The 72,089-nt window shown below is 38.3% G+C and overlaps 3 protein-coding genes across 7 annotated transcripts; all 3 read left to right on the forward strand.

Annotated features, from left to right (window-relative positions):
• Positions 1-854: 854 nt before the first annotated feature.
• Positions 855-31,057, forward strand: LOC311250720 (calcium uptake protein 3, mitochondrial-like). 5 transcript variants are annotated; one of them, XM_084342686.1, is made up of 15 exons: positions 856-1,181; positions 5,477-5,624; positions 7,343-7,374; positions 8,385-8,463; positions 11,219-11,266; positions 12,381-12,463; positions 13,770-13,841; positions 15,622-15,663; positions 18,539-18,634; positions 24,691-24,785; positions 24,912-25,083; positions 26,668-26,776; positions 26,900-27,057; positions 28,753-28,817; positions 29,535-29,712. In XM_084342686.1, exons 1-15 carry the CDS (start codon positions 918-920, stop codon positions 29,539-29,541), a joined length of 1,470 nt encoding a protein of 489 aa, XP_084198812.1. In that variant the 5' UTR covers positions 856-917; the 3' UTR covers positions 29,542-29,712. The 5 variants fall into 5 exon arrangements, with proteins under 5 accessions (XP_084198816.1, XP_084198812.1, XP_084198814.1 ...); XM_084342690.1 differs by lacking the exon at positions 28,753-28,817 and having other exon boundaries at positions 855-1,181; positions 29,538-31,057; XM_084342688.1 differs by lacking the exon at positions 18,539-18,634.
• A 27,162-nt stretch (positions 31,058-58,219) lies between these two features.
• vps37a (VPS37A subunit of ESCRT-I) lies at positions 58,220-65,010 on the forward strand. The gene is made up of 12 exons (XM_084340108.1): positions 58,220-58,654; positions 60,043-60,117; positions 60,223-60,340; positions 61,216-61,319; positions 61,727-61,943; positions 62,138-62,208; positions 62,358-62,485; positions 62,600-62,658; positions 62,778-62,846; positions 63,108-63,251; positions 63,387-63,475; positions 63,676-65,010. Exons 1-11 carry the CDS (start codon positions 58,545-58,547, stop codon positions 63,465-63,467), a joined length of 1,176 nt encoding a protein of 391 aa, XP_084196234.1. The 5' UTR covers positions 58,220-58,544; the 3' UTR covers positions 63,468-63,475; positions 63,676-65,010.
• A 1,288-nt stretch (positions 65,011-66,298) lies between these two features.
• On the forward strand, positions 66,299-71,340 carry nsmce1 (NSE1 homolog, SMC5-SMC6 complex component). The gene is made up of 8 exons (XM_084341515.1): positions 66,299-66,461; positions 66,884-67,015; positions 67,468-67,589; positions 68,540-68,617; positions 68,784-68,930; positions 69,921-70,037; positions 70,694-70,820; positions 71,165-71,340. Exons 1-8 carry the CDS (start codon positions 66,314-66,316, stop codon positions 71,197-71,199), a joined length of 906 nt encoding a protein of 301 aa, XP_084197641.1. The 5' UTR covers positions 66,299-66,313; the 3' UTR covers positions 71,200-71,340.
• Positions 71,341-72,089: the final 749 nt, after the last annotated feature.

Below are 72,089 nucleotides of genomic sequence, written 5' to 3' on the forward strand. Positions count from 1 at the left end.
GTTGTACCCAAAAGTCATACATATTTGAGTAAAAATAAAGATATCATGATAAAACATTACTTTGGTAAAGTGGAAGTCGCCTTGAGAAAAGTACTTGAGTAAAAGTCAACTGATATTAAATGCACTTAAGTATCAGAAGTAATTTTCTGGCCAAAAATATAATTAAGTATCAAAAGTACAAGTAAAAGTAAATTTCTGCAGTACATATACTTACATGTATACATACTGTGGGCCAACTAATTATTGGATCTGATTGTATTTTTTGTTGTTGTTTTTAAAAAAAATATGATTGCTGATAAAATAAATGAATATAAATGTACTAGTATGAGAGCAGCTTGTTTGTTTCGTTATGGAAAAAAATACATATTTCTGAGTTTGTATTATAACCTCATTATTATTGGAAATGTTAAAATTCTGAGTTTGAATTTCTTCTCCAAAACTACATAGTGCCCCTTTTTTATTACTCAAGTATGACGAGTACACTGCTTTATAATTGTGATGTGCTATTCCTGTTTAATTAAGCAAAAATGTGTGATTACTTCTTCCCCCACTGGCAATAAAATATGATCTCAAGTCGATGACTCACACTTTTAGATTTGATGCATTTCTCAATAATTTTGATTTGATGTTACTGACTCTTATGTGTAGCCTACTGAGAAGTGAATTGGTTAAAGTATAGTCGTGTAAACTGTGTGAGTTGTGTGTTTATCTTCAGCCATATTCGTGTATATAATTGACCCCGATCAAATGAATCCGCCACTCAGTGGAGCATCAAATCTTCTCCTCTCTCCACTGAGACTTTGCCCTCAGCATCAACACAGTGCCCGCACATCTCGCGATGAAAGCCAAGAAACGCGATATTTTTGTGCTGCCCGCAAAGTTATAATCACAGCAGCACAGCGGCAGCAGCAGCAGCTATGGCCGCTTTCCGCAGAGTGGCATCGCTGGCCGGTAAGCTAAACCTCTGGTCCGCGGCGAGAAACGAGCTCGTCGGTGGTCAGACGGCCGGTGGAGGACGGGCACGGAGGTGTATGGCTGTCGGTATGTGTCTGGCAACGGGAGGTGCGGTGGCACTTTACTTCTACAGCGATATGACGAGCGTTAGAGGCAGGAAGAGGATGGGGACTCACAGCATCAACGGTCTGCTGCCGTCCATCCCGACCGTTGAGGCCAAGGAGAAGGTAGGACTTGACCTAAACTGCGCTTCATGCTAACTGCATGCTAACAACACGGGCTGAGTGACACGTAGCGACTTGCTGGGTTGTCGGCAGAAACTGTTTCGTCCTCAGTGTTGACACAGGGGCCTCGGTGTGGAGGACCGTGGGATAAAAACGACAGACCACTGAGCGAAAGGGCAGAGAGCGCCGACTGGTCTCCCTCCGCAGAGGTTAGAGCCACACGGCTCACTCAGAGGGGCCTACTTCTGTTTTGTATCCATGGCATTTGCTGGCACTTTAGGTTTTCCTCTCAGGCGGATAAACTGTGTCATTCATTCCCATCACGCCCAGTGGAAACACTTCGCTCACGGTTTGGCTGCAGGACGATGTGCGCGCGCAGATGCTGCTGGGATGGCGCTCTCCGCTCGAGCTGGTGCTGAAAAGACAACACGTTGAGGATGTGACTGACAGCCAGCCAGCTAGCTGTGTGCTCACAGCTGTATACAGGCAAAGCATCTAAGGATGCTTTGAACAGCAACATTATGAATTCAAGAGAAACACTTAAAAATAAGGACTGAGCCTTGCCTTCATTTTGATCTCAACTGCACAGGTGTTTCCTCACTGCATCGTACACTGTTGTGACACTATCATGATGACCATAATATGTCCATAGACAGACAGACAGACATACAGACAAGGTGAAAACAAGAGTGGACTGTAATGATTGGAACTTGCTACAGTGATCTGCACCTTAAAACCAATTGTGGCCAATGGCGTAACGTGGAGAGTCAGTAGTGCATTTCTTACTTCCTACCTCTCAAGTTCAGGCCCTCTTGCTCAGACTAAGCCCATCTTCAAACTCAGCCTTCCTTTGTATCTCAACTACACACCTATAAAGTTTGGGGCCTGTATGTTGCACGGTTGTGATGCTATCGCAGTGACAATAATCTGTGCATAGACAGACAAAAAGACATATAAACACCTCGAAAATTCTCAAAATCACTTCTGTGTTAGTTCCCGCTACAGAAGGTGTCTCCAGGAACACATTTTGTCATGATGACACACACACACACACACACACACACACACACACACACACACACACACACACACACACATAACACATACATGTTATTGAAGCATTCAAGTCTAAGCAGGGGTGTGAATGTAGAAAGCTATAATGGTCATTTTTCACTATTTTCCTACATTTTATAGACCAAACCATTTGTCCAATTTATTAATTCAATTCAATTCAATTTATTAGCTGCAGCCCTAATTACTAGATATGTGTAAACCTGTACACGACTTTAATTAGTGTATTCATGATGTGCTTGCATCATGCATAATGCCTGGACTGTCTGGTTCATGCAGAAATGTTGTAAATGTGGAATTTTTGTGAGAACGGAAGTTTAAATAAGGTACAGTCTCCACCAGCAAGTTTTGTTATGTATGTATTAATTACTACAGTAAGTTGATGGTGCATCATATGCACAATGCACCATTACTTATTACCTAACTGCCAGTTTTGTGGTCCATCAAGTGAAGAAGAGCATCACCCCACTGAACTATAAGTGGCACATGCCGAAGGCAACGGAATACTAAGCTGGGCATATTTACAGGAATATTCACACCAAAAGACTATTAAATTAACATCAACCCCAGATGTTAGACAGCTAACTAGTGAATCTACATATCAGCTGCTTTATGATGAGTTGAGACATCCTGATCAATTTTGGCCCTGATCCAGATAAGGGTTCCTGCTGATAGAGAGTCTGATGCTTGTGTAACCTAAACGATAAAACATGGAACTTAATTTCCAGATATGCAATGCTGATTGAATAGATGGCACTTTGAAATAACAGATTTTTTTTGGGGGGGGGGGGGGCAAAATGAGCCGATACCAATGTTTTATTGGAGGTAAGTAAATTATAAAACTTAGAAAATGTCGTGAGATTAGAGATTAGATAAAAGAGCCGCTTGATGGAACCCCCTAACCCCAACACACTAGACTGAAGGAGGGGTAGCCAGTTTAAAAGCAAAAAAAGCTAGCCCATAAGAGGACAGGCAGATTACCTGACTGGGGAACAAGTTGGCTAGATGGCCACCCAGCTTGGGAACAGGATAGCTCCAGTGGGGAAAGGGATAAACAGCCATCTGTTCGTCAGTAAAGGTAGTCTATAAGGATTCAGAATAATTAGGTTTAAAGAAATTGGGAGAACTCACCTGCAGGGAAAGAGAACAAAGCTGCAGGGAAACTTAAGTTCTTACTTGTTCGGAAAAAAATACAGTGACTCTAAAAGGAAACACCGAACACCATACCGTCAGGAAACAGAAGAGTGGGTCAGTAGTGGCTCCAGAGACATGGATTTAGGGAACTACTACAAGAACTACTGCCTAAAAATGTCCATAACCATGAGATGGGCAGTAACATCCTGTCAAGATTCTGTATGACTGGCATACACAGTGACTTGATAACTGATTTGCAGTCTGGATAATAGAGACTGCATGTAGAATCACATGAAGAGACAATGGACCCACTGGAGTGAAGCTGGGCTTGGAGGGACACAAGGCCTCTTGGGAATGTCTGGCAGCTGTGTTCTCATTTCTGTGGAAAGTCAAGCAGCTTGTATACTGCCATAGACTAATGTTATGCTCACACAATGAGCAACAAAGTTATAAAACAGCCAAGTGCGGCAAGCTTAATCATCTCCAAGTCATCGTTGAAAGTCGAGACCTGCTCAACTGATTTGTAGCGCCACGCTCATCACACAGGGGTTAGTTTGCAGCTTCATCTCACCAGCTTTCATTGAAATAGACTTTTGGTCTCTTGCTTTGTCATCGGTTGTCTTAACACCCCAGTTCAGCCAGAGGCTTGTTGTACATCAGAGAAAACTGGAGTGTCAACAATTTCTGACATCTCGGGTACAAGAACTGGTCGATATCTGCTTTGACCTTTGCTGGCTGGATTGTACGTTAATTACATTTAAATAACTAAATTTGATGTCTGAACACTGGATGGATAGGGTTGGGATAGTTTAGCTCCGAGAAAGATGAGATGGACTAAGAACTGCAGCTGTGAATGGAGAAAACCGGGTTGGCTGAGGGGAAAACACCTGGAGCATCTGCTCTGCAGTCAGGAGAACAAGACCAGGCAACAGGAACACGTTTAGTTGCGGCTACATGACATTGTAACTACACAGTGTACCACACTGAATCTAATTTCCAATTGCTGTTATTTTTCACAATACTTTTTACATCAGGTTGTGCAGCATGGCATATGAACCTAGCTGCCTTTGCTGAACTTTATAAACTTCATTCATTAGTGAGAGTCAAAGCCATGGGCGTCTATGCTCTTACACTTTATTACAGTGCATTCCTATGAAGCCGAGCACTCATATCCTATTCATGCCTTCAAACGCCCCCTTGGTGAAGGCAGCATCAAAGCTTTATGAATGAATCTGTGTGCTCATTAGCATGTTAGCTGAGCTGAGCAGGAACCTCGGTGCGCTGGGCCCTGCAGCCAAACAGGTTTAAATTTGGAAACCTCTCTGCTAATTACGCAGCTTCATGCAGCACAATCTGTTGGCGTAGCAGCTCTCCTACACTGCAGCTAATCAGGTTGAAGCCCTGGCTCCTCACTGAGAGAGAGAGAGAGACGCTAATCAAGTAGAAAGTAGTGACAAAGTATTTGTGTGTGTGTGTGTGTGTGTGTGTGTGTGTGTGTGCCCCCGTTCTCCTGTTATCTTACTGCGCCAGAGGTGCTGACTGTTTATAATCTCAGAGAGCTAAATGGAGAGAGTTGATGCCAAGAATAGATGGATCTCCTCATTATAGAGGTTCAAAAGAAGTGAAGAGGCAGATATAGTTTAGATTCTGCTGTCTGTGTGAGAGGCCAGAGAGTTTTCTCTTCACAGAAACTATCACAGCAGGGAAAGTCACATTCAAACTATAATCTTTGGGACAAATCAACACCTATCACTATGAAGATGATTTAAATATGCTGGTTAAATATTAAAAGTACCTTTTTTTGACGACATGAAACCTCCCTTCTCATCACTAAATTAAATGTTCATATTGTAAGTAATGTAATAATATCCAAAATGCACTCCTTTGATTGCTTTGTCTCCAGCTCCTTGCTGATAGTTGTTTGGTTGTTGCAATCTCTTTTCAAATGTCTGTAACCTTAAAATATCATGGTTGGAAGAAATATCCTGAAAAATTATTTTAAAAAACCTGCAAATTGTAGTGAAGTATAGTGTAGTGTAACTAACAGTCAATAACAGTGTGTTTTGTTTTGTATTTTGGTCTTATATCTGCAGGGTCGTCCGTTTGACTTTGAGGACGGTGACGTGTACATGTCATCCCACGAGCATCGCTTCCGCATGTTCAGCTCTGTGGAGTATGAAGGGCAGCTGTACATGACTCCACAGAACTTCATCGAGTCGGTCACCATGAGCGAACCGAGAAGTACGTCACACAGCTTTTACAACTGGGCTCAAAACTCGTGGCCTGGGACATGATTGGGCTTTGTGTTGAACTTAGGAGAAAACATCTGAAGATTGTTACTTTTGGGGAAATGACATTCTTCATCAAGCCATTTCAATTGGGCATAAACTAGATGTGCAGTTACTTTTATTACTGTGGTCCCATTTTGACCTGGCATAAGATGTGGTTTATATCTGGGCTGCATCTATATTCTAATTGATTATATTCACATGCTACATTAAAATATTTGGCATCATGCATTAAATTAATCCTGTTGTCTCACAATCTTACTATGTTCATAGTACTGAACTCATTTTTGTGCTGGTTAGATCCAAATATTAAAATTGAGTTATGTTCCTGTAGTTCATTTGTTTTTAGACATAGATTTCGTTGTCCTACAGAAGTGTTTCATTAATATTAGGCCTTAAAAGTCACTTAGTAGTCTTAAATTTGAATGGAGGTCTTAATTTTTTGCAATTAACTAATTATCATTGTTAAGTTGTCATCTTTTTGTTTTTTTGTCAAAATGAGTCAAGCTCTTGTGCGTCAAAGTCCACATTTCTGATGTTACAAATCTTTAAATGTACCACTGAACCTAATTCTGTGTTTTTACTTTATTCTTGCGCTTACCTTTTGGCAAAATGTAGATAAACCTCAGTCTAAAAAACATATTTCTACATCATACTTATTGCTGCATAGGACCAGATATGTACTACTTTTTACCATTTCTTATTTACTACCTTTGTTCTTACCTGCAAAACTTAACTAAGAAAAAGATGATTTGTCTTAAAAACAGATCTTAAAAAGCAATACATTTGTGTCTGATACCTGTAGTCACCTTGTTATGAATTGATCACCCAACATGGATGTCAATGCCAGGCGTAAAATAGATTCTTTCCATCCTTTTTTTATTTTTACGGAAACCAACTCTGAAAACACATTAAAATTCAGGGTTTAAACACGTCCTTGCTGTTTCTGTCAGCCTGCTGCCAGTCGTAACAGATTACTCCTGGCCGGCCAGCCTAAAGCAGATGGCTTTACAGCTATTGTTTAGTCTGAGGTTAATGTTAGTCAGACACTAGCACACACGCACACACAAACACACACACACCCACACACTCCTCGACTTGTCCACATTCCTTTTGCTCACATTTACCCTTCCTCTTAACCAGTAAATATCTAAACCAGACACTTTTTTTCCCATCATGACATTGGTGAGTTGAGGTTATCATGAAACGGCCCTACAAGAAAAAGCAACCGTTCCTCTCTTCAGAGGCCATCTGATTGTATTGCGTGCAAACTGTGCACCTGTATGTGTGTGTTTACATCTACCCCGGCTCACTGACATATGATACAGCCGCCCCAGCCCTCTCAGCAGCTGACATCCTCTAATGCCCCCTTTGAAGTTGAATTAGATGAACTTTGTTGTATAAAACAGAACAAAAGTAGTATGTGCTTTTACGGGGACATTCCGCATACTACAAAGACAAGCACGGGGCACTTTAGATGGTACAAATGGGCCTGTGATGATGACAGTGTATATACAGTGTGCGTCTGTGTGTGTGCGTGTGTGTGTTGTGACTGTACCCGGCACATTAAGACCCATTTCTAGATCATACAGATGCTATCTGATCGAGCCCACCCAAACTCTCTTCTCCTCTTTCCCTTCTTCTCTCCTCTTTTGTCTCGTTCCCTGGCAGGCAAGAGGCCCTGGAGGTCCCTGACCAAACAGGTGGGAGACACACACTTAATGCTTCTCTCTTCTGCTCCGCCATGTTGCAGGCATCTGTTGCATGTTACATCTGTTGCAGGCTTTATGTGCTCTGCAAAGTTAAAATCCTGATTTTGCCGGGATTGTTGAGGAGTTTCTTAATGTAAATGTAAATTGTCTTAGCGTTTGTGCATGATTGCGGATAATTGTTGAAATATGTTTGTAAAACAAGTCAATTGCAAGACTTTGTGGTATCCATACTGAATTTAACACTAGATGCTGAGACATTTTGAAATATTTTAGATTGCATTAGTGCACAAAACAAGAAATGGGTCCTGTACAGCACAAAGACTGATACTGTACAAAGAGATACAGTCAACATTTTGAATACTTTGACAAAATGTTGCTGTTGCATTAGACTACGCAGAACAGTCCAGTTTATGGTGTGTGTCTGACAAACAGTGGCTCCAGGAAGTATTACGTCCACTTTCTTTAAAAGACTATGTTGTGTTCTAATTGTAATTTGAGATTTATTAAAGATAGATCGACAATAAAAAGAGACCAGATATACACTGATCAGCCACAACATTAAAACCATGACAGGTGAAGTGAATATCGGTGATCATCTCCTCACGATGCATTGTTCTGCTGGGAAATCTTGGGTCCAGGCATTCATTTGTATGCTCATTGAAACACACGACCCACCTAAACATCGCTGCAGACCAAGCACACCCCCTCCTGGCAACTGCACTCACCCTTACTTACATCCATGTTTACATGGGATAGCAGTCTTCTTTTACCCCATGTGTTACCTCCACAAGCAGCACTGCTGTCAGCAATACCAGAATAAATGGAATATCAAGATGAATAATAATTTATACTGAATCCTTTCCTCTTTTCCATTGCATGCTACCCTCTCTTTCTCTCTGTTTCTGTCTGAGTAAAAGTCACGGATTGACGGTGAACGTTTGTATTTCTATGGTGCATGACCACTCTCTTGTAAATTGTGCGCTTTTATGTGTGTGTGTCAGGAGCTGGAGAAGATTTTGACAGATACTCCCCCAGTGTGGAGAGGATCCTCCAAACTGTTCCGCAACTTGAGAGAACGAGGTCGGAGAGAGTACACACACACATACACACACACACACACACACACACACACACACACACACACACACACACACACACACACACAAACAAACAAGAAAAAGGAGCAAAGGCACCTTGAGTACCTTTGTTCTCACTAATATACACGCACTCAGCAAATAAGTCCCAGTCAGATAATATCAAGGTCAGCGAATGTCAGTGGATTCAAATTTTGAGTTTTTAAGCCATTACACTTTAATTTGCTTGTAAATATACTCAATGTATAATTCATATATCACTTTAGCTTAATTTGCTGTTAAAACGAGGAGTAAGTGAGGAACATTTGGTACATTTTAATGCATTTTTGCAGCTTTTCAGTACACTTGCTTGTGTGTATGTATGTATACCAGGGCTGACCTGCTGATGTGTGACTAAATAGCACTTGTGAGTTTGTGTGTGTGTGTGTGTGTGTGTGTGTGTGTGTGTGTGTGTGTGTGTCTGTGTGTCTGTGTGTACGTGTGTGTGTCACTGTAGGTGTCTCTAATCCGGGGTTGGAGCCATGCTGTCCCTCCTTCAGCCAAACAACCTGCTGAAAAAACTAAAAATAAACCTCCTCTCCTCTCCTCTCCTCTCCTCTCAAAGAGAGAGAAGCTCCCCCGATTAAAGCATTTTCTTTAGGAGAGTGTAACATAGGAATCACACAGTCTGGGAATAAGTCCCTGTAGTGATTATTACACACACACACACACACACACACACACACACACACACACACACACAGACACACACACACACACTGGGAGATGCTAAATATGATGCACCCTGTATTTCTCTACCATGATAATGTTCTACACATTGTAACTGGTGTGTGAAAAATCAGTGAGAGGAAAAGAAGAGACAAAAAACCAAAAAGAGTTTGAGAGAAGGAGAAAGGAAAGCAGAGAAAACAGAGTCATGAGGAAGAAGTAGATGAAGTGTCAAGGAATTCAAACAATCTGAAGAACTGAGGGAGAAATGAAAGAGGGCACGAAAAAAAAGTAGAAAGAGAGAGAAATTGTGTAAAGCAATCCTAGGTCTTAAAGGGCAAGACATACTAGTAATGCATGTTGCTGGTGGCATATTGCCAAGACCACACACACACACACACACACACACACACACACACACACACACACACCTCTCTTAGTGTACTGCATGTGTTTGTATTACCTTAAAACAACTTCGTTTATTCACACATTTATTTAATTCAGTTTTCTTTGCCACCCCTTGCATGAGACAAGAATAAGCAATGTGTGTGTCTGTGTGTGTGTGAGTGTGTGTGTGCGAATGGCGTGTGTGCGTGCGTGTGTGTGTGTGTGTCGGGACATGCTCTCCTCTTCATACCACGATGAGCGAGGACTGTTAAAATCCTTGGGATGGCTTGACAGAGCTATGTGTCAGACAAAGGAATGCGTAGTGTTGACTATGTGTTTTGGCGTGCGTGTGTGCGTGTGTTTGTGTGTGTGTGGTGGGCTGTAAAATATGCCCGAACTGGTTTCTTGTGTTATACAGTAACCTGGCACAGTAATATTATTACTTTGATTGAGAAAGATCAGATGTATTACAGCACTTTGACAAATCTTTCTAATCCATAATTTCTTTTAACAGTTTTTTTTACGTTTGACATTACATTGACATTTTCTTGTTCGACTGGTCGTACACAGGCAGTGAACTTGTGGCTTGCTGCTTTGTGTGGGGAGACCTGCTGATCAAAACAAGAGGCTGAAAGCTGCAGGAGACTGTGGTGTTGATTCTCAGTGAGATAAGATTTAACAACAACACTTTTATATTACAAGTTTACACTTTATGTCAAACCTTTAGGGAAATTGATCTTGTTGCTCCTTCTGTTTAATGTCTTCAGTAATTCTATTCTATGCTATTCAGTGGAAGGTACAATATATACAAACCTTTGAATACATAAAAACTCATAGACATTCTGGAAAATATGAATGTATTAAACCAAATCTCACTTAATTAAAACAGATTATTGACTAAAAGTTGTTCCCCTAATGATAATTACTACCTCGGGATCAATGTTAACCCACCTTAGCATTATATCACTGAGAGTATTCGAATGCAAACATGCAGAATGTATTTTAGAAACCTGAGAAGTTTCACAGTGTATCTCCTGGTCTTTGCACAGCTCAGGCTACATGGGGGGAAAAGAGAATTCAGTTCCGAACCAGCTCCTCTACACAAAGCAGCCGAGCATCAGGAAAACACAAGGCTCACACTGGTCTTCAGCTGGTGTCATGTTCACCTACACACATACACACACACATGGGAAAGCAGTGTCCCGTAACACTCAAGCGAGTCACCCTGAACTATCTGAACGATCAAGACAGAAAGCGAAAAAGAGGGAGAGAGAGCAGAGACGGAGCTACAAAGATTCCTAAATGGGCCCGAGGCAAGAAAGGATCATCTCCTGAAACATTTTTCACTTGCTTATCCAAACACAGACACATACACACGCACACACCCCTGCCAGCCAGTGTCTTCACTTTGGACACTTGGGGTGTAGAAAAAGAAACGGTGTGTGGCCAAATGGCTGTTGGCAGCTCAGCTCCACAAGACACATTTTAAGATGCTATCTTCATGAAAGGAAGGATTATGTTAGCGTGTGTGTGTGTGTGTGTCAGGAGGCCCACGGTCTTTGAACATCTGTAAACACTGTGTGTGTGTGTGTGTGTGTGTTGAATGTGACCTTTTCTTTAACTCTCTGTCTTGGTCTCGTTATTAGGCATCATCTCATACACAGAGTACCTGTTCCTGCTCTGCATCCTTACAAGTGAGTCACTTCAGTCTCTACACATCCTCCTTGACTTCATCTCATTTTCTACTTTCTTCTTCTATATTTAGCCAAGATACATGATATGAACTATGCTTAGGCCCACCCAGAACTAACAAGAGCCAATTATGACGCAAATCTGGTGGTTTTTCCCATCCCCTTGGGGTAAGACAGAAATTGAGGGAAAGACAGAGAGAAGAAGATAACAAATACTTCCACTCATAACCTGAATAAAATAAAAGTTTTTTTCAAAAGGCAAAAGGCAAAAAAGTTATTTGGAACAGGAGCGTGCTGCACTGGGTATTTAAATGTTTCCCCTTCAAAACTGACTACAGCAATTTTTCAATCTTTTTCTCTTCTGTAAATGATCAGGAAACCAAACAGTGTCAATGTTAAATGTGCATATCCTTTTTATTAATTTTCAATATTTCCTCCTAGAGAAACTTGTTGTAGTTTTGTATCTAGTGTAGCTCAGTGTGTGTCTACATCAAAGGCAGCCATTAATCAGAAGTTGTCACATTAACCAGGAAAGGGTTGTCTTATTGCTGTTTCATCAATTGGATAAATGTTTCTTTGAAATTCAGATGGGAGGATAAAGAAAAGCAATGACTTCATTTCTGACAAGAGCTGTTTTTGATAACTGAAAGTCAGTTCAGACTAGCCATGTGTTCCTTGTACCTGCGTGAGCTTCAATAATAACACAAAATTAATGTGTATTATTGGATTTTCTTCCTCAAATTGAAGAACCAGCAAAGGAAGAGTAAAAACAATTGTGTGTTTCTTCACATTTTTCGTGGTTAATCTGTAGCAAATACGACTGCTCTGGTATAGCTAATACAAACAAATAAAGTGACTCAAGCTTTATCTGATTTGGTAGATCAGCAGCGATACCTGGTCACTAAGAAATGTCCATAGTAGTGTAGAAGAATTCATTTGTAAACTGTGGTCCATATAGATTTATCCACCTGCCCTGTCTCCCTCCTGTCTCACCTATAGGCCACTTGAACCCATGCTATTTCTGGATTTAAAATTGCCTTTAACACACACACACACGCACACACACACACACACACATGCACCGTTCACCCTATGTGCTCTTCTCTCTGTTCTCCAGAGCCCCACGCTGGCTTTAAGATTGCTTTCAATATGTTTGATGCAGACGGCAACCAGATGGTGGACAAGAGGGAGTTCTTGGTGGTGAGTCTCTGATACTGAGAGGAAAACCATCTCATGACTGAATTCACATGTTATTGTTAATCACAAAATGTGAAAATTAGTTATTGACAATGAGTGTGAAGTGGGTTATTATGGAAAATAAAACTGGATAGAAAAGATAGAAACTTCCCATCGCTTTAAGCTGTTTTTTGTTTTTTTTACATTTGAAGCATGTAAAAGTTGATTTTTTCATTTCCCCTTTTCAAAGATAGCTGGATAAGCAATAATTCTTAAGATTAAAAACCTGTAAGGGCTACATGTGCCTCACTAGCTCTGTGGGATGGGACCAATACATTTTCAGCTGAAAACACTGCTGCAGGCAGGAAGTGGTCAGGCTCTCTGTGGAGGATGGTGGGAGTGGGATGGCACATCAGAGGGAGTGGGTGGTAATGGTTGAAGATCCTGTGGGAGTGGGCAGGTGCAAGACGGACAAAATAATTCCCACACCAAGGGTGTGGCAATAGACATTGCTTTTGCTGCTGTCTTGAATTCATTAGCCAAAAAATGACATCTGTAGTCAAATGAAGTTAATGTTTAAAGGGTGAATTTGTAATATATGCCCAGTTTAAAACATTCTAATAAAATAAAAGAAAATAACTCCAGTTTCCAACAGTGTGTGAAGAAACAACATTGTTGATGTCAAAGATGTAATGTAAATCACTCTGTAATGTATCCTCTAATGCAAACTGGCATTCTTGGTCTCAAGGGCTATGTTGAGTCCCAGTCTGGTGTCCAGCCATATTCACTGATAAGCCTGATTGAGCTGAGCCCCGTAGACCGTGTTGACTCCCCTCCTCATCCAACTTTGTGGCGTGAACACACTCCCAGTTCAGCTAAAAGGGCCAGTCAGCTTCATGGCTAACTGAGCTACTTGCTAATGGCTGCTGGTCGCTACAGACAAAGCTAAAGCAAAGAGTATAGTGAGGAGCAATAACCGGTTATGCTGCCCCATATAATTTTGGAGTTCCCTCTATATTCTTGCAGTTAATGCTAAAATTCTCACGCTGGTTACCCTGCAGCTGCGATTTTCTGCCAGATGCGATTCAGCATTGATTTACCCTTTAATATATGTGACCAGAAGTCCCTTTGAAAGCCAAACCAGAAAACCAACACTCTCTTAATGGTGTTGTCAAAAGGCCAAAATCACATCATAGGCCAGCATGAAAGAGTGAACTTGTGAGAGTGACTTTGTGAACTCAGTGAATGTTGTGTTTGCACGTAAGAACATTTAAGCTTCAAACAGAGCTTTGAATTGTCAATGAGATCCTCATTCTGTCTCTTATTACAGCTTCAGGAGATCTTCCGGAAGAAAAATGAGAAGAAAGGGAGGAAAGGAGATGCTGAGAAGTCAGCACAGTTGGTAAGAAAGTTGGTAACGAAGGACAAGGGAGTGTTTATGTGTGAGGACAGCTACAGTTTTATGCATGAAAATGATGTTGCTAATTACCTTAGCAGAGCCAGCAGTGAAATGGACATGGAAGTCTTTAGGGACATGGACTGTAGTAATGCTGCTATCATCAGTGAGATAAACTTGAAATACAAATATCGAAAATATCTTGCTTTTATATAACAGCAAACTAAACATTACTCATTTTAATACATCCATGCATGTAACGTGGCACAGCACCTCTGCTGTTTCCTCTTTAATGTTACAGAAGGTGCGAATTGAATGCCGTCAACTGTGCGCGTGGATGTATTAAAAACCACACATCATCATCCAAGTTAATTGTCATCTGTATTCAAGTAACTAAAGTTAGCTAAACCCTTCATGTAACCATGTATGAGTGCATGCTGCCTTATAGAAACTGTTTTTGACAGTGTGGTATCTTCTCTCTGTTTGCTGAGACAGTTATCCCTACTGTGTACTTGTTAAACTGGATACACTCTTAAAAGAATTTGTCCTTTTCAACACTTCTGGGGTTGAAGTTTAGGAACAACGCAGGTCATCTTGCTTAACTACTATGGTTCATTTATGCATTTTGTAGTTTATAATTGCCGGGTTTATATCTTACCGTAAAGTGAAGATTTAAACTTAATAATGTATAAAGTCTGCAGGCAGAATTAGAGCCAAATGATTAATTAGGTGAATATTAGCTGTTTACATATTTCAGTGCTAGCATACAGTATATGTTGGCTTTAAAGGAACAAGACATATCAGTACAGAAATGCCACAGATTTATAGAGGTAATTCATTAATGCCATTACTTACTTCATTACATAAGTTCTGTCTACCAGTGAGACTTTATTTTTGCAACTGTAAACTGTCTCTTGCATCAGAAATCATGTTAACAATTCTAACAAACTAATGTGTTGATCTAAAAAGATTATTATGGGCAGATTTATCATTATCAGATTTTTCATACTCTCAAGTATAAGTAGATCAGCCATTCCCAAACTTATAAATGAATGACGCGATAAGTGATGCGTGCCAACATTTTCTGTAATGCCACCCAGTGACTGTAATCTCCACCATTGGGTGCAGATAGGTAATTGGCATGCGTATCAATTTAACTCCTTTTTTTTTATCAGTTAGTATCAGTAGTGTCAGTTGTTGTTCTTTTGTATTTTGAATATTTAAACATCAATATTTCATGGTAATTTTAAACTAAATTGCACAAGTAACCATTAAAAAACTTGTGCAAGTGCAGAGGACACACTGCACTTGATAAAAAATTAAATGCTGATGACCCACTATAGAACATGACTACTGGTTTTATAAAGTCATAACTGTACAGTTACAGACTAAAGTGTTTGTACATTTGTTCCTCTAAATAATGACTGGCTTGTATCTGCTGTAGTAATGCTTTCACCTCACAGGAAAAGACCTCAATATCATTAACAGTAAGTCTGAAATAACGGAAAGATAACTCTGACAAAGTAAAATGTTACACAATCCCCTAAAATGCACACAGTTTCACTAAACATCTCTGGGAAGTGCAGTACAGAGTGTTGTAATGGGAAGTGTGTGTTTTTCTAAAATTTAATCATAGATGTGTTGAAAATGACACATCCCTCTGCAGAGTGTATCCACAGCCTCTCCTTGCATGTACTAACATGTCTTTTACCTTCTCTCTTCCTTCTCTCTGACTGCATGCTCTGGCCTCCTCTCTCTCTTCCCCATGTCTCTCTCTGTGTGTTAGAGTATGCAGCTCTATGGATATCAGGTTGCCCCCATGAACAGCGTATGTATCCAAAACCATAACCCAGTAGTTTCCTTTCTACTCTTGTTTAGCTGCTTAGAGAAATGGGTGTAAAGATGAACAGAGGAACAGATAGCTAGGTGTTTCTGTCAGCTTGGTTACTAAATGCCAAGTGGTCTCAGTTGACATTTTTTGTAGGTAACAGTAAAATCACAGGGACTCAAATGGTGGAGATAGGTTAAGCAGTCTCTATAGACATATTTTATTTTATTTTTGAATATCTAGAACTTTTCTGAACTCTGTGTTGAACGGATTAAAAGTCAATGTCATTTTTTACCCAAATGTTTTGTGGTGAAATATCTCAGTTGACAACATTTTATAGTCAGTGTGCGTTTTTCAATATTGGGAAATATAATTTTACAAATGTTCCAATTTTTCAAGTATTATTATTCGCTTTGCCAACAGTTACGTCAGAAGATCAATACCACTCTGTCCATTAATTAAAAGGCCACAACCAGTAGCCTGGTAGCTTAGCTTAGCATAAAGACAGGAAGCAGCGGGAAACAGTTAGCTCTGCGCTGTTCAATGGGAAAAAAAGACTTTCACCACTTTCACAGACTTTCACTTGTTTTTATTTTTTTATAGGGGTGGGGTGGGGGGGTCTTGGACAGACGCAGTGACTTTCTGAAGTCTCTACTGGTTACCTGGCAACCTCACAGTGACGACAGGACTCCAGGAAGTGACTGAATTTTTGACTTTAGTCAGAGACAGGCTAGCTGTTTCCCATTGCCTCCAGTCTTTATCCTAAACAAACCATAACGTGGTTTTACCTTAATATTAAGAGCACAGACATGAGTGTGGTATCAACCCTCTCGATTGGGAATATTTCTGAAACTGTTGAACTGTTTAACCACCCTTGAAAATTTGAAATCTTGCCATTGCACAAAAAGATATTGCTGCTCACGTACTACAAATAATGAATCTCATGATCCAGTTTCCACTGTTGCTTGTATCTGTTTTACCTCACTCTGGTGACTCTGGTAGGTTTGTTGGGTGTAAATGTAAATTATACTGGGATACTTAGAGGACTCTGTTTAATGCCCCTGTCACCCACTTTTGTGTCCTGACCTGGTCTTTGAAAAAACCCTAACCCTGACCCAGTCCACCTGATCCTCTGTTGTCAGTAAGATATACACAGTAGACTGCTTGAAAGGATGGATGGACAGAAAGAATGAGAGGGACAGAGAAAGACAGGGTGTCCATCTGTCAGGTCGGCTGAGCGATTGATCGAGGTATGATGGCAGAGGGTGGGATGAATGGAGAGAGGGATGGCAGGAGAGGAGTAATAGATTTAAGGGGTCAGGAGAGATGAACTCTTTCAAAAGGAGAATGATGCGATTTAGAATGACTGGAGACACTCTAAAGCTCTAAACACAATCAGACACTGTCCATTTGAGACTGTTTTAGGACGTGTGCTGTTTGTTTGGTAGCGTGTGTGTGTTCCTGTTAGGGAGCAGGTGATTTTAATTGAAAGCCACAGACAGAAAGTTGCTTCTATTGTTTGAGCACATTTACATTTGTATTGTTAAGAAAGCATACAGGTTACATATGTCTCCTGAAGGAGGGGAGGATTTATTCTCTTACATGCAATAAATACCATCTTGTTATATACTTATTGATCAAATATAAGGCTGTAAATAAGTATTTACCATAGTCAACATCATAATAAGGCGATTTGGACATTCTCAAATGCCTTTTTTCCCCTTAAGATACAATGATAACAACTGTAGAAGTGTGCAGCAAGGAATATTTTCTTGTGGAGATGGCGTAAAGTGCAGCAAAAATGTCAGGATCTTTCTCCCCCCCTCTCTCTATCTCTGTCTCACATAGACACGCACACACTCAGACACTCCCTGTCCTGTCAGTGTTGTGATGGATAGCTGCATTGTCACTGTGAAGTTGAGAGCAGTGCGGGGTCATGTTAAAATGGCTGCTGCTGCTTCGTTCTCCCTGGAGAGAGAGAGACTAGGTGGGTGGTCAGGACCTCAGTACCATGGTTGTCTTTTATCAAAGCAGAATACACGCTTAAAGAACCAGCTCTCTTTTGTGCTGCTTGCGATATTAGTATGCTCAGCTGGAGTGATAATTTGGGTAAAATAATTGTGTATTTGCTTCAGATATCAATTAGACATGTTAGATTGTTATGCTGGTTTGATTATTTGACGCCATTGTCCCCCTGAGTTGAAATTTGTCTTTGGCTTTTCCATAGCTTGTTTTCAGTAGATTCTGCACAAAGGGAAAGTGGCGAGTGGCAGTCTGTGTTTTAAAGTGTTTTAATAGAAAGAGCTTAAAGCAGATGTCTTTATCGTTTCTTCTTATTGTTAAGCCAAAACAACTGGAAGACATTTCATTTCGATCGATAATATATTTTGCTGTGACTGTAACTCCACTTGTAGCGACAATAGGAGCTTATGTCTAAATGTGACCCCTCCCCCCTTCAATCCTGTTTTGTTGGACACTAATGGGGTTTATGCTTGGTGCTTATCAGTGGATGGGGTGAATTTAAAGTTAATTAAACATTATAAATTGTTTTGATGACAGAACATGAATTCTAAACATTTTCATTTTGTTTCTCTGTAGTTGTTTTTCTAAAAAACAGCGTTTCATCACTGTAGGGTTACTTCAATGAGTGCGAGATACCAGATCAGAATCTTGATCTTTGATTTTCTATTTATGATTGCTATATGATACTCTGTACATGACTATACAGTATATACTGTAACAACAAACAAAAATACAACTTACTGAATGTGTTTGTATATATTGAGAATTAATAGAGTGAATATTGGAAGTCTACTTCCTGAAGTGGTTGAGTTGGAGGTGAACTGACCCTGGGCCTGCTTGACCGCTCCTACAGGTGCTAAAAAAAGACAGTCAGGAGTTTGTGGCGAGGAGTTACTGGGACGTTCTGAGGCGAAGCGCCAGTCAAGTCCTCTTTTCTGACCTGGCGGAGGTACACAGATCCAACTGTCCTCTGTCCCTACATCCCTCCATTTTTCATCCTTCACTCTTCCCCCTCAGCTCCCTGTAGTTAGTGTTGATCCTCCAACTTGCCCCATAGATTCAGAGTAATGTAGCTGCATCAAGCTTGGTCAGAATAAGACCAGAAATGTTTACCTTCAAAATAAAAGCTTAGATGTAAGAAGGCCTTAATCTCTGATTTCTGGAGATATTATGCTTAGCTGCTCAACAGTCATATGGACCGAAGATTGTTTTTTTAAATATATTTTGTATTTAATATTTTTCATAGCTAAAGGGAATGAGGAAATTACATTTTTCAATTTTATTTTTTTTTACCACGAAAACTCTTTGAGAACGCATCCTCATTTACAAAGGTGTCGAGATGGAGAAAGAAAAATATTTGCTTATATGGGCTCATTATAAAAAGTTCTGATCACTTATTCTGGTTTGGCTTGATATTGATAATTCACGTAACATGACTTGTCACCTTTCTTCCTTCATACCTTTCCTAAGCATTACTTCTTATATCATTTAGATTACGTGGTATCTTCCATCATTTTATCTCACTGTTTTATACACCCAAGTCAGGTACAGAAACTAATGCTAATCCATTCCTCCAGTCCCTCTCATGTGAAGTCATTTATGTTTGGATGAGCTCTAAAATACTTCCTTGCACCCAACACATCATATCAAGAAATCAAATTGATTTCTTCTAAAAATATAACTTGAGGCTCCTCCAAATGTTTGAACTGTCCTCCCCATTTCACCATGTCACTCACTTATTCCTAATGAACAAATATGACAAGAGCTTCTTTCATATTTGTTCTTATGTATTAATGTTTCAGAGGAATTTTCTATATTGTACTGGTGTGACCGTATTGATCCGATAAGTTAGCTGATAGATATTGTAATGTCCGTATTCTAATAACCTGATCTGTTTCTCACCTGCCTTCTGTCATTTGGTCTCCTCATTATGCTTTTCTATGTGTATCTGTGCTGTGTCGTGGCTAGTGTTGTAGCTTTGGTGTCAAATCATTCTCGGTGTTACACCACAACATGTTTAATGACACTCGTAAAATGATGACTGCAGAGCAAATGCAAAAACACACCACACACTTAAACTGAATCACGTAGAAGTTAGGAGTGATTTTATATGATTAAATAGTCACCTAAACTTCCCGCGGCTAGCAGGGCATTGATAACTTTGAACAACCCCTGAAACGCTTTTATTTACAAGAATAGACATCTCAATAAATAAGTTCAAAACATACAGACTAACAGGACTAAAATCCATTTCATTTTTACCTTTTCATTTGCTTGTTCATGTGGAGCTCAAATTGTCTTTCCGATATGTCTGACACAAGGTGAAACTGCTGGTAATGATTAATAACAGCTAACAGTGTTAGCAGGCTAGCTGACTAATGACAGGCTGTGTGCTGTGGTGGCAGCGGAAACTGAGGTGGAGGTAATGACAGTGGAGCATAATGGGGCTGACCTTGTATTTACACTGAGCAGCCTTTCATCTGCAGGGATGTCAGACGGACAGAACAGACAAATCAGACAGAGGGGGGAGGAAGGGGTGAGGGAAATAAAAGGAAGAAAAACAAGGACATTAAAACTGTGAGGGATTAAAAAAAATATATATATATATTTACATATATATATATACAATTAAGTAAATTGAAAAAAAGAGGTGAGACATAGCAGCATGAAAAAAAGAAGAAAGGATAAATCATTGTAATTGTAACAAATCTGTAACACCATCAGATAAGTAGAAAAACTAATGGCTGAGGGGGAAAGAGGAAGAGATAAAATCAGAGAGACAACAAACAGGTGAGAGAGGCTCAAAGAAGATGACACAGGTCAGCAGTGAGAACAAATGTTGAGGAACAAAGTGGGTGTGGACAGAAGAAGTTCGGGAAGCACATTTAGGGGAAAAGAAAGGAACAGGTTGTTTTTAGAGAAAGATGTGTTTACTCAACAGATTAGTCACCATTATATCTTTTTGGTTTTGTCTGGAGAAGGAGGGACTGACTGACAGGCTGAGAAAGGGGGGGAAGGAAAGAGCGAATCACCCCTATGTCAGGTGAAGGAGGTACTGACGGGTAGTATGAGGAGAAAGGAAATCAGAGTAATCAAAGCAGTTGGAAATGATAGGAGAGGGAAAGAAAAAGGAAGAGAGAGAAGGCGGGAGACAAAGTTAGGAGGGAGAATGACGAAACAGGTCATGAGAAGGGAAAGGGGGTTAGCTGTTTGTACCCTGGAAGGTATGACTGACTGACTGACAGTCTGACTTACTTGACTGAAGAGCGACAATGAGCTCTTGCTCAGAGCTATTACTCACAGATAGGGAGGGTGAGGAGGACCATTTAGTGTTTACATCAATAATTACTGTTTTTACCTTCAGCTTCATGATCAAAGTCTGTTGAAGCTTACACACACACACACACACACAGATGGACCAATAGACACATGCATGCACCAGGTGTCGGCTCGTGCCTTGTGGGCGTGGTAACCATGACGTCTTTATGGAGATGATGAGCTCACACCAGTGCAGCCACACTTCCAGGAATGATGAGCTTGTTATGATCAGTTTGGCATTACGTCTACCCAAGGTTAGACCGATATGGGTTCTTAAAGTGGAAAAACACAGTTTCTTATGTTATAAAATGGCTTTAAATTAGACAAAACTAATCAATATTGTTATATAAAGAATGGATCGAATGACTGTTGAGGTGTCTCATGGTGATGAACCCACAGAGAATCATCACCTGACTGTAGTTTCCATTGCAGTCCAAGTGTTTTAGCGTCATTCAGCTTATTGTTTTGATTTGATGGCCCATAGCTTTAATGTCTTATCAGCCTTGCTTTCAGCAGCAGGCAGCTGTTTCCAATGAAAAAAGCTCTGATAATTCACTGTACACGACTTGCCCAGCACCAAACAGCAGAAAGCTAGTGAACAGAGAGACAGATATTTCCCTCAGGAGTAACTGGAGAAGAAAACAGAGCTAAAAAGAGAATTAATATTAGTTTCCACACGCAATAATTCCAAGCGTATGATAGCACGTTCACCTAAACAGCTTTAAGAGCTGATAATGCATCAATGTTGTCTTTACAGCTTGTTTAGCTGCTCCAAAATGGTAAAAACAGCTTAAATAATCATTTTTTATATTGTTTTAATGTAATAAGTAAAGCATATATTTACACCTAGTTATACATAGGAAGTTTAAACCACTTTGGGACACAACTGATAAATCACTGCAACTGTGATTCAGCAATAATTAGATTCATTATGAATTCCTCAATTACATGAATCCATTTATGAAATAATTGCGTTTTGTTTACCAGTCTTTTGTTTTAGTGTTCCTATCACCAGAAGAGCAAAACAGTGAAACCAACAGTTTTATGTAGAGACGCACCACCTGGATGCTGTCTAGATGTACTCTATGAACAGCCCATGTGTCATAAAGACATCAGCAATGCGTCAATTACAAGATAAAAGAGCAGAAGTTTTTTTGTCCTGTTTGTCCGTAATCAGAGGCTTAATGAAAAGACCCCCTCAAATCAGTGAGTCGCAGAAAAGACACTGGAATGATACGTCTGTAATTGTTTCAGTTTGTCTATGTTTATACGAAGTCCCTAATCAAAGACTGAGAGACCAGACTGCAAAGTGAATCAGAAACAGACTGAACGTTGGGAGTCACACTATTGTTGGTGGTCCTAAAAACAGGTTTACTTTTAATGTTTGTTTCCCAGAAGACATTTTTATCCTTTGAGTGAACAATTGGCATCCATTACAGAGAGATCTACTTTTTGTTTCAAATTTGGTTAATCTACAACATATCACTGTAAAGGGACATAACTAGTGTACCCAGAAGTGAGACCCATAATCTGGTTTGGCTGTGAATGATTACATAATGGACTCATACCAGTGATGTTTTTAGTTTACAAATTATTTATCCCGATGGTTACCAACCTGGTAAGATATGAGTCAGAAAAGAAGACAAAAAAATGTTTCTATCCTATAATATTGCAATTTTATATTAATTCTTGTGAAATACCAGACTGATTGATCTCTTCAGGCCTCTTAAAAGTATTAATATGAAACAACCTGAACCTAAATACCACATTTAACCTGTAGTGCTTATATGTTGCAAGTCTTTAGTTCATTTTTATGGGTAACTAGACAAAAAAATGGGACCACTGGTCGATCATATACTTTACATTTTAGAAACTAATGGAGGGTTTCGCATCTTAACACACATTATCACAGTCATTTGCTCTTTTTTGATAAAATAAAGAGAAAGAATAAATACACGTTATGCCACAATAAACAACACAATGACAACTGCCACATCTGTCGAAGATGTGAATCTGTATTTTGACAACTTGATCAAACATCTTTTTTTTCTTTTTTACTTTTGTAAACCTGTGTCATCTTGTTTGACATTTCCTTCTTGTCCCACTTTGGATTTTAGGATTTTACTCTTGAGGTAGAACCACGAATGGCATCGTGGTGATGATGATAATGATGATGATGATGATGATGATGATGATGATGATGATGATGGAAATGGCATAAATGCTCTTCCTCCTTGAAAAGACATGAGATTCCACCCAATCTGATGTCTGCATATTCCTCAGCATGGCCATGGACTGGACAGGGGGGTTGGCTGGGTGGGGCATGGCAGGGAGAGAGACTGAAGATTGGGCTACTGACAACCTCTCTTTCTGCCCTGATGCTGGCTGAGTCTTTTCTGAAACTGCCCAAAGCACAGTCACCTTTTTCTGAGAACATAAACAGAGGCAAATAGTTAAATAAACACTAAGGCAGCTTTCTTTAAGGATCATAAAATGTACATGTCACCTAGGGATTAACATTAACAACTGATTAAAGTATGAGCAAATAGAACATCCCAGCCTGTTGATGGTTTCAAATGAGTTTCAGATGACCAGAATCAGTCAGTAACCACACGCTTGCAAACTGTGGAGGGAGGACTGAGGGGCTAAGATTGAAGAATATGTAAACAGAGTAAAGATACGAAGAGAGAAAAATAAATAAACAGCTCAAAGTTGTACAAATATGACACTATGATTCTCGCTCGTTGACGGAAAAAGGTGGAATCGGCTCACATTATCGTACTTGTGCTTATGTGGGTTTTGTTTTCTGTGCTGCTGTGTGTGATGTAAGATCCTGTCCGATTGTGTCAATGTGGCATTTGCAGAGAAATGCATGGGATGTGGTGGCTTTAATGTGTCTGTGTGTTTGGCAGTTTAGTGTTGTGTATTTGTCTGTCTCACCCTTAGTTGTTCTTCCACGTGTCTCCTCTTCCTCTCTCTTGCTGGTCAACACTTTGTCCTCCTACACCCCCAACCCTCCCACCCCCGGCTAAATGAATATTTGCATGACTCTGTTTCTTATTTCTGTTTGTCTTTGTATCTTAATGTGTGCTGCTACCTGAACACTTCCTGTTTCTTCACCAGACCAGTGTTGTCTTTATTTCATGCTGCTACAGTAATACTCCTCGACAGTCTAGGCAGCATGGAAAAACTAGCTTCATATACCTTTTTATTTTATGTCCTTTCTTTGATTGTTATAATTAGAATGGACAGAAATATTTCTGTCCATTTGACCTCATGACTCCATTTTACATGTTTTTTCTGCAAACACTTAATCTTGCTGAGAGCTTGAACAATGTTTCTGTTAACATTTTTATTTGTGTTATCATGGCGGCAATGCACTGAATCTGCCAATTATTTATCCAACTTATATTTTTAATTAAATTATTTTTTATTGAGGTTTAACGTGAACCTTATTGCTGCCTAGACTGCTATGTTTGATGTCACGATGGCCGCTGACTGTTTGTCTGAGCTGATCCGTTTGATTGACAGTTTGTTGTGCACACGTGCAGCAGATCCCTGCTTCCTGCTGGCCATGTTGGATTGATGATGGACTCGCTCACTGCTTCTCGTCCATCCACAACGCTTGATATTTATTGATTAGTCACTCATTGATCCTCTCTCTTGTTCATCTCTGATGATTCGTAGCGGGCAGATGAGAGTATCACCATTGACACCACCCTATTGGTCCATTTCTTTGGGAAGAAAGGGAAGGCAGAGCTTACATTTGATGACTTCTACAGGTACTGAAAAATCTAAAGTGGATGGCATGAAATGTGTGCTAATGCTCTAGAAAATATTAAACAGATCATCATATAGTAAAATGCTTCTTTTTGAAATCTTTGAGTTCCCTTCCCTGATGTTTTCAGGTTTATGGATAACCTTCAGACAGAGGTGTTGGAAATTGAGTTTCTGACCTACTCTAAAGGGATGACCACTATCAGTGAAGAGGACTTTGCAAAAATCCTGCTGCGCTTCACCAACGTGGAGAATATCAGCGCCTACCTGGAGAATGTTCGCCAGTGTATACCCGACGAGAAGGTACAGTCCAATTAAGCACGATCTGATACTGCTGTGTAGATAGCCAGGAAAAGCCAGGAAAAGACAACACGTATACCATATCAAGATATAATGATATTCAATATCTAAGATGATATACAGTAAAGTCTCATATCCCCATAACAATATGTATCATATATACTGCCCGGCCCTACAACAAAGTGATATCAGATGTATCATACATGCACATAGTTCATATCGGTAAAAAAAACTAAAAAAACCTTTTAAACCACATGTAATTGAGTACACTTCAGCCATTTGTTCATGGATGTATCTGTGCAGTATCATGTAATGTTTTTTCAGTTAACTGAAGTAAAAATATATGAATAAACTGTGAAATTACAGAATGCTACAACAGTACAGTTTTGACCAGGACTTTGGATTGTCGATTTATCTTTATATAACACCGGATACATTACCTAATCCTTTATCTTCTAATGGAAACTTTATCTATCCTTTTATCTGTTTCATTTCTTCTTCCTGCTTTATGGGAACTCCTGCCTTCTAGCCATCTAGAGTCACCGTAATTTCCCACCACTGTTTCTGCCTGAGGCTGTTGTGGCTCTCCACACTTCAGCGCCCCACTGCTTCACTTGACCACATTCACACACACACACACACACACACACACACACACACACACACACACACACACACACACACACACACACACACACAAACACAAACACACACACTATCTATGTCTATCTATCTATCTATCTATCTATCTATCTATCTATCTATCTATCTATCTATCTATCTACCTATGTACCTACCTATGTACCTTCCTACACCGGCAAGTTCTTATGCAACCCAACTCTATTTCTGTTCCTTCCTTCTTTCCTTTTCATGCTGTTAAAGAAGCAGGTTGGTCTCTGCCTCGTACAACACGCAACCTGTCCATCGAAACACATCAGTTTATCCTGCTATTTTGTTATGTCACTGTCTTCTTTGTTTCTCCATATATGACATGTCTAGGTTAAGAACCGCGGCTGAATAGTTCTTTTTGTATTTTTTTTGTATTGTGTCCTGCATCTTTTCATGTAGACCTGCAAAGACTGCCTCATTTGATTCACTTCATTTTTATTTGTAATGTTTTTCTTATTAATCAAGTCGTCATAGGTTTGATCTTGATTCACAACAAAGAGCATGTGGCGGTTACAGCTACTTGTTGAATGGCTTTAGGGTTATGAACCACTGCAAGAAGGCTGCTGTTGAAATGTTTCTTATCATCAACACATAATCCTGACCATACATTAATGACATTCTATGTCATTAATGGGACTATTTCATGGAATAAATTGGTTATTGATTGATACTATGAGATGTGGTCAGTTGCTTTTTTTATTTTAGTATCTTAATTTTTCAGACAGCTGAGGTGATGTGCCTCCTGGAATGGCACGTCTGTCAAGGGCCCTTTGGATGGCAGCCTGTGCTGAAACACTCATTACTCTCATTTTCAAGCTTCTTTTTCTCCAGAGAACATCATTTCCATCATTACCTCTCCTCTTTCCGGGGCTGATTTGAAATTTGTTCCCTTACATGTGTTTTTTTCTGGAATTTCAGGGAATCACCTTTGATGAGTTCAGATCCTTCTTCCAGTTCCTCAACAACCTCGAGGACTTTGCCATCGCCATGCAGATGTACAATTTTGCTTCTCGCTCCATTGGACAAGGTAGGTGGAGAGCAGTGGCAGCTGGGGCTGCAGGCGCTGAGGGTCTCTGCACACAGATGATGCGTTTGCCCCTCTAGTTTGGTGTGAAATGATCAAAATAGTTTTTACTCTCTCTTCTACTAGATGAGTTTGCGAGAGCTGTCTATGTGGCCACTGGGCTGAAGCTGACACGTCACCTTGTACACACCATCTTCAAGATCTTTGATGTAGATCACGACGACCAGCTCTCTTACAAGGAGTTCATTGGAATAATGAAGGACCGACTACACAGGGGAGCCAGGGTGAGGAACTGTGTGAAACAGAGAAGTTATCTTAGCTTGGAAAAACTTTGAAGTGTCAGACTTTGATAAAACGAAACATAAAAGTGACTGGGGGTGGATCTGTGGTCCAAATAAAAGACCTGCGTTTGAAAATGACTAAGAGGAGACTAAATCACAGCCAGTCACAGCAAGCAGGACATGAAGATTAGTGAGATTTTATTGATCTTTATTGATTTGTTTTAGTACCTCCCTCAACATGGAGGTAAGAGGTTAAGATCTACTGCAGAAGATGGTTGGAGTTTACTGTATAAATTCACAGAAGGCGGTGAAAATGCTGAGACATGCATCGTTACAGAGAAATCAAAAAATTTTTAGCATTAAGGTCAAGTATAAAAAGAGCTGAAGTTGTTATTCTGATAGAGATGATCCAATAATATCACCTTAACGTCTTGGTGAAATTCACAATTAAAGGTTTCTTCTTTTGTGAAACATGATCAAAATCCACGATTTTCAGGTCAAACATCCAAAAGGTTACAATGATCTCGAGATCTACTCTTTCATTTGAAATGAGCACTCCGACACTTGGGTGGCATATTTTATTCTGAGGAAATGGTAGAATTTCTTGGGAACAGAAGAGCTGAAAACTGAGACACAGGAGGTCCTAGTCTAGTTTTTTGTTAAGTAAATTAAATGAATAGATGATTGAATGTTATCCAGATTACAAGCCTAGCCCTCCCTTAACCTGTGCTAAATGTGTAGTCATGGGTTGGCACATTTTCAAAAGATATGATGTGGCTAACTAACAGAATACTATATTACTTGCATTGAGCCAGTTAAAGAACAGCCTCAATAACAAGTGGACAAGTGGACCGCCCTGCTGTTTAAAAGTTTGTTTCCATTTATTGTAAATGGGTTCAAAACAGCATAGGCTATTATTGTCCTTCAACAAACTTAAGTAATTAAAGGAAATGAATAATGTGGCCAAACTAGAGTCCAGACAAGAAGATACATAGGTAACTGGTACACAGGCATCTGATCGAAAGACTGAACTGAATAGAATTACAATCCATACATTCAATTTAAATTGAGCATTCATTAAATGTAAGGCTGATTTAAAAAAAAACAGTACAATATTCACAATATTGAGAATGTTGTGATTAGTTTCAGGGGATTTAAACTTTGCCATGAAGGGTAACAGCTTTTAGGAAGAAGCTGGTAACAACTGTAATAAATTACTTGAAGTGATGAAAAACTGACTGAACTGGAAATCACCTTGAGCAACTTCAAGTGTTGTTCCCAAGGAGGGATGCTGCCCTCTGGTGGTGTGTTATGATACAACACCACCGTCAAGAGCCTCCTGACTTAGAGTAGATTCAAACTTAAAATTTGCCTGAAGTGCCACAAACATTGCACAACAGTGAACCTGGAAGTTGTTTTTTATGACCCTGTGGGTTTCTTTAGATGCTGTCTTGGCCTCACAGTCTTGGCTTATTGACGATGTCTTGTCTCTCTTTCTCTCCTTGCTTTTCTTGCATCCTTGATTTCTTTCTGCCATACTCATCTATGCTGCCGTCAACCCAATCTTTCCTGTGCTACAACACCAATCACTTTTTTTTCTTCTGCTCCATTCATCACCCCCCTCTTTTTGTCTTTCTTACACCTTTCCCTGCTTTCCTCCTTCCTCTTCTTCACAATGTCTATCCACTGACCTCTCAGGGCTATAAATCTGTGGAGCGTGCCACCTCTTTTAGATCCTGTCTGAAGAAGGAGCTGGCAAGCAGATAAGTACCACCAACAACAGAAAGTTGGATTAAATGCATGATATTCATTCAACCATCTGACCTGGATTATGACTTCTATCAATAGCATCATAATGGGGTTTAAATGATCTTTTAAGTCCAGTCATTAAATGTGACCTATGATCTACAACTTGTATTAGGAAAAATATAGTACTAGGGTGTAATAGCCAGGGGCTTATATGATCTGTCACTCACCTGTCCTACCTTAATCACGGTGTCTTGACTCAGTATTTGGTCCTAAATTAAACTTTTTAGGTAAATTGACAGTAACCTGATAAATTCATTGTTCATGTTGCTAGCTCAGTGTCCCTTATACAATACATCCCTTATTCAGAAATACATGTCATGCGTAGATTCATCACGTTTTACAACCACAGTAGCGATTACTTATACTTTGTGAAAACCGTAAAATTTCCAAGGTCACTATACAATGTGCCCGTATGTGCACCGAGTTGCAACAGTGGGTTCCTGAATGTCTTCATTTTGGAGACTCCAGAGTGTGCAGACTGCTCAAAGTATTTTTGAACTTTTGCAAACATTTGCCCTCACTGGATGAAATGAAGGAAAAAACATCCCAGAAAGTCTATTTTCTTATGACTGGGAAATGTTGTTGTCTCTGTTGCTATATTATAACTCATAGTCAAGAGAACTGGCATCTGGCTCCCAGAATGACTGTGCCTCCTTCTGCTGTGTGTTTACCAGGTGAAGCGCCAACACCACACCTCTTTCTCCAGCTGTGTTCGCTCTGGAGCCAGACGACAGGTGCACCAGCTCTTGAGGAGGTTTAAGGACCAGCCGTAGAGGAGGAGAGTAAAAGAAGGCAAAAAACACAAGGAGGAAGAAGTCTGAGGATGGAATAAATGGCATTTGGGTTCTGGCTTCTCTAGTCAGTGACCTGAGTTAATAACATTGCATTTCCAAGGGCAGATCTCCAGTGGACTTGTGATAACTAAGCATGAACACACACACCTGACTGACGCTCTGTATTCTGATAATGAGCAATATTCCTTTTTTGGTTCCTGTTTCACTCGTCATCTTAATCTGATGTCAACTATCCCAAGTATGATTTACAGTGTATTAAAACAAAGCAGCATTAGATTAGACTTTGAAGAAGCCATGAAGAACTGAAAGAAATGCAGCTACTTATTTCTGTTTTGGATAAATATGTCAATTTCTTTTAAATTAAGCTGTTAAAGAATATTTTAATGATTTTTCTTATTCTGATCCGGCCAAAAAAGTGCAAAGTACAGTTTTTGTCTTATAACTAATGAACGTGTCATAAACAGAATTCTATGTTCACAACTACTTAGTTGCTGAACTGTGGCATTATAAACTGTAACACCTGAAAGAGCACAACAATAATCAAGTAATTACAAAATCTATTTGATGATGATGACATTATCCATTTAAAATAATAAAAAAATTATACTTTAATATATTATATTAACATACAGAACACTAAAATTTAAAAATTAAATGAAGGTATTGTGAATATAGTATTGTCCTCACCTCAGTTTAATCATGTCAGTCTTTTTAACTTAAATTTTGTTTGATCTCATTTAACTAGTAAAGTTGTATACTGCTTTTTTATTGCACGGAGTGAATATATAAATGCTATTGCTACAGTTAGGAATGCTTTATTATCATAATATTAGTAAAGCAGGATATATTTGACCTGGTAGTGACAGCATAGAACATAAAAGACAAGGGACCATTATGATTATTTTTATTTTGTCATTCTAATATTTAGTTGAAGAGCCTGAATGCTTATTGCCTTGACCCATTTGTGTTGCAGAGTATCATATGTGGGTGTGTGAGTGTGTGTGTGCGTGTGTGATGTTTGTGTGTGTAGGTGCCTTCTATCTATTCCCTTTCTCATCTCATGATCATCATGTCACATAGGAAAATCAGACTTTGTCGCAAATAATTCATCACCGTGCTGCTTTTACCAGCAACAGAACATAGAATATGTTCATAATAATGGTGTAATATATCATGAGTTACTGAATATAATTTTTGAACGTCTTGTGTGTGAAATATGGAATATATTTTCAATATATTGAAATGGAGGAAGAAGTCTAGATGAGTAAAGAATGGTGGAGTGTGGAGTTATTTCACATAATGTAAATTATTGTCATTGTCTTCCCAATAATTCATGTATTTGACTCATCAGTGGACCTGGTGAACGACTGTTCTTGCATGAATAAACTATTTTAGGAAGACCTACGAAGTCCGTGGTATTTATTGCGCATGCGCAACGAAGTCCTTTACGCAACCGCTGTCTAAATTGACGGAGGGAGAGATGTTACAGCAGGTTTAGGCGTTAAAACTGAACATTCCTGCGAGCTAGAAGAAGGTGCCTGAGGGCCACGGCTCCAACATTGGTGAGTTGGGTTAGTAAATGTTGGCAGCATTGAAGGGTCGAGAAAATGTCCATGTAGTTGACACCACAGCGCTGTGGGTGAAATTGCCCACTGACTTAATAAACACGCTAGCGATAAAGCTAACTTCGCGGTATTAGGCACCGTAGAGTATGGGGTTACTATCACCAGAACTTTTTTTCCTGTCCTGTTCTCTGCATTTAATTGATTTTATTCTGTGTTTAGGTAAATTAGTCGAAGTATTGTTACCGAAGCGAAGTTTACGGTTACCTGGCCGCCTCTGTGAGTGAGACACCTGTGGTAGGTGATGTTAGCTAGCTAGTATTAGAAGAAACAGTAGAATTTGCCAGCAAATTGTGCAGTAATATTTTTAGTTATAAAAACACCAATATAACTGGAAGCCCATTTTGGTGGTGGGCTATTTTCTATTGTGAATGTTAATAGCTCTTGACAAGTTTGAGCTGCAGTTGACGTAATGTCGCCTAAACACCGCCCCCATGTGTCGTACCGAACACACTGCTGGTTAAAACTGTGTTACTAAACACTGGGCCGCTATTTTACGGGAAAAGTGACCGACGGGTTTGACTTCCAGCGTAAGGTGACGGCAGCTGTAAGCTTTCATAGAACTCTTCTTTATGCGTGTATATTGTCTAAGTTTAGATTATATATCGCTAAGTTACTATCCGCAAAACGAGCCGGATGTAGGGTTGTCATTGGAAACGGAACTGTTTTTCTTTGCAGGGTGTCTGTCAGGAACATAAATACCGACGCACCGTTGAGCATGTATCTCGTGTAAACGATGTAAATCCACATTTAATAACTTAATGCGTCTTCCCCTCTCTCTTATTGTTTCTTGAGGAAGCAGTCCGATCTATTGTCAAAGTTTGGGCTGGTTAAATTATTTATAAAAACGGCAACAAATATATAAAATGTATGGGCGTGTGTGGTTCACTTCGCAAAGCATTGTGGGTGTTTTGAAATGGAACGCTAACAGTAAAACATCAGCTTTAGTAGCAGTCAAGACTAAAGTCGCATTTCGTGGTTGTGCTAGGATTATAATTTGTTTACTGCTCATTAATCAGTTATTTTGGCCATGCGTGTGGCAGCAACGATGAACCCTGAGTGAGAATGAACGTTGTGTGAATGACCCCCTGTTTTCACCCGCTTTCAAACTAAGACTATACTTTCAGGGATCATTTCTATAGTATCTAACTTGAGAAATGTGTTTCTAAAGTGTTTGGTCTCGCTAACCACGATGAAGAGTCGTGATATTCCCTTCTGAGCGTGAAGCGGACACAAAGTAATGATTCAGTTCATAAGCTCTGTGTCATTGATGATCGTTCTGTATTTCTTTATGGAGTACTGAGGTAGGGAATATGATCAGAGTGGTTACATACGTGTGAAAAAATAATTATAGCCATGGTTTATGACAATATCCTTGGTTGTGACACTGCAGAAGTTAACTAAGGTCAGTGAGGCATGGAAAGAAATAATTTCTTTCATCAACAGTGTAGTAGATCAGTCGGCTGGACTCTGTTTAAAAAAACAAATTGATTGATTAAAAGACACCAACTTTGATTTTTAATTTTTAATTTCAAACATCTAACTGGCATTCTGAAATTTTATACACAGAGATAAAAACATAAGTGACCGAACGTGATCACAGTTATTTCAAATATGCTATGGTAAATAGTAACTTAACTTGATATATGAGATATACAAAGTAAATAAATAATCCAGTAGCAGGTCTGATAGTTTTTTGTTTTTTTTTAGAAATTGTGCTTTACGAAATAATGCAGCCTACAATGTATGTCAAGTGTATATTATAGTCTTCATAAGAACCGGCTTATGCCTCATAGCAGCCAAAAATTGCTTAATGCTACTTTTATTGTAGAAAATAGGCTGAAACTGAGTTGAGGACAAGTAAGTGCCTAAACATCACAGTCTACACACATAGTCCTCTCATTAACATTCCTCCCTAATGATGAATAAAAACACATAAGTTAAAATAAATGGGATAAACATCAAATTGTGTATAGTCATGAATACTGGGACTGTGTAAGCCTGTCTTCTTCCAGTCAGTGAGAGAAATTAACCTCTTGTCTTTGCAGTACTTTGAACTTTGATTAAATGTATTCACTGTAACTTTTTACTTTTTTCACTTTGCCACTTACCTAAGACTTATTATACAGATGTTTTTCTTTATCTCAGTACTGCCTTAATCTTCTGTCTTTACGGTGTCACAGCTGTGCTGTCAATGGCATGCTATGATTGGCTTTGCTATGCTGTGTCATTTACATAAAACCACATGGCAGGATCAGATGCAGCAAATGGAGGAGGGTTTCAACAGGGAGGAACCCTGAGTGAGAATGTTTCATCTGAGTTCAAACTAAGACTATACTTTCAGGGATCCTATTATAGTTTCTGACTATTTGTTCTTTTAGACACATCTTTGTAACCACTCTGATCATATTCCCTTCCTCAGCACTCTATGAGAAAGTACAGAACTATTATCAATGACAGAGAGCAAATCATCGTTTCTCTCTATCTGCTTCACGCTCAGAAGGGAATATCACAACTCATCATCATGGTTAGCGAGACCAAACACTTTAGAAACACATTTCTCAAGTCAGAAACTACAGAAATGATCCCTGAAAGTATAGTCTTAGTTTGAATGATGGTGAAAACTGAAGGTGATTCACAGGATGATCATTCTCACTCAGGGTTTGTCTCGGCCATCATAAACCTCCTCCAGTTGTTGAACCACAGCATAGCACAGCCAGTCACTGCAAGCCACTGACAGCAAAGCTGTAACAGGACTGGCATTTTTATGTTTGAAATTACATATTATCAATGTTTCTCTGTCTTTCACTCATTAATTATTTAATTCCTCAAAAGAGCACTAAACTTTAACCACCATTTTATCTGCAATCTTGTTAGCTCTCAGTGTTCTTGCTGTTGACATGCTATACTTGTAAACTAAATTCATTACACAACTGCAGTCATATAACAGATTTTCTTGATTAGTAAAAGATTGTTCTTTTAGACACATCTTTGTAACCACTCTGATCATATTACCTTCCTCAGTACTCCATGGAGAAATACAGAACAGTCATCAATGACAGAGAGCATATGAACTGAATCATTACTCTCTATCAGCTTCACGCTCAGAAGGAAATATCACAACTCATCATCGTGGTTAGCGAGACAAAACACTTTAGAAACACATTTCTCAAGTCAGAAACTATAGAAATGATCCCTGAAAGTATAGTCTTAGTTTGAATGATGGTGAAAACTGAAGGTGATTCACAGGATGATCATTCTCACTCAGGGTTTGTCTCGGCCATCATTAACCTCCTCCAGTTGTTGAACCACAGCATAGCACAGCCAATCACTGCAGGGCTGACTGTGAAGCTGTTTAGGCCAAAACTACATACTTCACTTGTACATAGATGCATCATCTCAGTAGTGTATATCGTGTGAGAAAGCATATATATGCAAGTTAAGTTTATATGTATGTAAAAGTGAGTATGTATGTACGTACGTACGAGTAAGTATGTGTCTACGTGAATGTGAGTATGCATATACGTCGGCCTTTCTGTCTACTACTTTGGTCCTGACTGAAATATCTCAAACAATGATGAGGATTACCATGAAATTTCAGACATTCATGGTCCCCAGAGGATGACTCCTACTGACCATGGTGACCCTTTGACTTTTCCCCCTATGCCCTCAGCAAGTTGCCTTTTTAGAAAAAAAATCTTTTAATTAAATGTCTCGACTATGTGATTTGGTGATCCTCTAGCTCTACCAGCTGATCAAAGTTTCCAATTATCCAGCAAAACATCCTCTGGATGACTTGAAAATGTTATTCCTTTGGCACCACTATGATGTTCAAATTTGTGCTTTTGAGAGAAATGTCTCAACAAATATTCTGGATGGATTACCATGAAATTTGCTACACAAATTCAAGTACTACTCAAAATCAAGTGTAGTAACAGTTACCTCCCCCTCACTTTTCTTCTAGTGGCATCATTCAGTCAAAATTTCATGTTGTCCGATACTTAAATTTAAGACTAGGTATTCTTGTTATGACCCCAGGGGTCATAATTTGTATGTTCTGTTCTGTTCTGTTTGTCGGTGATGTTGTCTCCCTCCTGCCAAGAGGAGGTGCTGTTTTCTGTTTGTGTCCAGAACATCCTTACAGGTGGAGGCTGCGGATTGGGGAAGCTGGAAGGCTGCTGATTGGTCAGATCTCAACACTGGGACATTTAAAAGTGGAGCCTGGAGCAGACCTCGTGGCCTCGCTCTCTCTCTCTCTAAAGCACCTTGGCCGAATCATTGTGACTCCCATTGAAATAAGAAACATTCGATGTTCGTGTTTGCAAAGGGATTTAATATCTCTTTTGTATATATTGTAAATAGTTTTGTTAATATTATTCAGTCCAGTTTTGTAGTAGGGGTGAGTAGCCTTTTTCTTTGTGCACCTTTTTCTCCTGTTTATGGTTAGGGAGTTAGGTAAGACAACCTGTCTTTTTGTTGGCTTTTGTTTTTTTTGGTTAGGAAAGTAAGTTTTGAAAACCCAGATCGTTTTGTTTGTTGTTTTAGGTGAGGCTCACCCTGAAGTTGTATTTTTCGTTTGGGATAAATAAATTCCCTTATTTTGGACTGCATCCTTAGTTTTGTGTGTTATTCTTGGGAGTGGGAGAAAGAGAGGGAAGCCATATGTTATGTTCTGGTAAACCCTAGGCCGGGGCATAACATTCTTAAAGCCAATTTCATTCCCACCAGCTTCAGCTGTACTTTCTATGTAATCCTTTGTAGCAATTTACATGTATAAATCACATTTTATTGGCCATGTTTGAGTGGATTTGACACAACGCAAAAAAAAGGAACCTTTCCCGTCTCTCTCTCATTGCCTAGAGAAGCCTGAGGATGATTCTTTAATTTTTTTTAATGCTGCTGAACTGTGGATTTCTTTGTTAGGGACTCTGGTCGGATTTTCTGTGACAATCCAAAGGATGCGCATGTTAGCACAGTCAGTAGCCCCACTCACACTGCCCTTTGAGTTCATGTGATCTGTCATTGATGATCATTCTGTATTTCTTCATGAAGTATTGAGAAAGGGAATATGATCAGAGTGGTGGCAAGAATTTGTGCAAGAAAGAAATGCTCCTGTTGAGAATGATCTTAATGTATCTATAAGAACAGTTTGGTTGCAAGTGAGCCATTACAATGTTGGTAGTAACATTGCTCGTTAAGGGTTACTAAAGTTTTGTGCTCATGCAAAGAATGTGATAATGAATTGATTAACAGACAGGAACCTTGATAATCTATAATTTGTCATTTCAAACCTAAAAATAAAATAAAATAAAGTTATTCTTTATGTTCAGGTTTTGGTAAATTAACTGTAGACATTTTTCTGTTTTCTGAAATTCTGAAGATTAAACTAAAAACATAATCAACAGATTTTCATTTTGTAATTATGACAAAGAGAATGTGATCATTGTGTTGTTTAAAAATACCAGTTTTAAAAAAACATTTGAAATAATGCAGCACTAACTTTAGTCTCCATAAGAACCACTCTTTGTGTCTTATGCTCCTAGAAGGCAAATATTGCCTGTTGCAGCTTTTATAGTAGAAAATAGGTTGAAACAGAGTTGAGGACAAGTAAGTGTTTGAACATCAGACTCAGACATTAAATCTTCTCAAAAACAGCCTCTCTATTGATGATTAAAACACATCAGTTAAAATAGTTTTTCTTCATCTCAAAGTCTCCTGTTTGTACACTATGTCACAGCTGCAGTGATTGGCTGTGTTATGTTGTGTCATTTACATAAAACTACATGGCAGGACGAGATGCAGCAACTGGAGGAGGGTTTTGACAGCATAGAGAGGAACCCTGAGTGAGAATGATCGTCCTGTGAATGAACTGCTGTTGTCATCCTCTCACAAACTAAGACTATACTTTCAGGGATCATTTCTATAGTTTCTGACTTGAGAAATGTGTTTCTAAAGTGTTTGGCTCTCGCTAACCACGATGATGAGTCGTGATATTTCCTTCTGAGCGTGAAGCTGATAGAGAGTAATGATTCAGTTCATATGTTCTCTGTCATTGATGACTGTTCAGTACTTCCTCACAGAGTACTGAAGAAGGGAATATGATCAGAGTGGTTACAAAGATGTGTCTAAAAGAACAAACTTTTACTCATTGAGAAAAGAATTTAGTTTACAAGTATAGCATTTCAGTTACAAAAATACTGATAGCTAACAAGATTGCAGATAAGATGGTGGTTAAAGCTTAGTGTTTATTTGAGGAATTAAAACTATAGTGAGTGAAAGACAGAGAAACTTTGATAATTTGTCATTTCAAACAAAAATTCCAGTCCTGTTACAGCTTTGCTGTCAGTTGGTTGCAGTGATTGGCTGTGCTATGCTGTGGTATAACAACTGGAGGAGGTTTATGAAAGCATAGAGAGGAACCCTGAGTGAGAATGATCGTCCTGTGAATCACCTTCAGTTTTCACCATCATTCAAACTAAGACTATACTTTCAGGGATCATTTCTATAGTTTCTGACTTGAGAAATGTGTTTCTAAAGTGTTTGGCCTCGCTAACCACGATGATGAGTCGTGATATTCTCTTCTGAGCTTGAAGTTGATAGAGAGTAATGATTCAGTTCATATGCTCTCTGTTGTTGATGATCGTTCTGTATTTCTTCATGGAGTACTGAGGAAGGGAATATGATCAGAGTGGGGGCAAGAATTTGTGCAAGAAAGAAATGCTCCTGTTGAGAATGATCTTAATGTATCTATAAGAACAGTTTGGTTGCAAGTGAGCCATTACAATGTTGGTAGTAACATTGCTCGTTAAGGGTTACTGAAGTTTTGTGCTCATGCAAAGAATGTGATAATGAATTGATTAACAGACAGGAACCTTGATAATCTATAATTTGTCATTTCAAACCTAAAAATAAAATAAAATAAAGTTATTCTTTATGTTCAGGTTTTGGTAAATTAACTGTAGACATTTTTCTGTTTTCTGAAATTCTGAAGATTAAACTAAAAACATAATCAACAGATTTTCATTTTGTAATTATGAAAAAGAATGTGATCATTGTGTTGTTTAAAAATACCAGTTTTAAAAAAACATTTGAAATAATGCAGCACTAACTTTAGTCTCCATAAGAACCACTCTTTGTGTCTTATGCTCCTAGAAGGCAAATATTGCCTGTTGCAGCTTTTATAGTAGAAAATAGGTTGAAACAGAGTTGAGGACAAGTAAGTGTTTGAACATCAGACTCAGACATTAAATCTTCTCAAAAACAGCCTCTCTATTGATGATTAAAACACATCAGTTAAAATAAATGAGAAATACAAATGTTTTTCTTCATCTCAAAGTCTCCTGTTTGTACACTATGTCACAGCTGCAGTGATTGGCTGTGTTATGTTGTGTCATTTACATAAAACTACATGGCAGGACGAGATGCAGCACCTGGAGGAGGGTTTTGACAGCATAGAGAGGAACCCTGAGTGAGAATGATCGTCCTGTGAATGAACTGCTGTTGTCATCCTCTCACAAACTAAGACTATACTTTCAGGGATCATTTCTATAGTTTCTGACTTGAGAAATGTGTTTCTAAAGTGTTTGGTCTCGCTAACCACGATGATGAGTCGTGATATTCCCTTCTGAGCGTGAAGCTGATAGAGAGTTATGATTCACTGCATATGCTCTCTGTCATTGATGATTGCTCTGTACTTCGTTTTGAAGTATTGAGGAAGAGAATATGATCAGAGTGGTAGAAGTACAGCTGTGAAAAGAGAACAAACAGTATAAATCTAGTAATATTGAGGCATCAAACTGTTGTTTCAGCTGTTGACCTTCATACAACATGGATTGAGAGTTTTAAAAACAGTTGAAGACTTTGCTTAAGTTTCAAGTAACAAGTTCATGATCGATAGGTTAGTGGGCCAAAATCACCAAATTGAAACTTAATCATTACATGAAGATAAACAGTGTACATGTTAATGGCCATGTTAGTCTTCTTGAAAACAGATTTCATCATAATTCATCCATTTTGTTTCCTGTCTGATCACCTCTGGAGGACTTGTTGTCTAGTAATGATTGAAAATTGGGACTTAAACAACTTTGTTCTGCTAATCATGGAGAGAAAAACTTTTCATACTTTGACACAAGCTTTTTCTTTATCACCTCTCAGTGCAGCTTTTCTCTGCTATGTGTGTGCTGTCAGTCCTGCAGTGATTGGCTGTGCTATGGTGGTTCAACAACTGGAGGAGGTTTATGATGGCAGAGACGAACCCTGAGTGAGAATGATCGTCCTGTGAATCACCTTCAGTTTTCACTATCATTCAAACTAAGACTATACTTTCAGGGATCATTTCTATAGTTTCTGACTTGAGAAATGTGTTTCTAAAGTGTTTGGCTCTCGCTAACCACGATGATGAGTCGTGATATTCTCTTCTGAGCGTGAAGCTGATAGAGAGTAATGCTTCAGTTCATATGCTCTCTGTTGTTGATGATCGTTCTGTACTTTCTCACAGAGTACTGAAGAAGGGAATATGATCAGAGTGGTTACAAAGATGTGTCTAAAAGAACAAACTTTTACTCATTGAGAAAAGAATTTAGTTTACAAGTATAGCATTTCAGTTTCAAAAATACTGATAGCTAACAAGATTGCAGATAAGATGGTGGTTAAAGTTTAGTGTTTATTTGAGGAATTAAAACTATAGTGAGTGAAAGACAGAGAAACTTTGATAATTTGTCATTTCAAACAAAAATTCCAGTTCTGTCACAGCTTTGCTATCAGTGGCTTGCAGTGATTGGCTGTGCTATGCTGTGGTTCAACAACTGGAGGAGGTTTATGAAAGCATAGAGAGGAACCCTGAGTGAGAATGATCGTCCTGTGAATCACCTTCAGTTTTCACCATCATTCAAACTAAGACTATACTTTCAGGGATCATTTCTATAGTTTCTGACTTGAGAAATGTGTTTCTAAAGTGTTTGGTCTCGCTAACCACGATGATGAGTCGTGATATTCTCTTCTGAGCGTGAAGCTGATAGAGAGTAATGATTCAGTTCATATGCTCTCTGTCATTGATGATCGTTCTGTATTTCCCCATGGAGTACTGAGGAAGGGAATATGATCAGAGTGGTTGCACATATGAAAATAAAATCAGCCTGAAAGACAAAAAAATGCCCCTGTGATGTGATAACAATGTAGGAATAAAGAACTTTGTTTAGTGCAGTTTGTTAACTTGAGAATGTCTCTTTTGTCAACACAATAGCAGATCATGGCTGGCTAAAGTTCTAGTGTGAGTTCAATGTATAACAGTTAATTGATTGCAGCAACTTTAATGATCAATTTTTCATTTCGAACATCAAAGTGGCAGTTATTCTTTATGTTCAGTGTCTGGAATAACTGAATTAAAAATGTAAGTGACCAAACTCCTTTTAATAAATGTGAGAAAGGGAACGTGATCACAGTTATTTAAAAAATACCATTGTAAAAATATGCTATGGCAAATATTAACCAATGTAACTAGTAACAGTTACTGTAACTGTAATAATGCAGCCTACACTCCTTATAAGAACTGGTCTTTATGCCCTCATAGCAGCTTTTTACAGCTATTATAAGAGAAAATAGGCTGAATCAGAGTTGAGGACAAATTAGTGTTTGAACATCACAGTCCACACATTCAGTCTCTCATGAGGAATAAAAACACATCAGTACTTTGAGATTTGGGTAAATGTAGTCACTGTAATTTTTGTAACTTTTCTTACTTTGTTACTTACTTAAGACTTTTTATACAAATGTTTTTTCTTTATCTCATCACTGCCTTAATCTCCTGTCTGTACGCCATGTCAGAGCTGTACTGTCAGTGGCATACAGCGATTGGCTGTGTTATGTTGTGTCATTTACATAAAACCACATGGCAGGTCGAGATGCAGCACCTGGAGGAGGGTTTCAACAGAGAGGAACCCTGAGTGAGAATGATTCTCCTGTGAATCACCTGATGTTGTCATCCTGTCACAAACTAAGACTATACTTTCAGGGATCATTTCTATAGTTTCTGACTTGAGAAATGTGTTTCTAAAGTGTTTGGCTCTCGCTAACCATGATGATGAGTCGTGATATTCCCTTCTGAGCGTGAAGCTGATAGTAATGATTCAGTTCATGTGCTCTCTGTCATTGATGATCGTTCTGTATTTCTTCATGGAGTACTGAGGAAGGGAATATGATCAGAGTGGTTACAAAGCTGTATCAAAAAAAACTAACTTTTCTTCTTGAGAAAAGAATTTAGTTTACAAGTATAGCATGGCAGTTGCAAGAACAGTGATAGTTAACAAGATTGCAGATAAGATGATGGTTAAAGTTTAGTGTTTATTTGAGGAATTAAAACTATAGTGAGTGAAAGACAGAGAAACTTTGGTAATTTGTAATTTCAAACAAAAATTCCAGTCCTGTTACAGCTTTGCTATCAGTGGCTTGCAGTGATTGGCTGTGCTATGCTGTGGTTCAACAACTGGAGGAGGTTTATGATGGCAGAGATGAACCCTGAGTGAGAATGATCGTCCTGTGAATCACCTTCAGTTTTCACCATCATTCAAACTGAGACTATACTTTCAGGGATCATTTCTATAGTTTCTGACTTGAGAAATGTGTTTCTAAAGTGTTTGGTCTCGCTAACCACGATGATGAGTTGTGATATTCCCTTCTGAGTGTGAAGCTGATAGTAATGATTCAGTTCATGTGCTCTCTGTCATTGATGATTGCTCTGTACTTCGTTTTGAAGTATTGAGGAAGAGAATATGATCAGAGTGGTAGAAGTACAGCTGTGAAAAGAGAACAAACAGTATAAATCTAGTAATATTGAGGCATCAAACTGTTGTTTCAGCTGTTGACCTTCATACAACATGGATTGAGAGTTTTAAAAACAGTTGAAGACTTTGCTTAAGTTTCAAGTAACAAGTTCATGATCGATAGGTTAGTGGGCCAAATTCACCAAATTGAAACTTATTCATTACATGAAGATAAACAGTGTACATGTTAATGGCCATGTTAGTCTTCTTGAAAACAGATTTCATCATAATTCATCCATTTTGTTTCCTGTCTGATCACCTCTGGAGGACTTGTTGTCTAGTAATGATTGAAAATTGGGACTTAAACAACTTTGTTCTGCTAATCATGGAGAGAAAAACGTTTCATACTTTGACACAAGCTTTTTCTTTATCACCTCTCAGTGCAGCTTTTCTCTGCTATGTGTGTGCTGTCAGTCCTGCAGTGATTGGCTGTGCTATGGTGGTTCAACAACTGGAGGAGGTTTATGATGGCAGAGACGAACCCTGAGTGAGAATGATCGTCCTGTGAATCACCTTCAGTTTTCACCATCATTCAAACTAAGACTATACTTTCAGGGATCATTTCTATAGTTTCTGACTTGAGAAATGTGTTTCTAAAGTGTTTGGTCTCGCTAACCACGATGATGAGTCGTGATATTCCCTTCTGAGCGTGAAGCTGATAGAGAGTAATGATTCAGTTCATATGCTCTCTGTCATTGATGATCGTTCTGTACTTCTCTCACAGAGTACTGAGGAAGCGAATATGATCAGAGTGGTTGTAAGATTGTACTAAAGAGAAAGTGCTTGTCTGTTACTGCAAAACCTGTCAGTCTCTTTGAAAAGAAAAGTTATATTTTAAGAGTTACTTGTAAAAATATTTGCTGATTGAGAGCCATCTAAGGTTTTTTATTAAGCAGTATGAAGGAATTTCTTGATGGAAACAAGAGCACCTTTGACATGGTGGCTGTGGCCAAGAGGCCGTACTTTGACATTCCCTGTGTTTGACCTGTAAAGCTCAGAATTTAAATATGTTAAAACAATGCACTTTTTATTTTTTCTCCACTTTGTTTTCTCAATTCAAAGAAAAAAATATACATACATTAGAAGTAGATAGTCAGTCTGGTCAATTCCCTCTGCTTGGAAGGCCTCAGTTTCACCTTTTTAATAAAAAGTATTTTTGTGCTTAGCATTAGACATAACTAATGAATTCTCTAATATGCCTACTACAAAATGAGGATGTTCAAGGACCACATTAGGCCCTCGGGCTGCCTGTTGAGTAGTTCTGGTGTTGAAGGTCTCCATTTTACAAATTGCTGTCTGTGAAATAAAACAAGGCAGACCTAATGTTGAAGTTGTAAACATGAAATCAACAGCTTTAGCAGCAGTTTCAATGAAAGTTGTCCTTTTATTTTGTTTACTTTTCATGAATCGGTCATTTTGGTCATGTGTTATGGCGACGATGAACCCTGAGCGAGAATGATCGCTCTGTGAATGACCCTCTGTTTTCACCCGCTTCCAAACTAAGACTATACTTTCAGGGATCATTTCTATAGTTTCTGACTTGAGAAATGTGTTTCTAAAGAGTTTGGTCTCGCTAACCACGATGATGAGTCGTGATATTCTCTTCTGAGCGTGAAGCTGATAGAGAGTAATGCTTCAGTTCATATGCTCTCTGTCGTTGGTGATCGTTCTGTATTTCTTCATGGAGTACTGAAGAAGCGAATATGATCAGAGTGGTTGCACATGTGAAAATAAAATCAGCCTGAAAGACAAAAAATGCCCCTGTGATGTGATAACAATTGTTTAGTGCAGTTTGTTAACTTGAGAATGTCTCTTTTGTCAACACAATAGCAGATCATGGCTGGCTAAAGTTCTAGTGCGAGTTCAATGTATAACAGTTAATTGATTGCAGCAACTTTAATGATCAATTTTTCATTTCAAACATTAAAGTGGCAGTTATTCTTTATGTTCAGTGTCTGGAATAACTGAATTAAAAATGTAAGTGACCGAACTCCTTTTAATAAACGTGAGAAAGGGAACGTGATCACAGTTATTTAAAAAATACCATTGTAAAAATATGCTATGGCAAATATTAACCAATGTAACTAGTAACAGTTACTGTAACTGTAATAATGCAGCCTACACTCCTTATAAGAACTGGTCTTTATGCCCTCATAGCAGCTTTTTACAGCTATTATTAGAGAAAATAGGCTGAATCAGAGTTGAGGACAAATTAGTGTTTGAACATCACAGTCCACACATTCAGTCTCTCATGAGGAATAAAAACACATCAGTACTTTGAGATTTGGGGAAATGTAGTCACTGTAATTTTTGTAACTTTTCTTACTTTGTTACTTACTTAAGACTTTTTATACAAATGTTTTTTCTTTATCTCATCACTGCCTTAATCTCCTGTCTGTACGCCATGTCAGAGCTGTACTGTCAGTGGCATACAGCGATTGGCTGTGTTATGTTGTGTCATTTACATAAAACCACATGGCAGGTCGAGATGCAGCACCTGGAGGAGGGTTTCAACAGAGGGGAACCCTGAGTGAGAATGATTCTCCTGTGAATCACCTGATGTTGTCATCCTGTCACAAACTAAGACTATACTTTCAGGGATCATTTCTATAGTTTCTGACTTGAGAAATGTGTTTCTAAAGTGTTTGGTCTCGCTAACCACGATGATGAGTCGTGATATTTCCTTCTGAGCGTGAAGCTGATAGAGAGTAATGATTCAGTTCATATGCTCTCTGTCATTGATGACTGTTCAGTACTTCCTCATAGAGTACTGAGGAAGGGAATATGATCAGAGTGGTTACAAAGCTGTATCAAAAAAACCAAACTTTTCTTTTTGAGAAAAGAATTTAGTTTACAAGTATAGCATGGCAGTTGCAAGAACAGTGATAGTTAACAAGATTGCAGATAAGATGGTGGTTAAAGTTTAGTGTTTATTTGAGGAATTGAAACTATAGTGAGTGAAAGACAGAGAAACTTTGATAATTTGTCATTTCAAACAAAAATTCCAGTCCTGTTACAGCTTTGCTATCAGTGGCTTGCAGTGATTGGCTGTGCTATGCTGTGGTTCAACAACTGGAGGAGGTTTATGATGGCAGAGATGAACCCTGAGTGAGAATGATCATCCTGTGAATCACCTTCAGTTTTCACCATCATTCAAACTAAGACTATACTTTCAGGGATCATTTCTATAGTTTCTGACTTGAGAAATGTGTTTCTAAAGTGTTTGGTCTCGCTAACCACGATGATGAGTCGTGATATTCCCTTCTGAGCGTGAAGCTGATAGAGAGTAATGATTCAGTTCATATGCTCTCTGTCATTGATGACTGTTCTGTACTTCTCTCACAGAGTACTGAGGAAGGGAATATGATCAGAGTGGTTACAAAGATGTGTCTAAAAGAACAAACTTTTGCTTTCTAAGAAAATCTGTTATATGACTGCAATTGTGAAAAGAATTTAGTTTACAAGTATAGCAAGAATACTGGTAGCTAACAAGTTTGCAGATAAGGTGGTTTAAGTTTAGTGCTTATTTGAGGAATTAAATAATTAATGAATGAAAGACAGAGCAACTTTGATAATTTGACATTTCAAACATTACAATTCCAGCTCTGTTACAGCTTTGCTGTCAGTGGCTCGCAGTGATTGGCTGTGCTAGGCTGTGGTTCAACAACTGGAGGAGGTTTATGATGTACATGTTAGTCTTCTTGAAAACAGATTTCATCATAATTCATCCATTTTGTTTCCTGTCTGATCACCTCTGGAGGACTTGTTGTCTAGTTATGATTGAAAATTGGGACTTAAACAACTTTGTTCTGCTAATCATGGAGAGAAAAACTTTTTATACTTTGACACAAGCTTTTTCTTTATCACCTCTCAGTGCAGCTTTTCTCTGCTATGTGTGTGCTGTCAGTCCTGCAGTGATTGGCTGTGCTAGGCTGTGGTTCAACAACTGGAGGAGGTTTATGATGGCAGAGATGAACCCTGAGTGAGAATGATCGTCCTGTGAATCACCTTCAGTTTTCACCATCATTCAAACTAAGACTATACTTTCAGGGATCGTTTCTATAGTTTCTGACTTGAGAAATGTGTTTCTAAAGTGTTTGGTCTCGCTAACCACGATGATGAGTCGTGATATTCTCTTCTGAGCGTGAAGCTGATAGAGAGTAATGGTTCAGTTCATATGCTCTCTGTCGTTGATGATCATTCTGTATTTCTTCATGGAGAACAGAAGAAGTGAAAATGATCAGAGTGGTTGCAAAGATATGTCCAAAATAAAATCAGCCTGAAAGACAAAAAATGCCCCTGTGATGTGATAACAATGTAGGAATAAAGAACTTTGTTTAGTGCAGTTTGTTAACTTGAGAATGTCTCTTTTGTCAACATAATAGCAGATCATGGCTGGCTAAAGTTCTAGTGTGAGTTCAATGTATAACAGTTAATTGATTGCAGCAACTTTAATGATCAATTTTTCATTTCGAACATCAAAGTGGCAGTTATTCTTTATGTTCAGTGTCTGGAATAACTGAATTAAAAATGTAAGTGACCAAACTCCTTTTAATAAATGTGAGAAAGGGAACGTGATCACAGTTATTTAAAAAATACCATTGTAAAAATATGCTATGGCAAATATTAACCAATGTAACTAGTAACAGTTACTGTAACTGTAATAATGCAGCCTACACTCCTTATAAGAACTGGTCTTTATGCCCTCATAGCAGCTTTTTACAGCTATTATAAGAGAAAATAGGCTGAATCAGAGTTGAGGACAAATTAGTGTTTGAACATCACAGTCCACACATTCAGTCTCTCATGAGGAATAAAAACACATCAGTACTTTGAGATTTGGGTAAATGTAGTCACTGTAATTTTTGTAACTTTTCTTACTTTGTTACTTACTTAAGACTTTTTATACAAATGTTTTTTCTTTATCTCATCACTGCCTTAATCTCCTGTCTGTACGCCATGTCAGAGCTGTACTGTCAGTGGCATACAGCGATTGGCTGTGTTATGTTGTGTCATTTACATAAAACCACATGGCAGGTCGAGATGCAGCACCTGGAGGAGGGTTTCAACAGAGAGGAACCCTGAGTGAGAATGATTCTCCTGTGAATCACCTGATGTTGTCATCCTGTCACAAACTAAGACTATACTTTCAGGGATCATTTCTATAGTTTCTGACTTGAGAAATGTGTTTCTAAAGTGTTTGGCTCTCGCTAACCACGATGATGAGTCGTGATATTCCCTTCTGAGCGTGAAGCTGATAGTAATGATTCAGTTCATGTGCTCTCTGTCATTGATGATCGTTCTGTATTTCTTCATGGAGTACTGAGGAAGGGAATATGATCAGAGTGGTTACAAAGCTGTATCAAAAAAAACTAACTTTTCTTCTTGAGAAAAGAATTTAGTTTACAAGTATAGCATGGCAGTTGCAAGAACAGTGATAGTTAACAAGATTGCAGATAAGATGATGGTTAAAGTTTAGTGTTTATTTGAGGAATTAAAACTATAGTGAGTGAAAGACAGAGAAACTTTGGTAATTTGTAATTTCAAACAAAAATTCCAGTCCTGTTACAGCTTTGCTATCAGTGGCTTGCAGTGATTGGCTGTGCTATGCTGTGGTTCAACAACTGGAGGAGGTTTATGATGGCAGAGATGAACCCTGAGTGAGAATGATCGTCCTGTGAATCACCTTCAGTTTTCACCATCATTCAAACTGAGACTATACTTTCAGGGATCATTTCTATAGTTTCTGACTTGAGAAATGTGTTTCTAAAGTGTTTGGTCTCGCTAACCACGATGATGAGTTGTGATATTCCCTTCTGAGTGTGAAGCTGATAGTAATGATTCAGTTCATGTGCTCTCTGTCATTGATGATTGCTCTGTACTTCGTTTTGAAGTATTGAGGAAGAGAATATGATCAGAGTGGTAGAAGTACAGCTGTGAAAAGAGAACAAACAGTATAAATCTAGTAATATTGAGGCATCAAACTGTTGTTTCAGCTGTTGACCTTCATACAACATGGATTGAGAGTTTTAAAAACAGTTGAAGACTTTGCTTAAGTTTCAAGTAACAAGTTCATGATCGATAGGTTAGTGGGCCAAAATCACCAAATTGAAACTTATTCATTACATGAAGATAAACAGTGTACATGTTAATGGCCATGTTAGTCTTCTTGAAAACAGATTTCATCATAATTGATCCATTTTGTTTCCTGTCTGATCACCTCTGGAGGACTTGTTGTCTAGTAATGATTGAAAATTGGGACTTAAACAACTTTGTTCTGCTAATCATGGAGAGAAAAACGTTTCATACTTTGACACAAGCTTTTTCTTTATCACCTCTCAGTGCAGCTTTTCTCTGCTATGTGTGTGCTGTCAGTCCTGCAGTGATTGGCTGTGCTATGGTGGTTCAACAACTGGAGGAGGTTTATGATGGCAGAGACGAACCCTGAGTGAGAATGATCGTCCTGTGAATCACCTTCAGTTTTCACCATCATTCAAACTAAGACTATACTTTCAGGGATCATTTCTATAGTTTCTGACTTGAGAAATGTGTTTCTAAAGTGTTTGGTCTCGCTAACCACGATGATGAGTCGTGATATTCCCTTCTGAGCGTGAAGCTGATAGAGAGTAATGATTCAGTTCATATGCTCTCTGTCATTGATGATCGTTCTGTACTTCTCTCACAGAGTACTGAGGAAGCGAATATGATCAGAGTGGTTGTAAGATTGTACTAAAGAGAAAGTGCTTGTCTGTTACTGCAAAACCTGTCAGTCTCTTTGAAAAGAAAAGTTATATTTTAAGAGTTACTTGTAAAAATATTTGCTGATTGAGAGCCATCTAAGGTTTTTTATTAAGCAGTATGAAGGAATTTCTTGATGGAAACAAGAGCACCTTTGACATGGTGGCTGTGGCCAAGAGGCCGTACTTTGACATTCCCTGTGTTTGACCTGTAAAGCTCAGAATTTAAATATGTTAAAACAATGCACTTTTTATTTTTTCTCCACTTTGTTTTCTCAATTCAAAGAAAAAAATATACATACATTAGAAGTAGATAGTCAGTCTGGTCAATTCCCTCTGCTTGGAAGGCCTCAGTTTCACCTTTTTAATAAAAAGTATTTTTGTGCTTAGCATTAGACATAACTAATGAATTCTCTAATATGCCTACTACAAAATGAGGATGTTCAAGGACCACATTAGGCCCTCGGGCTGCCTGTTGAGTAGTTCTGGTGTTGAAGGTCTCCATTTTACAAATTGCTGTCTGTGAAATAAAACAAGGCAGACCTAATGTTGAAGTTGTAAACATGAAATCAACAGCTTTAGCAGCAGTTTCAATGAAAGTTGTCCTTTTATTTTGTTTACTTTTCATGAATCGGTCATTTTGGTCATGTGTTATGGCGACGATGAACCCTGAGCGAGAATGATCGCTCTGTGAATGACCCTCTGTTTTCACCCGCTTCCAAACTAAGACTATACTTTCAGGGATCATTTCTATAGTTTCTGACTTGAGAAATGTGTTTCTAAAGAGTTTGGTCTCGCTAACCACGATGATGAGTCGTGATATTCTCTTCTGAGCGTGAAGCTGATAGAGAGTAATGCTTCAGTTCATATGCTCTCTGTCGTTGGTGATCGTTCTGTATTTCTTCATGGAGTACTGAAGAAGCGAATATGATCAGAGTGGTTGCACATGTGAAAATAAAATCAGCCTGAAAGACAAAAAATGCCCCTGTGATGTGATAACAATTGTTTAGTGCAGTTTGTTAACTTGAGAATGTCTCTTTTGTCAACACAATAGCAGATCATGGCTGGCTAAAGTTCTAGTGCGAGTACAATGTATAACAGTTAATTGATTGCAGCAACTTTAATGATCAATTTTTCATTTCAAACATTAAAGTGGCAGTTATTCTTTATGTTCAGTGTCTGGAATAACTGAATTAAAAATGTAAGTGACCGAACTCCTTTTAATAAACGTGAGAAAGGGAACGTGATCACAGTTATTTAAAAAATACCATTGTAAAAATATGCTATGGCAAATATTAACCAATGTAACTAGTAACAGTTACTGTAACTGTAATAATGCAGCCTACACTCCTTATAAGAACTGGTCTTTATGCCCTCATAGCAGCTTTTTACAGCTATTATTAGAGAAAATAGGCTGAATCAGAGTTGAGGACAAATTAGTGTTTGAACATCACAGTCCACACATTCAGTCTCTCATGAGGAATAAAAACACATCAGTACTTTGAGATTTGGGGAAATGTAGTCACTGTAATTTTTGTAACTTTTCTTACTTTGTTACTTACTTAAGACTTTTTATACAAATGTTTTTTCTTTATCTCATCACTGCCTTAATCTCCTGTCTGTACGCCATGTCAGAGCTGTACTGTCAGTGGCATACAGCGATTGGCTGTGTTATGTTGTGTCATTTACATAAAACCACATGGCAGGTCGAGATGCAGCACCTGGAGGAGGGTTTCAACAGAGGGGAACCCTGAGTGAGAATGATTCTCCTGTGAATCACCTGATGTTGTCATCCTGTCACAAACTAAGACTATACTTTCAGGGATCATTTCTATAGTTTCTGACTTGAGAAATGTGTTTCTAAAGTGTTTGGTCTCGCTAACCACGATGATGAGTCGTGATATTTCCTTCTGAGCGTGAAGCTGATAGAGAGTAATGATTCAGTTCATATGTTCTCTGTCATTGATGACTGTTCAGTACTTCCTCATAGAGTACTGAGGAAGGGAATATGATCAGAGTGGTTACAAAGCTGTATCAAAAAAACCAAACTCTTCTTTTTGAGAAAAGAATTTAGTTTACAAGTATAGCATGGCAGTTGCAAGAACAGTGATAGTTAACAAGATTGCAGATAAGATGGTGGTTAAAGTTTAGTGTTTATTTGAGGAATTGAAACTATAGTGAGTGAAAGACAGAGAAACTTTGATAATTTGTCATTTCAAACAAAAATTCCAGTCCTGTTACAGCTTTGCTATCAGTGGCTTGCAGTGATTGGCTGTGCTATGCTGTGGTTCAACAACTGGAGGAGGTTTATGATGGCAGAGATGAACCCTGAGTGAGAATGATCATCCTGTGAATCACCTTCAGTTTTCACCATCATTCAAACTAAGACTATACTTTCAGGGATCATTTCTATAGTTTCTGACTTGAGAAATGTGTTTCTAAAGTGTTTGGTCTCGCTAACCACGATGATGAGTCGTGATATTCCCTTCTGAGCGTGAAGCTGATAGAGAGTAATGATTCAGTTCATATGCTCTCTGTCATTGATGACTGTTCTGTACTTCTCTCACAGAGTACTGAGGAAGGGAATATGATCAGAGTGGTTACAAAGATGTGTCTAAAAGAACAAACTTTTGCTTTCTAAGAAAATCTGTTATATGACTGCAATTGTGAAAAGAATTTAGTTTACAAGTATAGCAAGAATACTGGTAGCTAACAAGTTTGCAGATAAGGTGGTTTAAGTTTAGTGCTTATTTGAGGAATTAAATAATTAATGAATGAAAGACAGAGCAACTTTGATAATTTGACATTTCAAACATTACAATTCCAGCTCTGTTACAGCTTTGCTGTCAGTGGCTCGCAGTGATTGGCTGTGCTAGGCTGTGGTTCAACAACTGGAGGAGGTTTATGATGTACATGTTAGTCTTCTTGAAAACAGATTTCATCATAATTCATCCATTTTGTTTCCTGTCTGATCACCTCTGGAGGACTTGTTGTCTAGTTATGATTGAAAATTGGGACTTAAACAACTTTGTTCTGCTAATCATGGAGAGAAAAACTTTTTATACTTTGACACAAGCTTTTTCTTTATCACCTCTCAGTGCAGCTTTTCTCTGCTATGTGTGTGCTGTCAGTCCTGCAGTGATTGGCTGTGCTAGGCTGTGGTTCAACAACTGGAGGAGGTTTATGATGGCAGAGATGAACCCTGAGTGAGAATGATCGTCCTGTGAATCACCTTCAGTTTTCACCATCATTCAAACTAAGACTATACTTTCAGGGATCGTTTCTATAGTTTCTGACTTGAGAAATGTGTTTCTAAAGTGTTTGGTCTCGCTAACCACGATGATGAGTCGTGATATTCTCTTCTGAGCGTGAAGCTGATAGAGAGTAATGGTTCAGTTCATATGCTCTCTGTCGTTGATGATCATTCTGTATTTCTTCATGGAGAACAGAAGAAGTGAAAATGATCAGAGTGGTTGCAAAGATATGTCCAAAATAAAATCAGCCTGAAAGACAAAAAATGCCCCTGTGATGTGATAACAATGTAGGAATAAAGAACTTTGTTTAGTGCAGTTTGTTAACTTGAGAATGTCTCTTTTGTCAACATAATAGCAGATCATGGCTGGCTAAAGTTCTAGTGTGAGTTCGATGTATAACAGTTAATTGATTGCAGCAACTTTAATGATCAATTTTTCATTTCAAACATCAAAGTGGCAGTTATTCTTTATGTTTGGTGTCTGGAATAACTGAATTAAAAATGTAAGTGACCGAACTCCGTTTAATAAACATGAGAAAGGGAACGTGATCACAGTTATTTAAAAAATACCATTGTAAAAATATGCTATGGCAAATATTAACCAATGTAACTAGTAACAGTTACTGTAACTGTAATAATGCAGCCTACACTCCTTATAAGAACTGGTCTTTATGCCCTCATAGCAGCTTTTTACAGCTATTATTAGAGAAAATAGGCTGAATCAGAGTTGAGGACAAACTAGTGTTTGAACATCACAGTCCACACATTCAGTCTCTCATGAGGAATAAAAACACATCAGTACTTTGAGATTTGGGTAAATGTAGTCACTGTAATTTTTGTAACTTTTCTTACTTTGTTACTTACTTAAGACTTTTTATGCAAATATTTTTCTTTATCTCATCACTGCCTTAATCTCCTGTCTGTACGCCATGTCAGAGCTGTACTGTCAGTGGCATACAGCGATTGGCTGTGTTATGTTGTGTCATTTACATAAAACCACATGGCAGGTCGAGATGCAGCACCTGGAGGAGGGTTTCAACAGAGGGGAACCCTGAGTGAGAATGATTCTCCTGTGAATCACCTGATGTTGTCATCCTGTCACAAACTAAGACTATACTTTCAGGGATCATTTCTATAGTTTCTGACTTGAGAAATGTGTTTCTAAAGAGTTTGGTCTCGTTAACCACGATGATGAGTCGTGATATTCTCTTCTGAGCGTGAAGCTGATAGAGAGTAATGATTCAGTTCATATGCTCTCTGTCATCGATGACTGTTCAGTACTTCCTCATAGAGTACTGAGGAAGGGAATATGATCAGAGTGGTTACAAAGATGTGTCAAAAAGAAAAAACTTTTGCTTTCTAAGAAACTCTGTTATATGACTGCAATTGTGAAAGGAATGTAGTTTACAAGTATAGCAAGAATACTGGTAGCTAACAGCTGTCATTTCAAACATAAAAATGCCAGTCCTGTTACAGCTTTGCTGTCAGTGGCTTGCAGTGATTGGCTGTGCTATGTTGTGGTTCAACAATTGGAGGAGGTTTATGATGTACATGTTAGTGTTCTTGAAAACAAATTTCCTCATAATTTATCCATTTTGTTTCCTGTCTGATCACCTCTGGAGGACTTGTTGTCTAGTAACGTTTAAAAATTGGGAATTTAAACACTTAAACTTTGTTCTGCTAATCATGGAGGAAAAACGTTTCATTCAACCCTGAGTGAGAATGATCGTCCTGTGAAACACCTTCAGTTTTCACCATCATTCAAACTAAGACTATACTTTCAGCGATCATTTCTATAGTTTCTGACTTGAGAAATGTGTTTCTAAAGTGTTTGGTCTCGCTAACCACGATGATGAGTCGTGATAGTCCCTTCTGAGCGTGAAGCGGACAGAGAGTAATGATTCAGTTCATATGCTCTCTGTCATTGATGATTCTGTATTTCCCTCACAGAGTACTGAGAAAGGGGATATGATCAGAGTGGTTACAAAGATGTGTCTAAAAGAACAAACTTTTCTTATTGAGAAAATCTGTTGTGACTGCAATTGAGAAAGGAATTTAGTTTACAAGTATAGCATGTCAGCTGCAAGAACAGTGATAACTAACAAGATTGCAGATAAGACGGTGGTTAAAGTTTAGTGTTTATTTGAGGAATTAAAACTATAGTGAGTGAAAGACAGAGAAACTTTGATAATTTGTCATTTCAAACATAAAAATTCCAGTTCTGTCACAGCTTTGCTGTCAGTGGCTTGCAGTGATTGGCTGTGCTATGCTGTGATTCAACAACTGGAGGAGGTTTATGATGGCAGAGACGAACCCTGAGTGAGAATGATCGTCCTGTGAATCACCTTCAGTTTTCACCATCATTCAAACTAAGACTATACTTTCAGGGATCATTTCTATAGTTTCTGACTTGAGAAATGTGTTTCTAAAGTGTTTGGCCTCGCTAACCACGATGATGAGTCGTGATATTCCCTTCTGAGCATGAAGCTGATAGAGAGTAATGATTCAGTTCATATGCTCTCTGTCATTGATGATCGTTCTGTACTTTCTCATAGAGTACTGAGGAAGGGAATATGATCAGAGTGGTTACAAAGATGTGTCTAAAAGAACAAACTTTTACTTACTAAGAATATCTGTTATAACTGCAATTGTGAAAGGACTTTAGTTTATAACTAAGGATACTGATAGCTAACAAAATTGCAGATAAGTTGATGGTTAAGGTTTAGTGCTCATCTGAGGAATTACATTTCAGTAACATGTACTGAAGGTGATTCACAGGATGATCATTCTCACTCAGCGTTGAATGAAACGTTTTTCTCTCCATGATTAGCAGAACAAGTTCCCAATTGTCAATCATTACTAGACAACAAGTCCTCCAGAGGTGATCAGACAGGAAACAAAATGGATAAATTATGATGAAATCTGTTTTCAAGAACACTAACATGTACATCATAAACCTCCTCCAGTTGTTGAACCACAGCCTAGCACAGCCAATCACTGCAAGCCACTGACAGCAAAGCTGTAACAGGACTGGAATTTTTATGTTTGAAATTACATATTATCAATGTTTCTTTCACTCACTAATTATTTAATTCTTCAAATGAGCACTAAACTTTAACCACCATCTTATCTGCAAACTTGTTAGCTATCAGTATTCTTGCTATACTTGTAAACTAAATTCCTTTCACAATTGCAGTCATGTAACAGATTTTCTTGATTAGCAAATCTTTGTAACCACTCTGATCATATTCCCTTCCTCAGTACTCTGTGAGAGAAGTACAGAACAGTCATCAATGACAGAGAGCATATGAACTGAAGCATTACTCTCTAGCAGCTTCACGCTCAGAAGAGAATATCACGACTCATCATCGTGGTTAGTGAGACCAAACACTTTAGAAACACATTTCTCAAGTCAAAAACTATAGAAATGATCCCTGAAAGTAGAGTCTTAGTTTGAATGATGGTGAAAACTGAAGGTGATTCACAGAACGATCATTCTCACTCAGGGTTCGTCTCTGCCATCATAAACTTCCTCCAGTTGTTGAACCACCATAGCACAGCCAATCACTGCAGGACTGACAGCACACACATAGCAGAGAAAAGCTGCACTGAGTGATGATAAAGAAATTGCTTGTGTCAAAGTATGAAACGTTTTTCTCTCCATGATTAGCAGAACAAAGTTGTTTAAGTCCCAATTTTCAATCATTACTAGACAACAAGTCCTCCAGAGGTGATCAGACAGGAAACAAAATGGATGAATTATGATGAAATCTGTTTTCAAGAACACTAACATGTACATCATAAACCTCCTCCAGTGTACTTCCTCATACTGAGGAAGGGAATATGATCAGAGTGGTTACAAAGATGTGTCTAAAAGAACAAACTTTTACTCACTGAGAAAGTCTGTTGTGATAAGTGTGAAGGAATTTATTTTACAACTAAGAATATTGATAGCTAGCAATTAAGTTAAGATGATGGTTAAAGTTTAGTGTTTGAGGAATTAAAACTATAGTGATTTAAAGACCAAATTCCAGTCCTGTTACAGCTTTGTTGTCAGTGGCTTGCAGTGATTGGCTGTGCTATGCTGTGGTTCAACAACTGGAGGAGGTTTATGATGGCAGTGATGAACCCTGAGTGAGAATGATCGTCCTGTGAAACGTCTTCAGTTTTCACCATCATTCAAACTAAGACTATATTTTCAGGGATCATTTCTATAGTTTCTGATTTGAGAAATGTGTTTCTAAAGTGTTTGGTCTTGCTAACCACGATGATGAGTCGTGATATTCTCTTCTGAGCGTGAAGCTGATAGAGAGTAATGGTTCAGTTCATATGCTCTCTGTCATTGATGATCATTCAGCACTTCATTGTGCAGTATTGAGGAAGGGAATATGATCAGAGTAGTTGCAAGCTCTTATTGAGAATGATATAAAAACATTCATAAGAACAGATTAGTTGCAAGAGACTCATGACAATGGTGATAATGTTGGTAGTCAATTACATTGCTGATTTAGGGTTAGTTCTCATTCAAAGAATTTAATAATGCACTTAAAAGACAGGAACCTTGTAAAAATGCAAGTTATTCTTCATTTTTTAAGGTTCTGGCAATTTAACTGTAGAAATGTCTCTGTTTTATGAAATTCAATAGTGTAAACCAAAAAGATAATCAACACATTTTAATTTTGTAATTATGAGAAAGAGAATGTGATCATTGTGTTTTTTAAAAATACCAGTTATAATGCGGAAGGGAATATGATCAGAGTGGTAGTCAAGCTGTGAAAATAAAACAACTTGTATATTCCTAGTCATAATACAATGTGAATCTAGTAAAACTGAGACTATTAAACTTCTAAAACTAGATGATTAATTGGTTGGTGGATTGACAGAGATTTCCTCATGATTTATCAAAATTGTTTTATGATCATCTCTGGAGGACTTGATGTCTAGTAATCATTGACAATTGTGACTCAGCTGTGTGCTGTCAGAGCTCTGCAGTGATTGGCTCTGCGTCTTCAGCTAAAGAGTTACACTGCTATGGTGTTTGTGAGCGACAGAGGAGATTATTCCTGCCGATGTCTGACAAACTGTACAACTCTGCTGTCGTTTGTCACAAAATGAACCTAAGGGAAAACTCGCTAGTTTTACAATGCGATTTTAAGATTTTGGAAGTCAATGCTCCTGGTTATCCCAAATTAATGTGTGTGTCATTCATGATTTAGTTTTTGCAATCAAAGCAAAAAACAGGCATCTATTATGACAATGATCTTAATAGATGAAAAATAATAGAAATGCATCAAACCACCAAAAATCTACTTCAATTATAATATGGATTTAATTAATACTCAATAAAGTGAGTTGTCTCCTAGAGGACCACAAAGATGGGCTTCATATGGTTATAATCATAAAGCGTCCTTTTCTTTTTGTTTTTTATAGATGCTAAAAAATAAAATATAATTTTTGTTGAGCTTTAATTGCTTTTATCATGAAAACATTAGAAAAACAGGAAGTTTTTTTTTATTTTTTTTTATTTTATTATTTTTTATTATTTTTTTTTATTATTATTTTTTATTTTTATTATTTTTATTATTTTTTATTTTTATTATTTTATTATTTTTATTTATTTTATTTTTTTATTATTTTTTATTATTTTTTATTTATTTTATTTTTTATTATTTTATATTTTTTATTTTATTATTTTTATTTTTTAACATTTTTATTGAACAATTTCAGTGTACAAAAATACAAGGTATACAATAACACACAGCACATAGGTGACAAACAGTAAATAAAAAAGACAGTACAAATATATATATCTATATAAAATAATAATAATAAATAAATAGTTCAAGCAGGGGTTTCAGGAAAAAACTTTTCATAATGACTCAGTAAGGTATTACTTATTTTGTTATTTAACAAAATCAGGGATTTGAGCAAAGAGCTCAGTTCCAGGAGAAAAGGAGCAAATCTAGGTAACGAATTTGCAAACTTTTGTTTGTGAATGAAAAATTTTGCATATAGAATAACAAAGTTCATCAAGTGTTCAAGAGCATTGTCTTTTGGGTTAACATAGTAGCAAATATTGAAAAACAGGAAGTTGCGCTTGACGCAACTCGCTCCGTGACGTAATACGTAAATAAGTTGATCAAGCTTGCTCACTCGAAAGGTTGTCTTCTTAACATAGAGTTGTCTCTCGCTTTGGTAATATTAACGACAGTGATGAAATTATAGACTGACTCCGAGATTAAACGGAACCGACATTTTATCGGACGCATTAGGACATGCCATCTGACTTTGTAACGTAGCTCAAGTACAGCCTCGTGAGGACAACAACCCGTCGTTAGTCAACAAGCTAACAGGCGTTAGCACCGCAAATCTCTCACTTTCTCTTCCATTTCGTCTGCGTGTGTTGTCGGCCTTTAGATTCTGTCGCCAGGTTCAGTCCGTGGTTTTGCCAGGAGAGGATGAACTGGCTTTTCCCCCTGTCCAAAGGCTCCGGACCTCTCCCTCCTCTGAACAGCCTACAGCAACAAAGACAGCGGCAGATCGAGTCACTCAAAGCTGCTCATCCGAGGTAAACGTGAATGGCAACCGGTCACCAAGAACCGGTCACCTGGTGCTGCCGATTAGCTTGTTAACAATAACGTTATTTTATTTATTTTTTAAAACAGAGCTTGGTCAGTTGTTTTTGGCTACTGGTGTCAATAACGAGAACATGTTGTCGGAGAGCACGCACACGCACACACACACACACGGTGTGTTTACTTAGCATAGCTAGCCACTTGGCTGACAGTTAAGTCACAAGAAGTACGTTAGGCTAACATATAGCTCATTGCTTTTATTCTCGCACACGCTTGTCGCTGCTATACTTGAAATATATGTCAAAATACCAAAGTCACGATATTACGTGAACCAACAACCACTGTTTTTATGTGCTCCTCTGTGGACACCGAGTAGCTAATGTTTGCTAACCTTTCCTCATAGCTAACTAGCTAGTTAGGAATGATTTGACAGGGCGCTGTGTTAGCTGTCTAGCTAATCAAGTGAGCCGGTGACTGTTACAGTATCTATATTTAGGACTGATGACACAAGTTGTAGCTGGCCTGATATATCTTGTGATCATTCCAGTGTTAACTCGAACTTGTCACGCCTGTAGTTTTAGGAGGAGCTAGCTAATTAGATGTGGAGATTAAAGTATTAGCCTTTGTTTACTATAATAGAATTGCACGGGCCACAATGTACTGTGGTGAATGCTGCTCATGGCGTGGCGATGATGTCAAAGCATGGGTGAATGGGAAAACAAGTTTCATACTGTTTAAAGGTTGTGAGCAGGCAGAGCCCCTCAACAGGCCATAGCATTCTTCTGTAGGGGTAAAGGATTATATCAGGCATAATGTGTTGACTCTCTGAAGTCATCATGACTGCAGTAAACAGTATGGTTTTACAGTATTGCATGCAATAATAGTAGGCAAATATCAATGGTGGAGCGTAGTCATGTGTTGGTAATGCAATGAGGCAAATAAGTAAGTGGATCAGCACTGGGCAAAGTAGATAGTACATATACATGTTTTATTGTTAGTTTCATTTCTTCAATTCAGGTTTTCTTACAAGTTCAGATAAAAGAAAAAAAAAATTAGGCTAGTAGTAAAACTTTTAGATTGTACAGTTTACTCTGTGGTCGGTCCAGTTTGCCTGGAAAACTGTGTTCTGCTTTATAACACTATACGTCTTAGCAAAACAACATCAAGTGCATCAAATTGCAGATGTATTGTAATTTTCGATGGGTAAGGGATTAAGCATAATAGAGTCATTGCGGTCTGTCTTTGTGAGTCTTTCTCCAAACTAGCAGAAGTTTCATTAACATTGATAAAGGATGTATACGACAGTTTCGAAATGTGCTGATCAAGACTACAGATGAAAGATTACAGATCATGACCTTCCTGTTTTACTGTTTCCCAACAGCCTCGCAGAGATCCAGAAAGATGTCGAGTACAGAATACCATTCACAGTCAACAACTCCACCATTAGTGTTAATGTGTAAGTACAGTTTCTCACACATGGTCACAGTGTCACAGTATCAAATGCAGGCCGTGTGCTGGATTCACAGTCACTTATCATATTTTTTGTTCTATTTTCCTTTAGTCTGCTGCCTCCTCAGTTCCCCCAGGAGAAGCCGGTGGTTAGTGTCTACCCCCCTGTTGGTCATCACTTAGTAGACAGCAATAATGGCACCATGATCACCAGCCCCCTCATCACTAATGTAAGTAGTTGTTTTGTTTCTCGTGATTCCTCATCTTGGTTTGTTGAAGGGGTTCGATGGGATCAAGGGGTTGTGTTCTTACAAATCTGTGATATGAGATCATTCAAGAAAACCACCAGCGGCTAATTGTTTAGCTGGTTTTGAAACCGTCAACACACTCAGTGACATGAATGTTCTTGCTGTTTTCTCCACTGTTAAAATAACCTTATCTCATGGTTTCCTGCAACGGCAGGTTGAAAAGGGGTAGATCATTACTCACAGCTGTGTCCATAATGAGTAAATGTCACATCTGACCAAAACTGAAACTGAAATGATTAGTCACAGTAAAACGCTTTCTGTAGCTGAACAGTAGATCATTTCAAGATACAGTCACGTGTGAGTAGTGCTTCTCTCAGCACAGAGTCCGTGCTCTTACTGCGTCCTGAGTTCAAATACTCCATCTTGTTTCCGTGATTCATCATGCAGGTTTATGATCATCTTTGTTTGTGGAGCATTTGTTTGACTCCTTGATATCCCTCCCAGTCACTATGTCTCATTTCCGTACCAAAGCCAGGATAAGGGCTTATTCAGGTATCTGAAACAAGGCTGTGATGTTTACACACAAATAGCTGTAGTTTAAATAGAGATGAGGGGAGAAAGCTGATTACTGCCCAGCGGCATGTAATCATGGGTTTTCTCTTAATCAGGTGAATCTTCTTCTGATTCTTATAATAACATGCAAACGTAGTGTTCAACTCGCATTATCAACTTTTTTTATCTTCCCTGGTTGTTTGAAATTTAATGTAACTTTTTTAGGTCAAACTTTAGTTTTATAAGTGATGATGTTCTTAGTTTCCTCCAAGTATTTTTAGTTTTTGTTGTTGTGTATGTTGTAGTTCGGGATGCACTCAGATCTGGGTAAGGTCATTCAGAGTCTGCTGGATGAGTTCTGGAAGAGTCCCCCTGCCTTGATGTCCAGTGGCCCTGGTGGCTTTCCATAGTGAGTCTGCTCTTTCATTCATGGACATTTGTCTCTAAGTACTTTCTCATTATAACAGGAAGTTCAAGTGTTGTGTAACCTAAGTTTAAGTATTTTTGCAGTTATGCTTTTTTATGAGCATCGCAAATAAAGTAAATTAGTAGCCCTAAAACCCAGTTCATTATTATAATGGAAATTTGGGGTAACATTATGTAACCTTGTCATTTTTTTTTTACTATCAGACATATTGTGTTAAACTGGAACCTGTGTGCTGGTTGAAAAGCTCTGTCTAGTGGCTTCATTGTAAAAAAAAAACTATTAAAATAGCTTGTAAAATTGTTCTCTGAAAATAAATTAGCTATGTTTGGGTTTTTTTTTATTTTTATCCTTAAGTGAAATAATCTTTTTCTCCTCCCATGTTCACGCAGCAATATGTACAAGCCTCCTTACCCCACTCAGGCTTTCCACTATGGCTCTCGCCACATGGGTCCCAGTCACACGCCGCCTGCTGGTCCAGGCCCAGCTCCGTCTCCAGCTCCCATGCCTCACCCAGGGGTCGAAAATGCCCATGGACACCCTCGAGCTCCAGCCCCATATGGACTGATTTCTGACCTGCCACTGCCTGTTCCCACCGGAGACTCCCAGGTACACTCACAATGCCTAATATACACAAGTGGGTTGGTAGAAGGAAGCAGTGATTGCATCTCAAACATTAAAACTCTCACAGCAGAGGGACGTAAGAGGCTGGCTTTCAGTTTAAAATATCTTTCCCTTCAACTGATTGGTCATGTTCAGATAATTCTAGTGTGAGTTGCTTATACTACCGCTGTCTTTTTCAGGCTGGACTGAACGGACACATGTACAAGATGCCTGAGATTCCCGAGTCTTTTCCTGAGCTCTGTGACATGAAGTACAGTATCCCAAAATATTCTTGACTTAAAATGCATTTTGATTGAGATCCGAAAACATTCTCTTGGTTCCATTACATTAATGTCTTTGTTCCTTTCTTCTCTTACCTACTGCGACACATCTACCACCTTCTGCTGCGCCACTTCCCAGTCTAATGCAGTTGTCGAACATGTCTGAAAACGAGGACGTGTTACTGGAGTTCTTTGTGAGTTTGCCACAACTCAAACAGATCACCAATGATAAAGAAGAACTTGTCACCAGTATAGTGGACATGGCGAGTAAGTTGCTCTTCAACCCCTGATCTGAAGGTTTTGATGGTTAGAATTAAAAATTTGTAATTTAAAATTTAGTTGAGCTTTCCTGATATTTGTGCATCTGTTTGTCATTTACAGAGAAAAACCTTCAGATGGAGCCACAGCTGGAAGGAAAAAGACAAGAAATGCTCTACAAGGTCGGATATTACATCTCATATCTTGTGCTCTCTCATTGTGTCTCTCCCATGGACACATAAAAACACATTCATGCTGTTAAATCTCGCAGCTTCTGATGTTGGTTTTTGTCTGTTGGCAGTACGAACAGCTGACCCAGATGAAATCGGCCTTTGAGACAAGGATGCAGCGACAGCACGACCTCAGTGAGGTGAGAGGCTCATTGCACTGTGGTTTTATTGATAATTAGGTTTTGAGTACAGATGCGCTTTTGTGGATTCAAGCTGCCTGTTTAATGTCCTAAAGTCAAAGGACACATAGTTTTTACTTTGTCAGGTGAAAGAAATTAAAGGAGGAAATGTTGAGCAGTTTAAAGAAGCCAACCCCCGCCTGCTGGAAAATGTCTGTAAACACTCTTCAGAAAATTTCTGTCCCTCTGTTTCTGACTTCGATGTCTTTCCTCCCTCACTAGAGTTGCAGTCTTAGTACCTTACAGGCTCGGTTAAAAGTTGCAGCCCACCAGGCTGAGGAGGAGTCAGAGGAGACAGCAGAAAACTTCCTGGAGGGACGCACAGACATCGACGAATTCCTGACCAGCTTCATGGAGAAAAGAACGGTGAGTAACTAGGAGTGCAGTGTTTTTGTAAATATTACTTTGATATTGTCGTTTTTAGTGTCGATGTAATCAAATGTTCAGTATGTAACATTGGAAGGAGAAAGGTGTGTTGACCATTTTTGTGTTATTCCACAGCTTTGCCACAGCAGAAGAGCCAAAGAGGAAAAGTTGCAACAGTCCATCAACACACATGGACCGTTTCCTACCAGCCACTAGAACACAAGGTACAGCACACACAACAGATTAAAAGTGTAATTTCTAAACAAAACTCACAAGACTGTAACTCTGTCAGTCATCTGTCTCTGTGGAGGGAAACTGGTGGTTCTCAGCTGACTGTTTCACAACTGCACTGGTGGTTTTCGTTTACGACTATACTTCCCTCTGTTTGTAATCGTCCTCTTATTTTCTTACATTTGTTCCTCAGGTTTGATGTTTTCTCAGCCATCTGCTGCCAACTAAAAAGGATAAAGACATTTGAGGGGACAAAAAGCACACTGAGTCAACAATGGGCACTTTGGAGAAACACGAGGACGGGAATGGCAATGCTGGGCTTAAAAAAAAGAAAGAAGAAGAAGCCTGCTGTGCCCAGATTTGAGTTAAAAAAGCCTGGTGAAGTTGGATGGAGAAGCTGTCGAATCACCACAAGAGGCCAACACTGGGAGAAGGAGACATTTGCCTGGCCTTTACTACCACATTACTAAGGATTGATTACACAGTGGATAATTTCCATTGCACACGCTGTTTGTCCAGTTTTGACTTGACAGAAAGAATTTTGTTTCTTTCTAGAATTATGTTGCTCACTAAGAGAAACGCGAGTGGTTGGTGATTTGAACACATTTGGAAGATAGTAGAAGTTGTTTAGGACATTATTCCCAATCTTTTCCAGGCAGTGAGCAAGAAAATGTCACTATGAAATAATGTTAAAATGCTGATGTTGGCATCTGTATTTGCTGTCTCTGAGATCACTGTCACGTCCTTCCTTTATTATTCTAGAAAGGTCCTACTGCCTACTGGACAGAGAGAGGAAATACATTTGCACTGCAAATCTCTTGTTTACATTTGAAAGCTTGGTCTAGACATTTTCATGAAACTCAGTAAGAGTAGTGTCACGTTAACAAGTCAAGATAATCTCTCCAACAAGAGGCAAGGACGGGGCAGTGTTGTCAGGAGACCTTAAACTCGGGCTGTTAAAAATGTAACTCTTTGCAGGCAGTGGTTGGTGGATTTCCCCTTTTAAGTAATATCTTGAACACAACCTCAACATCAGTGTGTTTGCACAAGCACTCATAATTGGATAAGCCCAGGGTAATACTCTGACTTTTTTCGCAGTGTTGATACCATAACAGAATTCCGATATGTACTGTACATCAAAATCAGTCATCACAATCCAGATTACAAAGTTGACCAGTTTACAAACAAATGATGTAAACTGGTGACATCAGAATGCCGTAAACCAGGTAAACGGTTTAATCACACTCTTACCTAAATGCTTTTTACATGAATTGAGTTGTTTGTGTTAATGGAAACATACTGATCACCATCAGCACCTGGCTGTTTTCTGACACCATTTGAACTGGACAATTTTTGATGCAGGTTTGGGATACTGTTGGGGGATATTAGGTTAAATGCTACAGTAAAGCTCGATGACATTGGATACTGTATTTAAATAATGTTAATAATAGGCTATATTGTAATCAAAGACTCAGACACCTTGTATTATATGTTCTTATTTAATTTGTTAGAGTAATAAAGCATTTAGAATAAACCATGTTTCCTTTACTTGCTGTAACACTGAGTGCATTGTCTTGCATGCTTACCCAGACCACTCGCTTGCTTGTTAATCGCATAACAACAAAATACAAGTGGCACAAATGCAATAGTATTGCCTTTAAGTTACATTCATAGCCTCTCAGTAGCACCAAAGAGCTCTTTTAAAAATGGTATTCACATAGATTGCAATGACTGCTTAAGGAAGTTGACATGAATTTATTATTGGCTTCACAGGGAGCCATTGTCAATGGATCCACTGCAATGAATACATGAATCCAATATGCGGCTAAAAGGTCAAACAGTAAGAAGAGTTTGACAAAAGAACATGCCTCTAATATGAGTCCTTGAGTATCTTCTCTTTAAAACACAGATGCATGAAACCTGCTCACTACACAGCTGTGTGAGGTTTTTATAATGCAGACTGGAGCTGCAGAAGCACACATACACACAGGACTGATGGGGAAATACTCATACTCAGCAGGTTTTATTGTATGTGAAAGTCAAGCCATCACAAAAGATGCCACTGAGCCTGAACCCAACAACCAAACCAACAGATCAGTGCTTAACTTTGCAGGTCACAGCATTTCTTTACAAACCTGTGAGTTAAACAGATATTGTGTGTGTCCTGATTACACGTCTCTAAAATAAAGCTTTGGGGCTAATGCTTCATCAAGAGCCCCACAATTCATGTCACCGCTCCTCCATCCATGTCAGTTTTACGGTGGCCCTGAAGTGCAAATCAGAGCAGCACATAGGAAAATATAAAACAACAAATCGGCAAATAAAACACGACAACAAGTAGGAACATACAACATCAAACAAAATGCGACAATAAATCACAAAACAATTGATTTCCTATTTGCCCACAGGCAAATAGGAAATCAACCACAAAGCAGAAAAGACAAGGACATAACTCATACCGGAAAAAGATTAGTTGTTGTGTTCTGTAAATTTTTGTGTTAATTTAGAAGAGGAAAACAGCATCTTAAAAAATGAATGAACAAAACAAAAACAACATATTCTATAGTTTGATGTTTATCTTGCCTTTACATTTTCCAATGATGAATTTGTTGTAACATTTTGTTAAACAATTTGTTGTTTTGTTTCCTTTTTGTTGTGTTTTCCTATTTGCCGTCATGATTTGCACTTCAGGGCCACCGTACCTTTCTGTGAGAATTATGTGAAAGTCGAGTTTACATTACTTTCTGTATAAAAGTGGGTGAAATTACACTTCCAGGACGTATATGTTGTTCAGTGTTTGCAGAGATACTGATTTATTTTTGTTGTATGGCATGGTGGACGTGATGCTCTCTCTTGAGCAGCAGGTGGCGGTAATTCACCACACAGGCGTCAGCAAGCAACCGGAAATAGACAAGGAGGGAGAGAAGAAGAAGGAGGAGGAAAAACAACGGAGGAGGCGCGCATTACAGGAAGCAGCAGGTAAATAAAACTTATTTTAAGTTAAGAAAGTCGACTCTGCAAAGGATATAAAAATGAAGTCATGAAACTAAGCCGAAAATAACCGAGGTCTGTGGTTTACTGACCTCACTCAGCAAGCAGTTGACAGTTAGCTGACGTTAATGTTGCTATGGACGTTAGCTAGCTAAGTTATCACTGTGGACTCAGTAGATGAATGCTGTCAAATGCATGCTTGCAGCGCCACTTTTAACTTGTAGTTGACCTTTTTGATAAAGTAATAGTTGTTTGATTATGAAAATAATTGGCAGTTTAATCAATAAGGATAAGAATTGTTAGTTGCAGCCGTAGTTGTTTCCTTTGTCTTTCTGGGTTGAATAGTTTACTTTTACAGCCACACATTGTGAGTTGCAGATTGTTTAGGTATCTGTTATCTGTGTGTCTAGGTCAGTCCAGAAACATGTCGCGACAGATGGGAGACAGCCATCGGAGGTTCCTGCAGACCATGATGGGCACTGGCATCATCGATCAACAAGGGGCAAAGGCACTCTATCAGTATTGCTGTGAAACCCACAACAGTGAGTCATTTTATATAATAGTTACTGATGTTGATACCAGAGTAACTCAAGAGTTCATCTCTGTAGCAGAAGACAGGCTCTCATACAGCAGGTCGAGGCCTGTGCAGATCCTGTAATGGCAAGAATAGAAATATGCCTCGAAAGTATTTTTTAAAGTGAATATTTAAATTGCCTTTTACATTAACTATTTCAAGTATGTACATTTTATGAACACAGCTTCTTCTGTTGGGAATAGTAACATTTTCAGTCAATAATTTCCCTTACATTTGATTCAGAAAATGATTAACTAGACAGAAATTGAAATCTTCCTAATAAGGTATTTAAAACCTGTGTTGAAACTATAAAGATTCAGTCAGTTTCCAATCTATTCATCTTACTGCTTCGTTAAGCGTGTCCTTCAAACTAACAAACTTTGTCTTTCTTGCGTTTTTTTTTTTGTTTTTTTTTTGCAGCACAGCACGCCCCTGACAAACTGGATGATTTCATTGAGCCCATCAACTCAAAGCTGCAGCCCATGTTCATGCAGATTAGAAAAGGGATGTCTGAAGACAACGGTCAGCAGTACTACGCCTTGGTTAGTGGCTTTAACTGAATTCCTAAAAATTGACTCTTGACTCAGATTGGTTGGTGAATTGAGGGAGTCAAAGTTACACAGATGCGAGGCTGTGGAGCACAACAAAAAGCAGCTTTCTTTGGTCTGTATGTTCTGCAAAGTCAAACATGCACACAGACTCAGGTAAACATTTTTAATAAGTCGGGTCCAATAGTCTGTGATCACATTGAAAATCTCTAATATTATCGAATAAACATGGAAATAATCAGAAAGTTTCAAGATTCAAAAGATAAATGAAAGTTAAATTGATATTGTAAGCCAAGAAGGCCTTTCTCAGCCTCATGACCAGACTAAAGGTTTCTTAGGGGGCAGTGCACAGAACTCTAAAATGTTTTTCAGAAACTAGATCAGATCAGGCAGACCCAAAATGACCACACCATCAGAGGATCAATACAATAAGCTGAGTTCCCTAAGAGTTAGAAAAGCTAATTTATCTAAGATACAGAATTTGTTGAATAAAGAACGCAATATTTTAATCTGCAAAGGTAATGTCAAAAATTAAGCTGTCTTGTGGTGGTCTCAGAGTTTCTAAACCACATCTCAGTAGGTGAAACAAAGCCAAACACTTGGAATACCAGAATTTCACAGTGGATGACTGGAAAAGGTCCAATTTACTGGTGAATCCAAGTTACAGATGTAGGGCAGTAACAGAAGGGTGTATATACGGAGACGAACAGGAGAGAGGATGATACCACAGTGTTTCAAACGTACAGTGGTGGGAATATTCACATTTGGGGCTGTTTTGCCTCCTTTGTATTTATCAGTGTAATTAGTTGCTCAGTAGGTGGTGAAAGATGTATGAAATGTGAAAACAGCTGCAAATTAAAAATGGGTTGCCTTTGTCTGCATCTAAAGCATGTTGAGTCACCAGGAGGCTTTATTAATCGCAGTTTCACTGAAATCTTGTCCAGGTAAACATGGCTGAGACTGATGTCACCAGGATGTCCTCAGATTATGCTGACAACGAGCTCGAGCTGTTTGGGAAAACGGTGAGTGAATTTTGCAGAAAGAAATCCTGCTAAGTAACATTTTGTAGACAATTCTAAATCTAAATGTAATTTATTGCAATGGGACGTGTTTTAGCAGTAATTGTAGTGCTGAGCTTCTTCAAAACCTGTTATTTGTTAATCCTGAACTTGAGCTGTTGATATTCAGATTGAGCTGATCGTGGGCTCTGAGAATGGCAAAGCCTCCTCCACTGACATCCTGAACAGTGCCGACACCCTGACCACCAAAAAACTGAAGAAGAGTGAGACAGAGCACGTCTTGAACCGACTTGTGCATGACAAATGGCTGAATGAGGTAAAACAAATATCAAAATTAATTTTAACCTTTGTTTGTTTTTTTGTTTTCTTTTCTTTTTTACAAACTTCAGGCACTTTTAATGTGGACACAAAACTTTTGAGAGACACTTCTGTAGTCTTTCATATGAGTTGGACTATCATCTATACTATGCAAAGCCAACCAGTGCTGTACAGATATATAAGTGGTATCAGTTTGCTTTTTCAAGCATATTTCTCAAAATGTCCAACTAGTCCCTTAACATTGGTGATGCTAATTATCAAATGGATGTGTTAAATATAGCTTTATATCATGATATGTCGTAAGTGTCGTCTTTTCCTGGTTTTAAAGGCTAAATTACAGTAAAGGTATGTAATTATCTGAACTTACCAGAGTGGTCTACTTAATTTGATACTTGCCTTTAACAACTTCATTATATCCACATTACTGATGGTTATGTATCAAAAAACTCATTGTGTTAATGTTTTGTAGTACCAACAGTCATCCCTACAATATTCTTGCATTGTCGATATTGAGTTATTTGGTCGAAAATATTGTGATGATGGATTTTGATTTTGATTTTGTTGCCCATTCCCAGAATATATGAAGTGTTTTCACAATGTATCACAATATCTCCTAAAATATTGGGATAATATTTTAAGGCATATCGCTCAGCCCTAGTGCACAGTCCCATTTAAGAGGGGTGAAACAAAATGGATAGTAGTGAGGTAATAAGTGGAGGATGAAAGTAGATGGCTGATGTGTAAAATAGTTTTGTAATTTTGTGAGGTGAAAAAAGTCAAATAATAGTGTTTCTTCATATTCCCAATTCCAGTCTTTGCTGTTCAAAACACAGAAAAGATAATATGTAAAACAGGTCAATACAAGTAATCACACTACAGTTTTAATCTCAATTTATTTTTGTTTGTTGACGAGGTTAGCTCGTTGTGGTAGCTAACCTCGTCTTGCTCCTACTTTGTTTGTATAATTGACTTCTTCTCATTGATTTAGAAACGGGGTGAATACACTTTGTCCACCAGATGTATTATCGAGATGGAGCCATACATCCGTGCAATGTATCAGGACCAGGTGAAAATGTGTCACATTTGTCGCAACATGGCTTTTCAGGTAAATTTGCACGAGCCTTGTCAGCCTTATCCCCTGTGATAAATACCAGAACGAAATACATTACAACTACTTCTGTCATATAGAAGCCTCCAGGTGCTTGTTTCATTTAATCACTTTAAAACAGAAATGCTGTGTGTTATTACTGTGGAGAACTACGTTTTGTTTGAACTACAAGTTACATGATTACATTCATTTTTGTCACCAAGAAAATGATCCTTACCATCAATTTTGTAGTTAAAAGAAAGGGCAGTAAAAAGCCTGAAATCAGATTATTAATGTAAAAAATAAACTAAATTAAATAACTGAACTATTAGACTCTGTCTGGAGATTAGCATCTGATGGTAATTTTAGTGAAAAGAATCGAATCACTTTGGACGTCACAGACTTGCTCTTGAGCAACTACCTTAACATAAATGAGCAAGAATTCCTGTTTCCTATCTGATTAGATGTGTTTCTGCAGTACAAACAGATACGTTTCATATGTAATCAGGATGTTTGTTGGTATTATTTTCTGCAGGTTCAGTTCTGTTTAGTTTCTACTTCCTGTGTCATGTTGAGTTGTTGCAGCTAATATGTATCAAACCTTATTTATTCTAAATGAGTTTGCTCACAGTATTGATCTGATCGGATTGATAAACATCTATTTTAATTTTCAGTGCCAAATTTGTGAGAATCCTACATGTGGGATAAAAATACACAACCCATGTGTGGCCAGATATTTTAAAGGAAGATCAGAGCCACGGTGTCCAGCTTGTGATGACTTCTGGCCGCATGAAATTCCTGGTATTTATTGTTTATTTACTGATGAAGTCCTGCTTTTAAGTTCATAGTTGCTACAAAACTCACCATCTGCTTCTGTTCCCAGGATACTATTCTTGTACATCATACTTAAATACAGCTTGAATTTTATATTTAAGATGAATGCTTGAAAAAGATCATCCCACCATTACAAATATGTTGACAAAAAACAAAAAAGACAACTGAAAGGGCTCAGTTGTCTTTTTGTTTTGTTTTACTTTTCAAAACTACACAGTAAATCAGGCTTGCTTTAGATGTATGAATGAATGAATATAATGAAAATGAATTAATCTGCTTGTGTTACATATTATTTATTGTGTTCATTACAGAAGTCAGACAAACCCGCTCTCAGTCCAGAAGATGAGGACTTCAGCACCAAATGTGTTTTTTGTTTTCTTAAAAATGTTTATTCATTTTAACATTATATAATATTTATAATAAACCAAATTGTTAATGTAAATGTCTTTGTTGTTATTTTTACAAAAATAAATGAGAATGTGTTCCAATCAAATGTCTTTGTTATGTTTATTCATATGCAATCATCTTCAAAAAACAAAGCCAATGCAGATTCTTATCGTGGTGTTTTAAATATTATATATCTGAAAAGAAACAAACATTTAGACGCAGAGTAATTGTCCTCCAGATTGTTCCCTTCTGTATACTTAATAGTTGTCAAGAACATCATGAAGCTCAAAATGTAATAGTAAAATATACATGGTGACATTTGTTTTATCTCTGCATAAGACGCAGCTTGTTTCATCTGTCTGAATTCTCTCTTCAGCTAGATTCTTGATCTGACAGAAAGCAGGTCTTATTATCACAAGAGCATTAATAGTTTTACAAACCAGGGGAGACATGAAGTTTGCTCTCATTTCCTCTCAAGAGTGAATATGGTTTCCACATTAGTTTTGTAATTCTGCTGAACCCTCATGTATGATTCACACATCACATTGATCATTTTTCTTTGTAAATGGAGTCACTGACAACAATAATGAACATCATCAAACATCCAACTTCAGAAATGCTTCACATTTTCTGCCCCCTAAACACTTGGATGACATGAGGTGATGCAGTTAGGCAGCTTTTATTTCTTCAACTATATAGAGAAAATAACTTTTGTTGAGTCTTTGTCACTAAATTCTAATGTGTGTTTATAATCTAAAGACGATGTTTGTCACTTGACCTCTCAGGAGCTCAGCAGGTTCAGCCTGTTGTGGTCCACACAGGTTAAGAATTAAAGGTGCACTATGTAGT

This window comes from Pagrus pagrus (genome assembly GCF_965226575.1).
Source record: "Pagrus pagrus genome assembly, chromosome: 2".
Lineage (NCBI taxonomy): Eukaryota > Metazoa > Chordata > Actinopteri > Spariformes > Sparidae > Pagrus > Pagrus pagrus.

Bases quoted from the DNA above. Each gene is read 5' to 3' on its own strand.
- vps37a (XM_084340108.1), top strand. From the start codon at position 58,545: ATGAACTGGCTTTTCCCCCTGTCCAAAGGCTCCGGACCTCTCCCTCCT. The intron at 61,944-62,137 runs GTACACTCACAA...TGTCTTTTTCAG, and splicing joins TTCCCACCGGAGACTCCCAG to GCTGGACTGAACGGACACAT. The intron at 62,209-62,357 runs GTACAGTATCCC...GCCACTTCCCAG, and splicing joins CCTGAGCTCTGTGACATGAA to TCTAATGCAGTTGTCGAACA.
- LOC311250720 (XM_084342690.1), top strand. From the start codon at position 918: ATGGCCGCTTTCCGCAGAGTGGCATCGCTGGCCGGTAAGCTAAACCTC. The intron at 24,786-24,911 runs GTACTGAAAAAT...TGATGTTTTCAG, and splicing joins ACATTTGATGACTTCTACAG to GTTTATGGATAACCTTCAGA. The intron at 27,058-29,537 runs GTGAGGAACTGT...TGTGTTTACCAG, and splicing joins GACTACACAGGGGAGCCAGG to GTGAAGCGCCAACACCACAC.
- nsmce1 (XM_084341515.1), top strand. From the start codon at position 66,314: ATGGTGGACGTGATGCTCTCTCTTGAGCAGCAGGTGGCGGTAATTCAC. The intron at 67,590-68,539 runs GTTAGTGGCTTT...AATCTTGTCCAG, and splicing joins GTCAGCAGTACTACGCCTTG to GTAAACATGGCTGAGACTGA. The intron at 70,038-70,693 runs GTAAATTTGCAC...TTTAATTTTCAG, and splicing joins GTCGCAACATGGCTTTTCAG to TGCCAAATTTGTGAGAATCC.